The following is a 72,089-nucleotide window of genomic DNA, read 5'->3' as shown; positions in this document are numbered from 1 at the left end:
TTTATTTTTTATTCAATGTTAGATTGTTCAACACAGCAAGAACAGCTGACTGCCTTGCCAACAATATTAGTCTTAATGTTTTTGGGGAATTGGAATTGTTCTGATTAAGTAAGATGGAACAGCTATCTGGTGTTAGTAGTTTTACATCTGAGATAGAATTATGGGTTTAGTCCAGAAAGTGAGATCAAACATCAAGCTGGATTCTCTGATGCAGGACTCTACTGAGGGAATGACCCACGAATGACATCTGATCCATGGCCAGATAAAAATGATTCCATGGTAATACTTCAGAGAAGAGCAGGGATTTCTCCCTGTATTCTGGGCAATATTTATCGCTCAATCTATGTCACAAAAACAAATTAATTAGTTATTATCCCACTGCCATTGTTCCCTCATGGGCAGCAAGTTCCAGGTTATGAGATTCACTTTAAAAAAAAGTTCATCCTCTGATCCCCCTTCATCTCTTTCTCAAAACTTTAAACCTATGCCTCCAAGTAGTTGTACCATCACGTAGCTTTCTTTAGCTATTTTATTCCAATCTGACATAATTGTGTGCACCTCTATCAAACCGATCCTCAATCTTAGCTCCAAGGAAGAAAATCCCAGCATCTCTGACCAAAATTGTCGTTAAATTTTCTCATCTTTGAAACCATTGTGGTAGATTTCCCACGCTATATCTTAAGAACATTCACATGGTGACAGTTAAGAATAGGATGCCGTGCTTTATTTGTGTCTTAACTAGCATTTTAGAAGGTTCAGGATAGCTTTCCCACTTTATGAAGTCCATGATCCCATGTGCATAACTAATCACCCTCTCTGACCTATCACCATAACCCCCCACCTACATCTACCTATTGTCTTCCCAGCTACTTCACTCCTAGCCCCACCCACACCCTCCTATTTATCTCCCAGCCCACTTTCCACTCCCCCCCCCCCCATTCTCCTGCTTGTTGGATGTTGCCTGACCTGCTGTGCTTTTCCAAAGACCACACTTTTTGACCCTCTCAAAACACTCCAGCTACATTCATTGGAGTTTGGAAGAATGAGAGGCGGCTTGGTTAAAACGTATAAGATTTTTAGAGGATTGACAGAGTAGATGCAAGAAAGGTTATTTCCCCTCATGAGGGAGAGACCCAGAGGCCATAATTACAGAATTACAGTTAAGACAGAGATGAGGAAAAATTCATTTTCTCAAAGGGTTTTCTCAGTCATAGAGATACACAGAATGAGCTCATCCATGCCAACCAGATATCCTAAATAAATCTCAGCCCATTTGCCAGGATTTGGCTCATATCCCTCTAAATCCTTTCTATTCATATACCCATTCAGATAGCTTTTAAATGTTGTAAGTGTACCTAGGGAAAAGACCTTGTCTATTTACTCTATCCACCCCTATCCTTCCTATAGCAGGGAGACCAGAAATGGACACAGTATTCCAATAGTAGCCTAACCAATGTCCTGTACAGCCGCATCATTATCTCCCAACTCCTATACTCAATGCACTGACCAATAAATGCAAGCATACTAAACACTTTCTTCACTATCATATCTACCTGTGCTTCCACTTTCAAGGAATTATAACCCTCACTTCAAGGTCTCTTATATAATTATTTACTGCAGAAGGTTGTCAATGCTGGATTCTTACATATATTCAAAGCTGATTTTTAATCAGTAAGGGAATTGAGAGTTATGGGGGAAAGGTGAGAAAATAGAATTGAAGTTTATTTAATTAGCTGTGATGTCATTTCACATCACCTTTTAGCTCTGGGTGCCATGTTATAAGAAAGATTGAAGAAATTGGGACAGTTCTTCTTGGAGAGAAGGAACCTAGAAGATCTGTTAGAAGCTTTTAAAATCATGAGCAGGCTGGATAGAATAGATCAGGAGAAAGTGTTCCCACTTGGTGGGCGGCACGGTGGCACAGTGGTTAGCACTGCTGCCTCACAGCGCCTGAGACCCGGGTTCAATTCCCACCTCAGGCGACTGACTGTGTGAAGTTTGCACGTTCTTCCCGTGTCTGCGTGGGTTTCCTCCGGGTGCTCCGGTTTCCTCCCACACTCCAAAGATGTGCCGGCCAGGTGAATTGGCCATGCTAAATTGCCCATAGTGTTAGGTAAGGGGTAAATGTAGATGTAGGGGTATGGGTGGGTTACGCTTCGGCGGGGCGGTGTGGACTTGTTGGGCCGAAGGGCCTGTTTCCACACTGTAAGTAATCTAATCTAATCTAAAAGAAATGAAGAGGATTTGATCTGCAAAAAAATGTTTAGTATGGCCAATTCACGTGGCCTGCGGGAGGAAACCAGAGCACCTGGAGAAAACCCACACAGACATGGGGTGAATGTGTAAACTCCACACAGACAGTTGCCTGAGGCTGGAATTGAACCTGGGACCCTGGTGCTGTGAGGCAGCAGTACTAACCACTGAGCCAATATGCCGCCCATTCTTCAGCAATTCATTCCATACACAAATACTCTCCTCACACCTAAAAATAAGCCTCCTAGTTTTGAACTCCCCACCCCATGGAAAAGACCATTGTCATTCACTTTATCTATGCTACTCATAATTTTATAAACCTCAATCGGTCACCCCTCAACCTCCTACACTCCAGTCTATTTTTATATCTCAAACCCTTCATTCCCAGCAACAGATTGGCAAATCTTTCCTGAATCCTCTCCAGTTTAATATCCTTCCGATAACAGGGTGACCAGGACTGTATCCAGTATTGCAGAATAGGCCTCACCGACATCCTGTACAACCTCAACATGATCTCAATTCCTATACTCAAAGGTCAGAGCAATGAAGGCAAGCACACTAAATGCCTTCTTAACTACTCTGTCTATCTGTGATACAAATTTCAAAGAATTATATACATGAAACCTTTGGTCTCCCTGTTCTACAACACTTTCCCACGACCAACCATTAATTGTATAAGTCCTATTGTTATGGACTAGGCCAGACCACTCAAAATATTCTTGAGCAGGCAACCCAGATCATAACTTTGCAATTTGGTAAAGTGAGAATTACTCGGAGTAAGTTAGCTAGGTTGACTGCTAGGTTTTAAAACAGACAGAAATTTATTCACAAAATTACACAATGAAACACAAAGAACAGATTAAAGAACCCCTACAGAACTCAGTCTATCCAAGCTAGACTTAATTATGCCGTTCTGAATATATGCAACAGTCCCAATAAGCAAACCCCCTTAAACCACAGTTAACAAAAATGGAACAGATGCTTACAGGTTAAGGTTAGAAGGGCAGAAGGAGAGAGAGAGTTTCCACACAGCTCATTGTTGAACTCCCAACTAGTTCTGGACTGAACTGTTCAGCTAGAGAGCTGACTGCTCCCCTTTCATTATATGGGTCACTTCTAAAACATGACCACTTTGGTCTGAAGGTTCATCTGTTTACATATAAACAAGAAGGCCTTTCAATACCCTTTAATCTCTCGACCAAACCAGTCTAACTAGCACCAGAAGCATTTATGATACCTCTGAAAAAAAGACCAAGGACATAGTATCCTTGAGAAAATGAACAGCTTTTAGAAAAAAAGGAACCAGCATATGTGACACTATCCTTGTTTGTATTACCAGAATGCAATACCTCACATTCATCCAAATTAAACTTCATCTGCCATCTCTCAGCCCATTGACCCAATTAATCAAGATGACTTTGTAATTTTAGATAAACTTCTTCACTATCCACTATACCATTAATTTTGGATTCATCTGCAAGCTTACTAACCACGCCTCCTATATTTTAATCCAAATCATTTATATAAATGATGGGAAGAGAGGTTGGATAGATTGGGGTTGTTTTCATTGGAACAGAGGAGACGAAGACAGAGAGCATAATTGAAATGTATAAAATTATGCAAGTCCTAGATAATGTAGGTAAGAAGAAACATTTCCCCTTCGTGGAAAGTCAATTACTTGGGGGGATAGATTTAAGGTGAGGTTTCTAGAGATGTGAGGAAAAAGTCTTTCACCTGGAGGGACTTTCATACGTATATGTTGGATGTGTGGACATTCCACATGAAGGGCTTGTGCCCAGAATGTTGACTCTCCTGCTCCTCGGATGCTGCCTGACCTGCTGTGCTTTTCCAGTGCCACACTTTTCAACTCTGACTCTCCAGAATCTGCAGTCCTCACTTTCTCTTACGTGATGACAAGATCTGGTGTATGGGGGTTGGGGGAAGAATGTGGCAAAAGAACCTCAGGCCCTCAAATTATTGAACTCAATATTGAGTCCTGAAGGCTGTAGGATGCCCAAGTGCAAAATGACCTGCTATTCTTCCAGTTTCTGATGAGCTTTGCTGGACCACCGCAGCAAGCCTGACAAGGAAATGCTGGCCAGGTAATACAGTAGTGTGCTGAAGTGGCAGGCAACAGAAAACACATTGTCATTTTTGTGCATTGAATGTTCTGCAAGGTAGTTGCCAATGTTTCATCTCCACGATGTACAGCAGACTGCATTGTGAGCACAAACACAGTAGACTTGATTGAGTAGAATGCAGATAATCAATACTTCACCTGGAAACTGTGTCAGGGCCTTGAGTAGTGAGGAGGGAGGAAGTTAATGGGCGGGTGTTACACCTTCTGCAATGGCTTGGGATGGTGCTGTAAGGAGGCGGTGGGAATGGAGGAAAAGGCACCCAAGATATCTTGGAGGTAACGGTCTCTGCAGAAAGCTGACAAGGGAGTGGAGGGGGTTATGTGTCTGGTGGTGGCATCTTTCTGGAAGTGGTGGGTATGATGGTGAATGATCCTGTGAATGTGGATTCTGGAGGGATGGTAGGTAAGGATAAGGAGGACCATATCACTATTGTAGCAACAGATAGGCCAGAGACAGAGAAACTGGGAGAATGGAAGAGACTCGGGAATGAGGAAGAGCTGATGCAGAATTCAGACAGTAAAATTGTTGGAGAAACTTCAATGCTCAACTAACACCAGTGGAGAGAAAGTAACATCTTGGGTGCAGTGACTCTTTATCAGAACTGATAGTAGGTAGGAAAAAGTTGGGACATGACGAACGGGTGGGCTACGTGATAAATGGAGACCAGAGAGAAAAACAGTTGGGAGTAAGTGATTCTGTATTAAAGTCGATGTGTGATGAAGGGAGTAAGTGATTCTGTATTAAAGTCTATGTCTGATGAAGGGAATAAGTGATTCTGTCTTAAAGTCTGTGTCTGTTGAAAGGAGTAACTGATTCTGTATGAAAATCTAAGTGTGATGAAGGGAGTAAGTGATTCTGTCTGCATTAAAGTCTCTCTGCCTTTATTCCTGATGAAGGGCTTTTGCCCGAAATGTCGATTTTGCTGCTCCTCGGATGCTGCCTGAACTGCTGTGCACTTCCAGCACCACCAATCCAAAATCTGGTTTCCAGCCTCTGCAGTCATTGTTTTTACCTAGTTGATTTTAACCCGACTGCAAATCCTCTTGCAAGGATGCCTGCCTTGATGAAGTTTTCCTCCTCTCTCTACAAGACACAATGGTCCATTCTCCCCACCCCCACCCTCCTCCAGCTTATCTCTCCACACTTCAGGCTCTCTGCCTTTATTCCTGATGAAGGGCTTTTGCCCAAAACGTCAATTTTGCTGCTTTTCGGGATGCTGCCTGAACTGCTGGGCTCTTCCAGCACCACTAATCCAAAAAATGATGAGAGGAGTAAGTGATTCTGTATTAAAGTCTATGTGTGATGAAGGAGTAAATGATTCTGTATTAAAATCTGTGTGATGAAGGGAGTAAGTGATTCTGTATTAAGGTCTATGTGATGAAGGGAGTAAGTGATTCTGTATTAAAGTCTGTATGTGATGAAGGGAGGAAGTAATTCTGAATTAAAGTCTATGTGTGATGAAGGGAGTAAGTGACTCTTTATTAATGATGGATCGTGTCCATTTCGAGTTTTAAAAGTCGCTCGTCGACAGAATGAAAACCCCTATCCAGCGAAACCACAGCCAGAAGATCTAAAATGGGGACGGTAAAACAATAAAAAGATTTAAAATACCATTGTGAAGCAGAATACTCAGCGAGGGACAAAATGAGAGAGGGCTATCAACCATTTCGACTAGGTATTCCCTCATCATTTGTTGATTGTAGCGTGCTCTTTATTTAATTTACACCAACTTACCCTCCACCAATTAACTTATGTGACCTAAAACACAGTATCTTTATTAATAAAACCCGAAAACTTAAAATTAGCAAATCGACCTGTTTAAAATCACTAAAACTATTTAAAACTAATAAATTTAAAATATCTTAAAATCTAGAAAAGTCTAGCATCACAAGTCGAACGGAGTTGTTACAAGTCCATAAAAATTCGTAAGAGTTCAAGGGTTAAAGATAAGGTTAAGTTGGTAATGTTCTGGGCGAAGGATTACTACTTCTCAATCCCGAGAGTCTTCATCAACTCTGAGTTTTTAGAGTGCCATTTCCCTCGGGCTCCCATCACAAACCCATAGAAGGATAACTTTCCTCTACCTGTAAGGTTCATTATCTCCTTCTCAAGATGTTTGTATTTATTTGTCTTTTCCTCCCATGCCTCTTCGAGGGAGTTTATTTGAAAATCGGACCTAACTGTCACATCAATAATGATTATCTGCTGTTCTTTCGTTACAATGAGGTCCGGTATCCAGAGTTTCCCGTCCTCATCTTTGATCCTGGGTTCGATATAGATTGTCCACCCATATTTCTTAATATATTTCACTAGTTCCTCACTTATTCTGTTATGCCTTTTTATCCTCATATTTTTAACAAAAGGGCACCATCCGGAGATATGTGCGACAGTTTCTGAGGAATCCTTACATCTACGACAATTCTTCACGCTGAATGGCCTGCCATACGCTAACGTCGCTCTTGTTGGAAATAAGTTTCTTTGTAAAAGCAATGAGTTAATCACTTTCGACGTTTTCATATGATCCATTCTCTTCAACCAATTATTCGAGATACTATCGTTGTTATAATAATGTACGCCCGCTCCTTGGCAGGGGAGGGCCATCCATCTCTGTACTTCAACTGTCCTCCAATTTGCATAATTCAAACTAGCCAATTCCTCCAACTCATCCTCTTCTTCCATCATAGTATCTCCGACAATCGATCCTGGGTTCCAAATATTCTTCAAAGCTTTTAAGTTGCTCATCTTCTGCATTCTTTCCTTCAAACTACTACCCTCAAAGTGAAATGAGGCATGTAGTATTTCATCTGTTGAGTTCTGCAGTGTACCATACTTCCTCATGATCGAAATTGGTATGAATACTGTCAATCGATTTAATGACAGGCCACCGTCACGGGCTTTTGCATATAGCACCCCATCCGTAATCGATTGAGGCAGATGTAAAATTTCCTTCGCCGCATTTTTAATACTATTATCTAGTTTATTAAGATGATTAAAAGAGACTTCCGATAAAATTAGATAAAAGTACATTCTTGGGATAAAATACGTTTTTAAAATTTCAAATTTCTGGCCAGGTTTTAAAGGTGAGCTCTTCAAACTCTTTATCCATATCTCTAGTTGGTTCTCCCACTCCGCACTACTGATTCCTACCCATGGGTCAATTTTGGCCCCCAGATATTTATCAGTCGTGCCAGGTTCTATAAATTGAATCTCCCCACCATTAATATTCCATTTTACTACATCGTTGTATACAAAGGTTTTGTTTTTATGGGTAAGATAAAAGCCCTTAGTTTTGTTAATATTAATTTCCATACCGGTATTATTGCAGAATTTCTCTACCAATTTTAGATTGCACCTCATCCCCTCGTATGTTTGACTGAGTAGAGCAATGTCATCTGCGAACGCAAGCGTCGCACAATGACCGCTCTTCCCATCTTCCCCTAAGAAGATACCGTTTTGCTTTTCCTCTATTGTGCATAGTAGGGGGTCCATTACTATGTTGAATAAAATAGGTGACAACGCGTCACCTTGTTTTACTCCCCTCAAAATGGGAATATTCCCAGTTTTACATTTTGAGCCCTCTACTTGGGTAGAATTATTATTATATAAATCTGTTATTAATTTGATAAATAATGCCGGCAGATGAAGTCTTTTTAAAGCGGTAATAATTAGTTTATGTCCTATAGTATCGAACGCCTTTGCAAAGTCTATGAATACTACCGCTAGATCTCTCTTTCTCTTTTTTGCACCTTTCATGATATTCTCTCGGATCTTAATGTTCTCTTCGCATCCTGAGATACCCGACATAAAGCCTTTCTATCTTTTATTCAAGTTTATTGCCTTGCTGAATCGACCCGCGACGATTTTAGTAAATAATCTGAGCAGGATTGGGTCAATGGTAATTAGCCTCCAATTATTTATATCTCGAAGTTTATCTTCACTGCTCGTTTTTGGGATTAAAACTGTTCTATTCACTTTTAACCTTGTTGGGATCCTACCACTACGTATCCAAATACTATATAGCGTAGGCAGTAACAAGTTGTCTTTGTTAAAAATATTAATAATCTCCCTCAAAGTTGCCCCGTCGGGTCCTGTGGCGGTGTTTACATCCATCGCCCTTAAGGCCTGATCGACTTCTTCCACTGCCACCGGACCCGTTAGGGTACTCTCCAGGGATTTCTCTCCTAATTTATTGTACTTGGCAAAGCCCCTCAAATTATTCTTATCATTAATAGTCGTTAACTTCTCCTTAAAATACACCTCTAAATCCTTTTCACTTAGGGGGCATTTACTATTAACGGGGGCTCCCATAAGGGTTCTTGCCAAGTACTGTCTCTTATTTTTATATAAAACTTGTGCTTCTTTAAATTTACCTTTCTTTGTACTATATCTCCGTGAAGCATTATTCACCTTTTTAAATTTCCTTCGACCATTATCCTTTTCTGTAACATTAGTTCTATCATTGTTCTTCTTCCTTTCCTTTTCCTTTCTCTTAACTAGCTTACCCACTACCTCATCCATAATACTATCTAACTCTTTACCACCTTTCTTACTTGTTTTCAAATCTTCTTCCATTATCTTTATCAGATCTATAACTGAGCCACCTGGACATTCTCTAATTTTCATAATGTCCTGATTTTTACCTTCCCCTCTTCCACTATCGGACAGTACTTCATTTTCACTTCTATTCTTGTCCTCTCCTTCTCCTTCATCACTGTCGTCAGGGAACTCCTCCAAATTTAAATCCTTCTTGCTAGATTTCTTTTTATTTATCAATCGCCTCTTATCCGAAATTTGTTTGGCAGTCTTGGACCCCATCCTATCCGCAATCATTTTGTTTATATTCTTACAGCCAACAAGTTCCGCTTCCAATCTTTGCAGCATTTCAATTTCCTCACTGGACCACACCCCTCTTCTATTACCTCCCTTATTATCTAACTTTTCCTTCCGTTCTACATTACCCCTTTTCCTTTTCTCATTTCTTAGACTCGGGTGCACATGCCTTTCGTGCTGCCCCAGACCTCTAGCCGTTTTGAATTTCGATGGGCAAAGCTCACATTGATAAAGATTCTCTACCTCTTCTTCCTGACCCTTATTATTAATATTACTCGTTCCTACACTCTCAACCTCCCCTCTACTACATTTAGGATAATGGCACGCTACTGCCTGATAACTACCCTCCCATTTGCATTTATTAAACCTTACCCTGACCGACTTAAACCCTCGACATACTTTAAGATGGTTTCTAAATAACCCAGTAGTATTGTAGATATTCTTACAATAACTACACTTAAAATTCTCTATAGGGTAATTAATTATAATTTCCAATTTATCGGTTTCTCTAATTAATGGGTGAATAATCTTTTCCTTGTCTCCCTCATCTTGTCTCTCTACGACTCCGCTTCGACTAAAATCAAAAGGCCCTTTAAAATTCTAGTTAAAAACAGTCCGGCTATTAAATGGACCTGATTGAAGAGGGGCCTTCTCTATCAATCCTACCACTCGAATATTGTCCTGATTATTCTGGACTATTTTTACGGCTTCCCCGTGCCTGCCCGAGGATAGCCTAGCCGGAATAATTCTTAAGGTCTCATCCGTCTGTGTTTGGGTTGAGACGGATTGTCTAGTTCGGTTTTGGCTAGCACATTTTGCACACGGAGCCGCCAATAGCCACCGTGCGGGGCGGTTGTTTACCCGGTCTCCCACCCAACCGGATATTCTGGAATCGGCCATACACGCCTCAACCAAATTTGTTTCTCGCAGACCGAAAAGGTCAACAGCCGTCTCGTATCTTTCACAGGAACAGGTCGTATTAGCCGGCCTAATCCGAGTAACGCTCAGACAACGGTAAAATGATAAAACCGCCCGTGGCGTAAAGTATAAGTAAAATCAGGTAAAACCAAAGATAAAACAATGGTAAAACGCTGATAAAACTCGACTAAAACACCAACAAACAGCTTAAAATCGCCACCGTCCAGAGCCTCCTCGTTTCAGTCGTTACCAGGGGGAACCACGTGGAGGTTCGACCTGACTTTGCAGTTGATAAATACGTAAAAACAACTGCAAAGGTGACTACGCAGGCAGTGATCTGAGACCAAAACCAAAACACACTGTAGTCACATCCCCCCTTATTAAAGTCTAAATGTGATGAAGGAAGTAAGTGATTCTGTCTGTATTAAAGTCTCTTTGCCTTTGTTCCTGATGAAGGGCTTTTGTCCGAAACGCCAACTTGGCTGTCCTCGGATGCTGCCTGAACTGCTGTGCCCTTCCCACACTACTAATCTAAAATCTGGTTTCCAGCATCTGCAGTCATTGTTTTTACCTAGTTGATTTTAACCCGACTGCAAATCCTCTTGCAAGGATGCCTGCCTTGAAGAAATTTTCCTCCTCTCTCTACAAGACGCAATGGTGCATTCTCCCCACCCCCACCCTCCTCCAGCTTATCTCTCCACGCTTCAGGCTCTCTGCCTTTATTCCTGATGACGGCCTTTCGCTCGAAACGTCACTTTTGCTACTCCTCGGATGCTGCCTGAACTGCTGTGTCTTCCGGCATCACTAATCCAAAAAAATGATGAGAGGAGTAAGTGATTCTGTATTAAAGTCTATGTGTGTGAAGGAGTAAGTGATTCTATATTAAAACCTATGTGTGATGAATAGAGGAAGTAATTCTGTTTAAACGTCTATGTGTGATGAAGGGAGTAAGTGATTCTGTATTACAGCATACGTGTGATGAAGGGAGTATCTGATTCTGTATTAAAGTCTATATGTAATGAAGGGAGTATGTGATTCTGTCTGTATTAAAGTCTATGTGTGATGAGGGGAGTAAGTGATTCTGTATGAAAGTCTATATGTGGTGAAGGGAGTAAATGATTCTGTCTGTATTAAAGACTAGCTGTGATGATTCTGTATTAAAGTCTATATGTGATGAACGCGAAACTGATTCTATATTAAAATCTATGTGTGATGAATGAGTAAGTGATTCTGTGTTAAAGTCTATGTGTGATGAAGGAGTAAATGATTCTGGATTAAAGTCTATGTGTGATGAAGGAGTAAATCATTCTGGATTAAAGTCTATGTGTGATGAAGGGAGTATGTGATTGTGTCTGTATTAAAGTCTATATGTGATGAGGGGAGTAAGTGAATCTGTATTAAATTCTATGTGTGATGAAAGGAGTAAGTGAGTCTATATTAAAGTCAATATGTGATGAAGGGAGTAAATGATTCTATATTAAAATCTATGTGTGATGAAGGAGTAAGTGATTCTGTGTAAAAGTCTATGTGTGATGAAGGAGTAAATGATTCTGTATTAAAATCTATGTGTGAAGTAGGGAGCAAGTGATTCTGTATTAAAGTCTATGTGTGATGAGGGGAGTAAGTGATTCTGTATTAAAGTCTATATGTGATGAAGGGAGTAAGTGATTCTGAATTAAAGTCTATATGCGATGAAGGGAGTAAGTGATTCTCTATTAAAGTCTATGTGTGATGAGGGGAGTAAGTGATTGTGTATTAAAGTCTATATGTTATGCAGGGAGTAAGTGATTCTGAATTAAAGTCTATATGTGATGAAGGGAGTAAGTGATTCTGTATTAAAGTCTATGTGTGATGAAGGGAGTAAGTGATTCTATATTAAAGTCTATGTGTGATGAAGGTGTAAATGATTCTGTATTAAAGTCTATGTGGGATGAAGGGAGTAAGTGAATCTATATTGAATTCTATGTGTGATGAAGGAGTAAATGATTCTGTATTAAAATCTATGTGTGAAGTAGGGAGTAAGTGATTCTGAATTAAAGTCTATATGTGATGAAGGGAGTAAGTGATTCTGTATTAAAGTCTATATGTGATGAAGGGAGAATGCGATTCTGTCTATATTAAAGTCTATGTGTGATGAAAGGAATGAGTGATTCTATATTGAAGTCTATGTGTGATGAAGGGAGTAAGTGATTCTATATTAAAGTCTATGTGTAATGAAGGAGTAAATGATTCTGTATTAAAGTCTATGTGGGATGAAGGGAGGAAGTGATTCTGTATTAAAGTCTATATGTGATGAAGGAGTATGTGATTCTCTCTATATTAAAGTCTATGTGTGATGAAGGGAATGAGTGATTCTATATTGAAGCCTATGTGTGATGAAGGTGTAAATGATTCTGTATTAAAATCTATGTGTGAAGTCGGGAGTAAGTGATTCTGTATTAATGTCTACGTGTGATGAAGGGAGTAAGTGATTCTGTATTAAAGTCTATGTCTGATGAAGGGAATAAGTGATTCTGTCTTAAAGTCTGTGTCTGTTGAAAGGAGTAACTGATTCTGTATGAAAATCTAAGTGTGATGAAGGGAGTAAGTGATTCTGTCTGCATTAAAGTCTCTCTGCCTTTATTCCTGATGAAGGGCTTTTGCCCGAAATGTCGATTTTGCTGCTCCTCGGATGCTGCCTGAACTGCTGTGCACTTCCAGCACCACCAATCCAAAATCTGGTTTCCAGCCTCTGCAGTCATTGTTTTTACCTAGTTGATTTTAACCCGACTGCAAATCCTCTTGCAAGGATGCCTGCCTTGATGAAGTTTTCCTCCTCTCTCTACAAGACACAATGGTCCATTCTCCCCACCCCCACCCTCCTCCAGCTTATCTCTCCACGCTTCAGGCTCTCTGCCTTTATTCCTGATGAAGGGCTTTTGCCCAAAACGTCAATTTTGCTGCTTTTCGGGATGCTGCCTGAACTGCTGGGCTCTTCCAGCACCACTAATCCAAAAAATGATGAGAGGAGTAAGTGATTCTGTATTAAAGTCTATGTGTGATGAAGGAGTAAATGATTCTGTATTAAAATCTGTGTGATGAAGGGAGTAAGTGATTCTGTATTAAGGTCTATGTGATGAAGGGAGTAAGTGATTCTGTATTAAAGTCTGTATGTGATGAAGGGAGGAAGTAATTCTGAATTAAAGTCTATGTGTGATGAAGGGAGTAAGTGACTCTTTATTAATGATGGATCGTGTCCATTTCGAGTTTTAAAAGTCGCTCGTCGACAGAATGAAAACCCCTATCCAGCGAAACCACAGCCAGAAGATCTAAAATGGGGACGGTAAAACAATAAAAAGATTTAAAATACCATTGTGAAGCAGAATACTCAGCGAGGGACAAAATGAGAGAGGGCTATCAACCATTTCGACTAGGTATTCCCTCATCATTTGTTGATTGTAGCGTGCTCTTTATTTAATTTACACCAACTTACCCTCCACCAATTAACTTATGTGACCTAAAACACAGTATCTTTATTAATAAAACCCGAAAACTTAAAATTAGCAAATCGACCTGTTTAAAATCACTAAAACTATTTAAAACTAATAAATTTAAAATATCTTAAAATCTAGAAAAGTCTAGCATCACAAGTCGAACGGAGTTGTTACAAGTCCATAAAAATTCGTAAGAGTTCAAGGGTTAAAGATAAGGTTAAGTTGGTAATGTTCTGGGCGAAGGATTACTACTTCTCAATCCCGAGAGTCTTCATCAACTCTGAGTTTTTAGAGTGCCATTTCCCTCGGGCTCCCATCACAAACCCATAGAAGGATAACTTTCCTCTACCTGTAAGGTTCATTATCTCCTTCTCAAGATGTTTGTATTTATTTGTCTTCTCCTCCCATGCCTCTTCGAGGGAGTTTATTTGAAAATCGGACCTAACTGTCACATCAATAATGATTATCTGCTGTTCTTTCGTTACGATGAGGTCCGGTATCCAGAGTTTCCCGTCCTCATCTTTGATCCTGGGTTCGATATAGATTGTCCACCCATATTTCTTAATATATTTCACTAGTTCCTCACTTATTCTGTTATGCCTTTTTATCCTCATATTTTTAACAAAAGGGCACCATCCGGAGATATGTGCGACAGTTTCTGAGGAATCCTTACATCTACGACAATTCTTCACGCTGAATGGCCTGCCATACGCTAACGTCGCTCTTGTTGGAAATAAGTTTCTTTGTAAAAGCAATGAGTTAATCACTTTCGACGTTTTCATATGATCCATTCTCTTCAACCAATTATTCGAGATACTATCGTTGTTATAATAATGTACGCCCGCTCCTTGGCAGGGGAGGGCCATCCATCTCTGTACTTCAACTGTCCTCCAATTTGCATAATTCAAACTAGCCAATTCCTCCAACTCATCCTCTTCTTCCATCATAGTATCTCCGACAATCGATCCTGGGTTCCAAATATTCTTCAAAGCTTTTAAGTTGCTCATCTTCTGCATTCTTTCCTTCAAACTACTACCCTCAAAGTGAAATGAGGCATGTAGTATTTCATCTGTTGAGTTCTGCAGTGTACCATACTTCCTCATGATCGAAATTGGTATGAATACTGTCAATCGATTTAATGACAGGCCACCGTCACGGGCTTTTGCATATAGCACCCCATCCGTAATCGATTGAGGCAGATGTAAAATTTCCTTCGCCGCATTTTTAATACTATTATCTAGTTTATTAAGATGATTAAAAGAGACTTCCGATAAAATTAGATAAAAGTACATTCTTGGGATAAAATACGTTTTTAAAATTTCAAATTTCTGGCCAGGTTTTAAAGGTGAGCTCTTCAAACTCTTTATCCATATCTCTAGTTGGTTCTCCCACTCCGCACTACTGATTCCTACCCATGGGTCAATTTTGGCCCCCAGATATTTATCAGTCGTGCCAGGTTCTATAAATTGAATCTCCCCACCATTAATATTCCATTTTACTACATCGTTGTATACAAAGGTTTTGTTTTTATGGGTAAGATAAAAGCCCTTAGTTTTGTTAATATTAATTTCCATACCGGTATTATTGCAGAATTTCTCTACCAATTTTAGATTGCACCTCATCCCCTCGTATGTTTGACTGAGTAGAGCAATGTCATCTGCGAACGCAAGCGTCGCACAATGACCGCTCTTCCCATCTTCCCCTAAGAAGATACCGTTTTGCTTTTCCTCTATTGTGCATAGTAGGGGGTCCATTACTATGTTGAATAAAATAGGTGACAACGCGTCACCTTGTTTTACTCCCCTCAAAATGGGAATATTCCCAGTTTTACATTTTGAGCCCTCTACTTGGGTAGAATTATTATTATATAAATCTGTTATTAATTTGATAAATAATGCCGGCAGATGAAGTCTTTTTAAAGCGGTAATAATTAGTTTATGTCCTATAGTATCGAACGCCTTTGCAAAGTCTATGAATACTACCGCTAGATCTCTCTTTCTCTTTTTTGCACCTTTCATGATATTCTCTCGGATCTTAATGTTCTCTTCGCATCCTGAGATACCCGACATAAAGCCTTTCTATCTTTTATTCAAGTTTATTGCCTTGCTGAATCGACCCGCGACGATTTTAGTAAATAATCTGAGCAGGATTGGGTCAATGGTAATTAGCCTCCAATTATTTATATCTCGAAGTTTATCTTCACTGCTCGTTTTTGGGATTAAAACTGTTCTATTCACTTTTAACCTTGTTGGGATCCTACCACTACGTATCCAAATACTATATAGCGTAGGCAGTAACAAGTTGTCTTTGTTAAAAATATTAATAATCTCCCTCAAAGTTGCCCCGTCGGGTCCTGTGGCGGTGTTTACATCCATCGCCCTTAAGGCCTGATCGACTTCTTCCACTGCCACCGGACCCGTTAGGGTACTCTCCAGGGATTTCTCTCCTAATTTATTGTACTTGGCAAAGCCCCTCAAATTATTCTTATCATTAATAGTCGTTAACTTCTCCTTAAAATACACCTCTAAATCCTTTTCACTTAGGGGGCATTTACTATTAACGGGGGCTCCCATAAGGGTTCTTGCCAAGTACTGTCTCTTATTTTTATATAAAACTTGTGCTTCTTTAAATTTACCTTTCTTTGTACTATATCTCCGTGAAGCATTATTCACCTTTTTAAATTTCCTTCGACCATTATCCTTTTCTGTAACATTAGTTCTATCATTGTTCTTCTTCCTTTCCTTTTCCTTTCTCTTAACTAGCTTACCCACTACCTCATCCATAATACTATCTAACTCTTTACCACCTTTCTTACTTGTTTTCAAATCTTCTTCCATTATCTTTATCAGATCTATAACTGAGCCACCTGGACATTCTCTAATTTTCATAATGTCCTGATTTTTACCTTCCCCTCTTCCACTATCGGACAGTACTTCATTTTCACTTCTATTCTTGTCCTCTCCTTCTCCTTCATCACTGTCGTCAGGGAACTCCTCCAAATTTAAATCCTTCTTGCTAGATTTCTTTTTATTTATCAATCGCCTCTTATCCGAAATTTGTTTGGCAGTCTTGGACCCCATCCTATCCGCAATCATTTTGTTTATATTCTTACAGCCAACAAGTTCCGCTTCCAATCTTTGCAGCATTTCAATTTCCTCACTGGACCACACCCCTCTTCTATTACCTCCCTTATTATCTAACTTTTCCTTCCGTTCTACATTACCCCTTTTCCTTTTCTCATTTCTTAGACTCGGGTGCACATGCCTTTCGTGCTGCCCCAGACCTCTAGCCGTTTTGAATTTCGATGGGCAAAGCTCACATTGATAAAGATTCTCTACCTCTTCTTCCTGACCCTTATTATTAATATTACTCGTTCCTACACTCTCAACCTCCCCTCTACTACATTTAGGATAATGGCACGCTACTGCCTGATAACTACCCTCCCATTTGCATTTATTAAACCTTACCCTGACCGACTTAAACCCTCGACATACTTTAAGATGGTTTCTAAATAACCCAGTAGTATTGTAGATATTCTTACAATAACTACACTTAAAATTCTCTATAGGGTAATTAATTATAATTTCCAATTTATCGGTTTCTCTAATTAATGGGTGAATAATCTTTTCCTTGTCTCCCTCATCTTGTCTCTCTACGACTCCGCTTCGACTAAAATCAAAAGGCCCTTTAAAATTCTAGTTAAAAACAGTCCGGCTATTAAATGGACCTGATTGAAGAGGGGCCTTCTCTATCAATCCTACCACTCGAATATTGTCCTGATTATTCTGGACTATTTTTACGGCTTCCCCGTGCCTGCCCGAGGATAGCCTAGCCGGAATAATTCTTAAGGTCTCATCCGTCTGTGTTTGGGTTGAGACGGATTGTCTAGTTCGGTTTTGGCTAGCACATTTTGCACACGGAGCCGCCAATAGCCACCGTGCGGGGCGGTTGTTTACCCGGTCTCCCACCCAACCGGATATTCTGGAATCGGCCATACACGCCTCAACCAAATTTGTTTCTCGCAGACCGAAAAGGTCAACAGCCGTCTCGTATCTTTCACAGGAACAGGTCGTATTAGCCGGCCTAATCCGAGTAACGCTCAGACAACGGTAAAATGATAAAACCGCCCGTGGCGTAAAGTATAAGTAAAATCAGGTAAAACCAAAGATAAAACAATGGTAAAACGCTGATAAAACTCGACTAAAACACCAACAAACAGCTTAAAATCGCCACCGTCCAGAGCCTCCTCGTTTCAGTCGTTACCAGGGGGAACCACGTGGAGGTTCGACCTGACTTTGCAGTTGATAAATACGTAAAAACAACTGCAAAGGTGACTACGCAGGCAGTGATCTGAGACCGAAACCAAAACACACTGTAGTCACATCCCCCCTTATTAAAGTCTAAATGTGATGAAGGAAGTAAGTGATTCTGTCTGTATTAAAGTCTCTTTGCCTTTGTTCCTGATGAAGGGCTTTTGTCCGAAACGCCAACTTGGCTGTCCTCGGATGCTGCCTGAACTGCTGTGCCCTTCCCACACTACTAATCTAAAATCTGGTTTCCAGCATCTGCAGTCATTGTTTTTACCTAGTTGATTTTAACCCGACTGCAAATCCTCTTGCAAGGATGCCTGCCTTGAAGAAATTTTCCTCCTCTCTCTACAAGACGCAATGGTGCATTCTCCCCACCCCCACCCTCCTCCAGCTTATCTCTCCACGCTTCAGGCTCTCTGCCTTTATTCCTGATGACGGCCTTTCGCTCGAAACGTCACTTTTGCTACTCCTCGGATGCTGCCTGAACTGCTGTGTCTTCCGGCATCACTAATCCAAAAAAATGATGAGAGGAGTAAGTGATTCTGTATTAAAGTCTATGTGTGTGAAGGAGTAAGTGATTCTATATTAAAATCTATGTGTGATGAATAGAGGAAGTAATTCTGTTTAAACGTCTATGTGTGATGAAGGGAGTAAGTGATTCTGTATTACAGCATACGTGTGATGAAGGGAGTATCTGATTCTGTATTAAAGTCTATATGTAATGAAGGGAGTATGTGATTCTGTCTGTATTAAAGTCTATGTGTGATGAGGGGAGTAAGTGATTCTGTATGAAAGTCTATATGTGGTGAAGGGAGTAAATGATTCTGTCTGTATTAAAGACTAGCTGTGATGATTCTGTATTAAAGTCTATATGTGATGAACGCGAAACTGATTCTATATTAAAATCTATGTGTGATGAATGAGTAAGTGATTCTGTGTTAAAGTCTATGTGTGATGAAGGAGTAAATGATTCTGGATTAAAGTCTATGTGTGATGAAGGAGTAAATCATTCTGGATTAAAGTCTATGTGTGATGAAGGGAGTATGTGATTGTGTCTGTATTAAAGTCTATATGTGATGAGGGGAGTAAGTGAATCTGTATTAAATTCTATGTGTGATGAAAGGAGTAAGTGAGTCTATATTAAAGTCAATATGTGATGAAGGGAGTAAATGATTCTATATTAAAATCTATGTGTGATGAAGGAGTAAGTGATTCTGTGTAAAAGTCTATGTGTGATGAAGGAGTAAATGATTCTGTATTAAAATCTATGTGTGAAGTAGGGAGCAAGTGATTCTGTATTAAAGTCTATGTGTGATGAGGGGAGTAAGTGATTCTGTATTAAAGTCTATATGTGATGAAGGGAGTAAGTGATTCTGAATTAAAGTCTATATGTGATGAAGGGAGTAAGTGATTCTCTATTAAAGTCTATGTGTGATGAGGGGAGTAAGTGATTGTGTATTAAAGTCTATATGTTATGCAGGGAGTAAGTGATTCTGAATTAAAGTCTATATGTGATGAAGGGAGTAAGTGATTCTGTATTAAAGTCTATGTGTGATGAAGGGAGTAAGTGATTCTATATTAAAGTCTATGTGTGATGAAGGTGTAAATGATTCTGTATTAAAGTCTATGTGGGATGAAGGGAGTAAGTGAATCTATATTGAATTCTATGTGTGATGAAGGAGTAAATGATTCTGTATTAAAATCTATGTGTGAAGTAGGGAGTAAGTGATTCTGAATTAAAGTCTATATGTGATGAAGGGAGTAAGTGATTCTGTATTAAAGTCTATATGTGATGAAGGGAGAATGCGATTCTGTCTATATTAAAGTCTATGTGTGATGAAAGGAATGAGTGATTCTATATTGAAGTCTATGTGTGATGAAGGGAGTAAGTGATTCTATATTAAAGTCTATGTGTAATGAAGGAGTAAATGATTCTGTATTAAAGTCTATGTGGGATGAAGGGAGGAAGTGATTCTGTATTAAAGTCTATATGTGATGAAGGAGTATGTGATTCTCTCTATATTAAAGTCTATGTGTGATGAAGGGAATGAGTGATTCTATATTGAAGCCTATGTGTGATGAAGGTGTAAATGATTCTGTATTAAAATCTATGTGTGAAGTCGGGAGTAAGTGATTCTGTATTAATGTCTACGTGTGATGAAGGGAGTAAGTGATTCTGTATTAAAGTCTATATGTGATGAAGGGAGAATGTGATTCTGTATTAAAGTCTATGTGTGATGAAGGAGTAAATGATTCTGTATTAAAGTCTATGTGTGATGAAGGGAGAAAGTGATTCTGTATTGTAGTCTATGTGTGATGAAAGGAGTAAGTGACTCTGTATTAAAGTCTAAATATGATGAAGGGAGTAAGTGATTCTGTCTGTATTAAAGTCTCTTTGCCTTTGTTCCTGATGAAGGGCTTTTGCCTGAAACGCCAACTTGGCTGTCCTCGGATGCTGCCTGAAGTGCTGTGCCCTTCCCACACCACTAATCCAAAATCTGGTTTCCAGCATCTGCAGTCATTGTTTTTACCTAGTTGATTTTAAGCCGACTGCAAATCCTCTTGCAAGGATGCCTGCCTTGAAGAAGTTTTCCTCCTCTCTCTACAAGACGCAATGGTGCTTTCTCCCCAACCCCACCCTCCTCCAGCTTATCTCTCCACGCTTCAGGCTCTCTGCCTTTATTCCTGATGACGGCCTTTCGCTCGAAACGTCAATTTTGCTGCTCCTCGGATGCTGCCTGAACTGCTGAGTCTTCCAGCATCACTAATCCAAAAAATGATGAGAGGAGTAAGTGATTCTGTATTAAAGTCTATGTGTGTGAAGGGGAGTAAGTGATTCTATATTATAGTCTATGTGTGATGAAGGGAACGAGTGATTCTATATTAAAGTCTATCTGTGATGAAGGGGAGTAAGTGATTCTGTATTAAAGTCTATGTGTGATGAAGGAGTAAATGATTCTCTATTAAAGTCTATGTGTGATGAGGGGAGTAAGTGATTCTGTATTAAAGTCGATGTGTGATGAAAGGAGTAAATGATTCTCTATTAAAGTCTATATGTGATGAAGGGAAAAAGTGATTCTGTATTAAAGTCTATGTGTGATGAAGGAGTAAATGATTCTCTATTAAAGTCTATGTGTGATGAAGGGAAAAAGTGATTCTGTATTAAAGTCTATGAGTTATGAGGGGAGTTAGTGATTCTCTATTAACGTCTATGTGTGATGAAGTGAGTAAGTGATTCTGTAATAAAGTCTATATGTGATGTGGGGAGTAAGTGATTCTGTATTAAAGTCTATGTGTGATGAAGGGAATATGGGATTCTGTCTGTATTAAAGTCTATGTGTGATGTGGGGAGTAAGTGACTCTGTATTAAAGTCTATGTGTGATGATGGAGTAAATGATTCTGGATTAAAGTCTATATGTGATGAAGGGAGTAAGTGATTCTGTATTAAAGTCTATGTGTGATGAAAGGAGTAAGTGATTCTGTCTGTATTGAAGTCTCTCTGCCTTTATTCCTGATGAAGGGCTTTTGCCCAAAACGCCAATTTTGGTGCTCCTCGGATGCTGCCTGAACTGTTGTGCTCTTCCAGCACCACTAATCCAAAATCTGGTTTCCAGCCTCTGCAGTCATTGTTTTTACCTAGTTGATTTTAACCCGACTGCAAATCCTCTTGCAAGGATGCCTGCCTTGAAGAGGTTTTCCTCCTCTCTCTACAAGACGCAATGGTACATTCTCCCCACCCCCACCCTCGTCCAGCTTATCTCTCCACGCTTCAGGCTCGCTGCCTTTATTCCTGATGAAGGGCTTTCGCCAGAAACGTCAGTTTTGCTGCTCCTCAGATGCTGCTTTAAATGATGTGTCTTCCGGTATCACTAATCCAAAAAATGATGAGGGGAGTAAGTGATTCTGCATGAAAGTCTATGTGTGATGAAGGAGTAAGTGATTCTCTATGAAAGTCTATGTGTGTGAAGGAGTAAGTGATTCTCTATGAAAGTCTATGTGTGATGAAGGAGTAAGTGATTCTCTATGAAAGTCTATGTGTGATGAAGGAGTAAGTGATTCTCTATGAAAGTCTATGTGTGATGAAGGAGTAAGTGATTCTCTATGAAAGTCTATGTGTGATGAAGGAGTAAGTGATTCTCTATGAAAGTCTATGTGTGATGAAGGAGTAAGTGATTCTCTATGAAAGTCTATGTGTGATGAAGGGGTAAGTGATTCTGTATTAAAGTCTATATGTGATGCAGGGAGTAAGTAATTCTGTCTTTATTAAAAGCCGAATTGTTATGATTCTGTATTAAAGTCTATATGTGATGAAGGAGTAAGTGATTCTATATTAAACTCTATGTGTGATAAAGGAGTAAGTGATTCTGTATTAAAGTCTATGAGTGATGAAGGGAATGAGTGATTCTATATGAAAGTCTATGTGTGATGAAGGGATTAAGTGATTCTATATTGAACTCTATGTGTGATGAAGGAGTAAATGATTCTGTATTAAAATCTATGTGTGAAGTCGGGAGTAAGTGATTCTTTATTAATGTCTACATGTGATGAAGGGAGTAAGTGATTCTGTATTAAAGTCTATATGTGATGTAGGGAGAATGCGATTCTGTATTAAAGACTATGTGTGATGAGGGCAGTTAGTGAATCTATTTTGAATCTATGTGTGATGAAGGGAGTAAGTGATTCTGTGTAAAAGTCTATGTGTGATGAAGGAGTAAATGATTCTGTATTGAAGTCTATATGTGATGCAGGAAGTAAGTAATTTTGTCTGTATTAAAGGCGTAGGTGTGATGATTCTGTATTAAAGTCTATATGTGATGAAGGAGTAAGTGATTCGATATTAAAGTCGATGTGTGATGAAGGGAGTAAGTGATTCTGTATTAAAGTCTATATGTGATGTAGGGAGAATGCGATTCTGTATTAAAGACTATGTGTGATGAGGGCAGTTAGTGATTCTGTGTAAAAGTCTATGTGTGATGAAGGGAACGAGTGATTCTATATTAAAGTCTATGTGTGATGAAGGGGAGTAAGTGATTCTGTATTAAAGTCTATATGTGATGAAGGGAGTAAGTGATTCTGTTGATATTAAAGTCTATATGTGATGAAGGAGTAAGTGATTCTATATTAAAGTCTATGTGTGATGAAGGGAGTAAGTGATTCTGTATTAGAGTCTATGTGTGATGAAGGAGTAAGTGATTCTGTATTAAAGTCTATATGTGATGAAGGGAGTAAGTGATTCTGTTGATATTAAAGTCTATATGTGATGAAGGAGTAAGTGATTCTATATTAAAGTCTATGTGTGATGAAGGGAATGAGTGATTCTATATTAAAGTCTATGTGTGATGAAGGGGAGTAAGTGATTCTGTATTAAAGTCTATGTGTGATGAAGGAGTAAATGATTCTGTGTTAAAATCTATGTGTGAAGTCGGGAGTAAGTGATTCTGTATTAAAGTCTATGTGTGATGAAGGGAGGAAGTGATTCTGTATTAAAGTCAATGTGTGATGAGGGGAGTAAGTGATTCTGTATTAAAGTCTATGTGTGATGAGGGGAGTAAGTGATTCTGTATTAAAGTGTATATGTGATGAAGGAGTACGTGATTCTATATTAAAATCTATGTGTGATGAAGGGAGTAAGTGATTCTGTATTAAAGTGTATGTGTGATGAAGGAGTACGTGATTCTATATTAAAATCTATGTGTGATGAAGGGAGTAAGTGATTCTGTGTAAAAGTCTATATGTGAGGAAGGGAGTAAGTGATTCTGTCTGGATTAAAGTCTATATGTGATGATGGGAGTAAGTGATTCTGTATTAAAGACTATGTGTGATGAAGGAGTAAATGATTCTGTATTAACGCCTATGTGTGATGAAGGGAGTAAGTGATTCTGTCTGTATTAAAGTCTTTCTGCCTTTATTCCTGATGAAGGGCTTTTGCCCGAAACGCCAATTTTGGTGCTCCTCGGATGCTGCCTGAACTGTTGTGCTCTTCCAGCACCACTAATCCAAAATCTGGTTTCCAGCCTCTGCAGTCAATGTTTTTACCTACTTGATTTTAACCCGACTGCAAATCCTCTTGCAAGGACGCCTGCCTTGAAGAGGTTTTCCACCTCTCTCTACAAGACGCAATGGTACATTCTCCCCACCCCCACCCTCGTCCAGCTTGTCTCTCCATGCTTCAGGCTCTCTGCCTTTATTCCTGATGAAGGGCTTTCGCCAGAAACGTCAATTTTGCTACTCCTCGGATGCTGCTTTAAATGATGTGTCTTCCGGCATCACTAATCCAAAAAATGATGAGGGGAGTAAGTGATTCTGCATGAAAGTCTATGTGTGATGAAGGAGTAAGTGATTCTCTATGAAAGTCTATGTGTGATGAAGGAGTAAGTGATTCTGTATTAAAGTCTATATGTGATGCAGGGAGTAAGTAATTCTGTCTGTATTAAAAGCGTAGGTGTGATGATTCTGTATTAAAGTCGATATGTGATAAAGGAGTAAGTGATTCTATATTAAACTCTCTGTGTGATAAAGGAGTAAGTGATTCTGTATTAAAGTCTGTGAGTGATGAAGTGAATGAGTGATTCTATACGAAAGTCTATGTGTGATGAAGGAGTAAAGGATTCTGTATTAAAATCTATGTGTGAAGTAGGGAGTAAGTGATTCTGTATTAAAGTCTATGTGTGATGAGGGCAGTTAGTGATTCTGTATTAAAGTCTATATGTGATGAAGGGAGTAAGTGATTCTCTACAGTGTGTTTTGGTTTTGGTCTCAGATCACTGCCTGCGTAGTCACCTTTGCAGTTGTTTTTACGTATTTATCAACTGCAAAGTCAGGTCGAACCTCCACGTGGTTCCCCCTGGTAACGACCGAAACGAGGAGGCTCTGGACGGTGGCGATTTTAAGCTGTTTGTTGGTGTCTTAGTCGCGTTTTATCAGCGTTTTACCATTGTTTTATCTTTGGTTTTACCTGATTTTACTTATACTTTTACGCCACAGGCGGTTTTATCGTTTTACCGTTGTCTGAGCGTTACTCGGATTAGGCCGGCTAATACGACCTGTTCCTGTGAAAGATACGAGACGGCTGTTGACCTTTTCGGTCTGCGAGAAACAAATTTGGTTGAGGCGTGTATGGCCGATTCCAGAATATCCGGTTGGGTGGGAGACCGGGTAAACAACCGCCCCGCACGGTGGCTATTGGCGGCTCCGTGTGCAAAATGTGCTAGCCAAAACCGAACTAGACAATCCGTCTCAACCCAAACACAGACGGATGAGACCTTAAGAATTATTCCGGCTAGGCTATCCTCGGGCAGGCACGGGGAAGCCGTAAAAATAGTCCAGAATAATCAGGACAATATTCGAGTGGTAGGATTGATAGAGAAGGCCCCTCTTCAATCAGGTCCATTTAATAGCCGGACTGTTTTTAACTAGAATTTTAAAGGGCCTTTTGATTTTAGTCGAAGCGGAGTCGTAGAGAGACAAGATGAGGGAGACAAGGAAAAGATTATTCACCCATTAATTAGAGAAACCGATAAATTGGAAATTTTCATTAATTACCTTATAGAGAACTTTAAGTGTAGTTATTGTAAGAATATCTACAATACTACTGGGTTATTTAGAAACCATCTTAAAGTATGTCGAGGGATTAAGTCGGTCAGGGTAAGGTGTAATAAATGCAAATGGGAGGGTAGTTATCAGGCAGTAGCGTGCCATTATCCTAAATGTAGTAGAGGGGAGGTTGAGAGTGTAGGAACGAGTAATATTAATAATAAGGGTCAGGAAGAAGAGGTAGAGAATCTTTATCACTGTGAGCTTTGCCCATCGAAATTCAAAACGGCTAGAGGTCTGGGGCAGCACGAAAGGCATGTGCACCCGAGTCTAAGAAATGAGAAAAGGAAAAGGGGTAATGTAGAACGGAAGGAAAAGTTAGATAATAAGGGAGGTAATAGAAGAGGGGTGTGGTCCAGTGAGGAAATTGAAATGCTGCAAAGATTGGAAGCGGAACTTGTTGGCTGTAAGAATATAAACAAAATGATTGCGGATAGGATGGGGTCCAAGACTGCCAAACAAATTTCGGATAAGAGGCGATTGATAAATAAAAAGAAATCTAGCAAGAAGGATTTAAATTTGGAGGAGTTCCCTGACGACAGTGATGAAGGAGAAGGAGAGGACAAGAATAGAAGTGAAAATGAAGTACTGTCCGATAGTGGAAGAGGGGAAGGTAAAAATCAGGACATTACGAAAATTAGAGAATGTCCAGGTGGCTCAGTTATAGATCTGATAAAGATAATGGAAGAAGATTTGAAAACAAGTAAGAAAGGTGGTAAAGAGTTAGATAGTATTATGGATGAGGTAGTGGGTAAGCTAGTTAAGAGAAAGGAAAAGGAAAGGAAGAAGAACAATGATAGAACTAATGTTACAGAAAAGGATAATGGTCGAAGGAAATTTAAAAAGGTGAATAATGCTTCACGAAGATATAGTACAAAGAAAGGTAAATTTAAAGAAGCACAAGTTTTATATAAAAATAAGAGACAGTACTTGGCAAGAACCCTTATGGGAGCCCCCGTTAATAGTAAATGCCCCCTAAGTGAAAAGGATTTAGAGGTGTATTTTAAGGAGAAATTAACGACTATTAATGATAAGAATAATTTGAGGGGCTTTGCCAAGTACAATAAATTAGGAGAGAAATCCCTGGAGAGTGCCCTAACGGGTCCGGTGGCAGTGGAAGAAGTCGTTCAGGCCTTAAGGGCGATGGATGTAAACACCGCCACAGGACCCGACGGGGCAACTTTGAGGGAGATTATTAATATTTTTAACAAAGACAACTTGTTACTGCCTAGGCTATATAGTATTTGGATACGTAGTGGTAGGATCCCAACAAGGCTAAAAATGAGTAGAACAGTTTTAATCCCAAAAACGAGCAGTGAAGATAAACTTCGAGATATAAATAATTGGAGGCTAATTACCATTGACCCAATCCTGCTCAGATTATTTACTAAAATCGTCGCGGGTCGATTCAGCAAGGCAATAAACTTGAATAAAAGACAGAAAGGCTTTATGTCGGGTATCTCAGGATGCGAAGAGAACATTAAGATCCGAGAGAATATCATGAAAGGTGCAAAAAAGAGAAAGAGAGATCTAGCGGTAGTATTCATAGACTTTGCAAAGGCGTTCGATACTATAGGACATAAACTAATTATTACCGCTTTAAAAAGACTTCATCTGCCAGCATTATTTATCAAATTAATAACAGATTTATATAATAATAATTCTACCCAAGTAGAGGGCTCAAAATGTAAAACTGGGAATATTCCCATTTTGAGGGGAGTAAAACAAGGTGACGCGTTGTCACCTATTTTATTCAACATAGTAATGGACCCCCTACTATGCACAATAGAGGAAAAGCAAAACGGTATCTTCTTAGGGGAAGATGGGAAGAGCGGTCATTGTGCGACGCTGGCGTTCGCAGATGACATTGCTCTACTCAGTCAAACATATGAGGGGATGTGGTGCAATCTAAAATTGGTAGAGAAATTCTGCAATAATACCGGTATGGAAATTAATATTAACAAAACTACGGGCTTTTATCTTACCCATAAAAACAAAACCTTTGTATACAACAATGTAGTAAAATGGAATATTAATGGTGGGGAGATTCAATTTATAGAACCTGGCACGACTGATAAATATCTGGGGGCCAAAATTGACCCATGGGTAGGAATCAGTAGTGTGGAGTGGGAGAACCAACTAGAGATATGGATAAAGAGTTTGAAGAGCTCACCTTTAAAACCTGGCCAGAAATTTGAAATTTTAAAAACGTATTTTATCCCAAGAATGTACTTTTATCTAATTTTATCGGAAGTCTCTTCTAATCATCTTAATAAACTAGATAATATTATTAAAAATGCGGCGAAGGAAATTTTACATCTGCCTCAATCGATTACGGATGGGGTGCTATATGCAAAAGCCCGTGACGGTGGCCTGTCATTAAATCGATTGACAGTATTCATACCAATTTCGATCATGAGGAAGTATGGTACACAGCAGAACTCAACAGATGAAATACTACATGCCTCATTTCACTTTGAGGGTAGTAGTTTGAAGGAAAGAATGCAGAAGATGAGCAACTTAAAAGCTTTGAAGAATGTTTGGAACCCAGGATCGATTGTCGGAGATACTATGACGGAACAAGAGGATGAGTTGGAGGAATTGGTTAGTTTGAATTATGCAAATTGGAGGACAGTTGAAGTACAGAGATGGATGGCCCTCCCCTGCCAAGGAGCGGGCGTACATTATTATAACAACGATAGTATCTCGAATAATTGGTTGAAGAGAATGGATCATATGAAAACGTCGAAAGTGATTAATTCATTGCTTTTACGAAGAAACTTATTTCCAACAAGAGCGATGTTAGCGTATGGCAGGCCATTCAGCGTGAAGAATTGTTGTAGATGTAAGGATTCCTCAGAAACTGTCGCACATATCTCCGGATGGTGCCCTTTTGTTAAAAATATGAGGATAAAAAGGCATAACAGAATAAGTGAGGAACTAGTGAAATATATTAAGAAATATGGGTGGACAATCTATATCGAACCCAGGAACAAAGATGAGGACGGGAAACTCTGGATACCGGACCTCATTGTAACGAAAGAACAGCAGATAATCATTATTGATGTGACAGTTAGGTCCGATTTTCAAATAAACTCCCTCGAAGAGGCATGGGAGGAGAAGACAAACAAATACAAACATCTTGAGAATGAACCTTACAGGTAGAGGAAAGTTATCCTTCTATGGGTTTGTGATGGGAGCCCGAGGGAAATGGCACTCTAAAAACTCAGAGTTGATGAAGACTCTCGGGATTGAGAAGTAGTAATCCTTCGCCCAGAACATTACCAACTTAACCTTATCTTTAACCCTTGAACTCTTACGAATTTTTATGGACTTGTAACAACTCCGTTCGACTTGTGATGCTAGACTTTTCTAGATTTTAAGATATTTTAAATTTATTAGTTTTAAATAGTTTTAGTGATTTTAAACAGGTCGATTTGCTAATTTTAAGTTTTCGGGTTTTATTAATAAAGATACTGTGTTTTAGGTCACATAAGTTAATTGGTGGAGGGTAAGTTGGTGTAAATTAAATAAAGAGCACGCTACAATCAACAAATGATGAGGGAATACCTAGTCGAAATGGTTGATAGCCCTCTCTCATTTTGTCCCTCGCTGAGGATTCTGCTTCACAATGGTATTTTAAATCTTTTTATTGTTTTACCGTCCCCATTTTAGATCTTCTGGCTGTGGTTTCGCTGGATAGGGGTTTTCATTCTGTCGACGAGCGACTTTTAAAACTCGAAATGGACACGATCGATCATGAATGGTGAGTGCAAATAAAAAGTCTGAATGTGATGAAGGGAGTAAGTGATTCTGTATTGAAGTCTATATGTGATGCAGGGAGGAAGTAATTTTGTCTGTATTAAAAGCCTAGGTGTGATGATTCTGTATTAAAGTCTATATGTGATGAAGGAGTAAGTGATTCTATATTAAAGTCTATGTGTGATGAAGGGAGTAAGTGATTCTATATTGAAGTCTATGTGTGATGAAGGAGTACATGATTCTGTATTAAAATCTATGTGTGATGAAGGGAGGAAGTGATCCTGTATTAACGTCTATGTGTGATGAAAGCAGTTAGTGATTCTGTATTAAAGTCTATGTGTGATGAAGGGAGTATGTGATTCTGTCTGTATTAAAGTCTAGGTGATGGAGGGAGTAAGTGATTCTGTCTGTATTAAAGTCTTTCTGCCTTTATTCCTGATGAAGGGCTTTTGCCCAAAACGCCAATTTTGGTGCTCCTCGGATGCTGCCTGAACTGTTGTGCTCTTCCAGCACCACTAATCCAAAATCTGGTTTCCAGCCTCTGCAGTCAATGTTTTTACCTAGTTGATTTTAACCCGACTGCAAATCCTGTTGCAAGGATGCCTGCCTTGAAGAGGTTTTCCTCCTCTCTCTACAAGACGCAATGGTACATTCTCCCCACCCCCACCCTTGTCCAGCTTATCTCTCCACGCTTCAGGCTCTCTGCCTTTATTCCTGATGAAGGGCTTTCGCCAGAAACGTCAATTTTGCTGCTCCTCGGATGCTGCCTTAACTGATGTGTCTTCCAGCATCACTAATCCAAAAAATGATGAAGGGAGTAAGTGATTCTATATTGAAGTCTATGTGTGATGAAGGAGTAAAGGATTCTGTATTAAAATCTATGTGTGAAGTAGGGAGTAAGTGATTCAGTATTAATGTCTACATGTGATGAAGGGAGATAGTGATTCTGCATTAAAGTCTATGTGTGATGAGGGCAGTTAGTGATTCTGTATTAAAGTCTATGTGTGATGAGGGCAGTTAGTGATTCTGTATTAAAGTCTATATGTGATGAAGGAGTAAGTGATTCTGTATTAAAGTCTATGTGTGATGAAGGGAGTATGTGATTCTGTCTGTATTAAAGTCCAGGTGATGGAGGGAGTAAGTGATTCTGTATTCAAATCTATGTGTGATGAAGGGAGTAAGTGATTCTGTATTAAGGCCTATGTGTGATGAAGGAGTAAGTGATTCTGTCAGTGTTAACGTCTATATGTGATGAAGGGAGAATGTGATTCTGTATTAAAAACTATGTGTGATGAAAGGAGTAAGTGACTCTATATTAAAGTCTATATGTGATGAAGGGAGTAAGTGATTCTGTCTGTATTAAGGTCTCTCTGCCTTTATTCCGATGAAGGCCTTTTGCCCGAAACGCCAATTTTGCCTCTCCTCGGATGCTGCCTGAACTGCTGTGCCCTTCCAGCACCACTCATCTAAAATCTGGTTTCCAGCATCTGCAGTCATTGTTTTTACCTAGTTGATTTTAACCCGACTGCAAATCCTCTTGCAAGGATGCCTGCCTTGATGAAGTTTTCCTCCTCTCTCTACAAGACTCAATGCTACTTACTCCCCAACCCCACCCTCCTCCAGCTTATCTCTCCACACTTCAGGCTCTCTGCCTTTATTCCTGATGAAGGGCTTTGCCCAAAACGTCAATTTTGCTGCTTTTCGGATGCTGCCTGAACTGCTGGGCTCTTCCGGCATCACTAATCCAAAAAATGATGAGAGGAGTAAGTGATTCTGTATTAAAGTCTATGTGTGATGAAGGGGAGTAAGTGATTCTGTATTAAAGTCTATATGTGATGAAGGGAGTAAGTGATTCTGTATTAAAGTTGATGTGTGATGAAGGGAGTAAGTGATTCTGTATTAAAGTGTATGTGTGATGAAGGGGAGTAAGTGACTCTGTATTAAAGTCTGTGTGTGATGAAGGGAGTAAGTGATTCTGTATTAAAGTGTATGTGTGATGAAGGGAGTAAGTGACTCTGTATTAAAGTGTATGTGTGATGAAGGGAGTAAGTGACTCTGTATTAAAGTCTATGTGTGATGAAGGAGTAAGTGATTCTGTATTAAAGTGTATGTGTGATGAAGGGAGTAAGTGACTCTGTATTAAAGTCTATGTGTGATGAAGGAGTAAGTGATTCTGTATTAAAGTGTATGTGTGATGAAGGGAGTAAGTGACTCTGTATTAAAGTCTATGTGTGATGAAGGGAGTAAGTGACTCTGTATTAAAGTCTACGTGTGTGATGAAGGGAGTAAGTGATTCTGTATTAAAGTGTATGTGTGATGAAGGGGAGTAAGTGACTCTGTATTAAAGTCTGTGTGTGATGAAGGGAGTAAGTGACTCTGTATTAAAGTCTGTGTGTGATGAAGGGAGTAAGTGACTCTGTATTAAAGTGTATGTGTGATGAAGGGGTAAGTGACTCTGTATTAAAGTCTATGTGTGATGAAGGGGAGTAAGTGATTCTGTATTAAAGTGTATGTGTGATGAAGGGAGTAAGTGACTCTGTATTAAAGTGTATGTGTGATGAAGGGGAGTAAGTGATTCTGTATTAAAGTGTATGTGTGATGAAGGGGAGTAAGTGATTCTGTATTAAAGTGTATGTGTGATGAAGGGAGTAAGTGACTCTGTATTAAAGTGTATGTGTGATGAAGGGGAGTAAGTGATTCTGTATTAAAGTGTATGTGTGATGAAGGGGAGTAAGTGATTCTGTATTAAAGTGTATGTGTGATGAAGGGAGTAAGTGATTCTGTATTAAAGTGTATGTGTGATGAAGGGGAGTAAGTGATTCTGTATTAAAGTGTATGTGTGATGAAGGGAGTAAGTGACTCTGTATTAAAGTGTATGTGTGATGAAGGGGAGTAAGTGATTCTGTATTAAAGTGTATGTGTGATGAAGGGGAGTAAGTGATTCTGTATTAAAGTGTATGTGTGATGAAGGGGAGTAAGTGATTCTGTATTAAAGTGTATGTGTGATGAAGGGGAGTAAGTGACTCTGTATTAAAGTGTATGTGTGATGAAGGGGAGTAAGTGACTCTGTATTAAAGTGTATGTGTGATGAAGGGAGTAAGTGACTCTGTATTAAAGTGTATGTGTGATGAAGGGAGTAAGTGACTCTGTATTAAAGTGTATGTGTGATGAAGGGGAGTAAGTGACTCTGTATTAAAGTGTATGTGTGATGAAGGGGAGTAAGTGACTCTGTATTAAAGTGTATGTGTGATGAAGGGGAGTAAGTGACTGTATTAAAGTGTATGTGTGATGAAGGGGAGTAAGTGACTCTGTATTAAAGTGTATGTGTGATGAAGGGAGTAAGTGACTCTGTATTAAAGTGTATGTGTGATGAAGGGGAGTAAGTGACTCTGTATTAAAGTGTATGTGTGATGAAGGGGAGTAAGTGATTCTGTATTAAAGTGTATGTGTGATGAAGGGGAGTAAGTGATTCTGTATTAAAGTGTATGTGTGATGAAGGGGAGTAAGTGACTGTATTAAAGTGTATGTGTGATGAAGGGGAGTAAGTGACTCTGTATTAAAGTCTATGTGTGATGAAGGGAGTAAGTGACTCTGTATTAAAGTGTATGTGTGATGAAGGGAGTAAGTGATTCTGTATTAAAGTGTATGTGTGATGAAGGGGAGTAAGTGATTCTGTATTAAAGTGTATGTGTGATGAAGGGAGTAAGTGACTCTGTATTAAAGTCTGTGTGTGATGAAGGGAGTAAGTGACTCTGTATTAAAGTGTATGTGTGATGAAGGGAGTAAGTGATTCTGTATTAAAGTGTATGTGTGATGAAGGGAGTAAGTGACTCTGTATTAAAGTGTATGTGTGATGAAGGGAGTAAGTGATTCTGTATTAAAGTCTGTGTGTGATGAAGGGGAGTAAGTGACTCTGTATTAAAGTCTGTGTGTGATGAAGGGAGTAAGTGATTCTGTATTAAAGTGTATATGTGATGAAGGGGAGTAAGTGACTCTGTATTAAAGTCTGTGTGTGATGAAGGGAGTAAGTGATTCTGTATTAAAGTGTATGTGTGATGAAGGGAGTAAGTGACTCTGTATTAAAGTCTGTGTGTGATGAAGGGAGTAAGTGACGCTGTATTAAAGTGTATGTGTGATGAAGGGGAGTAAGTGACTCTGTATTAAAGTCTATGTGTGATGAAGGGGAGTAAGTGACTCTGTATTAAAGTGTATGTGTGATGAAGGGGAGTAAGTGACTCTGTATTAAAGTCTATGTGTGATGAAGGGGTAAGTGATTCTGTATTAAAGTCTATGTGTGATGAAGGGGAGTAAGTGATTCTGTATTAAAGTCTATGTGTGATGAAGGGGAGTAAGTGACTCTGTATTAAAGTCTATGTGTGATGAAGGGGAGTAAGTGACTCTGTATTAAAGTGTATGTGTGATGAAGGGGAGTAAGTGATTCTGTATTAAAGTGTATGTGTGATGAAGGGGAGTAAGTGACTCTGTATTAAAGTGTATGTGTGATGAAGGAGTAAGTGACTCTGTATTAAAGTGTATGTGTGATGAAGGGGAGTAAGTGACTCTATTAAAGTGTATGTGTGATGAAGGGGAGTAAGTGATTCTGTATTAAAGTGTATGTGTGATGAAGGAGTAAGTGACTCTGTATTAAAGTGTATGTGTGATGAAGGGGAGTAAGTGATTCTGTATTAAAGTGTATGTGTGATGAAGGGGAGTAAGTGATTCTGTATTAAAGTGTATGTGTGATGAAGGGGAGTAAGTGACTCTGTATTAAAGTCTGTGTGTGATGAAGGGAGTAAGTGACTCTGTATTAAAGTGTATGTGTGATGAAGGGAGTAAGTGACTCTGTATTAAAGTCTGTGTGTGATGAAGGGGAGTAAGTGACTCTGTATTAAAGTGTATGTGTGATGAAGGGAGTAAGTGACTCTGTATTAAAGTCTGTGTGTGATGAAGGGGAGTAAGTGACTCTGTATTAAAGTGTCTGTGTGATGAAGGGGAGTAAGTGACTCTGTATTAAAGTCTGTGTGTGATGAAGGGAGTAAGTGACTCTGTATTAAAGTGTATGTGTGATGAAGGGAGTAAGTGACTCTGTATTAAAGTCTGTGTGTGATGAAGGGGAGTAAGTGACTCTGTATTAAAGTGTATGTGTGATGAAGGGAGTAAGTGACTCTGTATTAAAGTGTATGTGTGATGAAGGGGAGTAAGTGACTCTGTATTAAAGTGTATGTGTGATGAAGGGAGTAAGTGACTCTGTATTAAAGTCTATGTGTGATGAAGGGAGTAAATGATTCTGTATTAAAGTCTGTGTGTGATGAAGGGGAGTAAGTGACTCTGTATTAAAGTGTATGTGTGATGAAGGGAGTAAGTGACTCTGTATTAAAGTGTATGTGTGATGAAGGGGAGTAAGTGACTCTGTATTAAAGTGTATGTGTGATGAAGGGAGTAAGTGACTCTGTATTAAAGTCTATGTGTGATGAAGGGGAGTAAGTGACTCTGTATTAAAGTCTGTGTGTGATGAAGGGGAGTAAGTGATTCTGTATTAAAGTGTATGTGTGATGAAGGGGAGTAAGTGATTCTGTATTAAAGTGTATGTGTGATGAAGGGGAGTAAGTGACTCTGTATTAAAGTGTATGTGTGATGAAGGGGAGTAAGTGACTCTGTATTAAAGTGTATGTGTGATGAAGGGGAGTAAGTGACTCTGTATTAAAGTGTATGTGTGATGAAGGGAGTAAGTGACTCTGTATTAAAGTCTATGTGTGATGAAGGGGAGTAAGTGACTCTGTATTAAAGTCTGTGTGTGATGAAGGGGAGTAAGTGATTCTGTATTAAAGTGTATGTGTGATGAAGGGGAGTAAGTGACTCTGTATTAAAGTGTATGTGTGATGAAGGGAGTAAGTGACTCTGTATTAAAGTGTATGTGTGATGAAGGGGAGTAAGTGACTCTGTATTAAAGTGTATGTGTGATGAAGGGGAGTAAGTGACTCTGTATTAAAGTCTGTGTGTGATGAAGGGGAGTAAGTGACTCTGTATTAAAGTCTGTGTGTGATGAAGGGAGTAAGTGACTCTGTATTAAAGTGTATGTGTGATGAAGGGGAGTAAGTGACTCTGTATTAAAGTGTATGTGTGATGAAGGGGAGTAAGTGACTCTGTATTAAAGTCTATGTGTGATGAAGGGAGTAAGTGATTCTATATTAAAGTGTATGTGTGATGAAGGGAGTAAGTGACTCTGTATTAAAGTGTATGTGTGATGAAGGGAGTAAGTGACTCTGTATTAAAGTCTATGTGTGATGAAGGGAGTAAGTGACTCTGTATTAAAGTGTATGTGTGATGAAGGGGAGTAAGTGATTCTGTATTAAAGTGTATGTGTGATGAAGGGGAGTAAGTGACTCTGTATTAAAGTGTATGTGTGATGAAGGGAGTAAGTGACTCTGTTTTAATGATGAAGGGGAACGAGACATTCTGTTTCTTGTTGTTCGGGCCAAGGGGTTTCATGCCGCATGTGATTGGCTGAAACCTCCCCTCTGACCCCGCCCACTAGTGCGAGTCTTATACAGACCACGCCCTTAGCGGCAGCAGTCTGTGCTGTGATTGGGTAGATGATCTGAGGGGGCGGGGTTCAGTGTCCTGGTAAAGTTACCGCCAGCTGGAGGCCGAGCAGCAATGGCGCTGGAGTTGCGGGGACTCACTGATGAACAGGCCTCGAGCGCCTGTTCCCAGCCGGACCCTGAAACCAAGGTTCGTCGGGTTTTGCTGTGAACGGCAGGCGGTCTCGGGGCTGAAAGTCGGTCGTTTGTGAGTGAGATGTGGTTTGTCCCCACGGGCTGATTGGCCCAAATGGTGCACGTTTGAGGCCGAGCCGAGCGGTTGAGATCCCATAACTCCGGCCGAGTTTGGGATGTAGTCCGTGAACTGAAAGTTCTGGTTCAACAAAAACAGAAATTGCTGGGCGAACTCTGCAGGTTTGGTCACATTTAGGGCGAGCAAAGCGGCGTTAACGTTTCGGCTCAAGTGACCTTTGTTGAGAATGACTTGTCGCTGGGGAAAGGTTGGTGTATGTGCTGATATTGGGGTATGGAGGAGGGGCTGGGAGTGAACTGTGGAGCCTAAAGACAGATAACAACACTTGGATCGGTAAGTGAATAGGTCAAGGTCTGTCTGGGGGATCGAGAGCTGCTAATTGGTTCTGTTGTTAGCTAACAATGGGATGGTTGTGGTAGTAGCCCATTTAATGATGAGGACTGGTATGTGAGGACTAGGGTAAGCATGTAGGAGAAGGTGGTCAGTTCTTTGATTTTATTTTTAGTTCTGGTTGAACGTTGTGACTTCGACAGTCTGCCTAGAAAGGTTATATGTCACTGAATCCTGAACTTGGCTGCCAACTGACATTCAAGTTTCAGTTTGCCTCTGTGTTGCTGAACTTAAGATGGCCTTTCAGCTTGGTCAGCTGTGCTGTTCAATTGATCATGGTTGATCTGATCCTCAACTCCACTTTGCTGTGTTTTTATCTCTCCTTCCCCCTAATCCTTGATTACTTTGCTGATAACTTGCTTATCTTTGCCTTGAATATACTTGATAATCTAGCCTCAACAACCCTCTGCTGTTGAGATGTCCACAGAATCACCAACCTCTGAAAGAGAGAAAATCCTACATCTGTCTAACTCAGAATCCCTATCCTGAGATTGTGCCATGTGGTCCTAGACTACCCCACAAGGGGCAACCACTTCTCTTGTTCTACCAAACTAAGTTCCCTGTAAGATTAGAGTTCAGAATGAGGCTATAAGTACATACCCAAACTACATTGGGAATTGAACACACCCAGGATGTTCACTCCTGGAAGCTTCAGTCACCTGCCTGCTGACAAGTGCATCTGTGGGCAAGATCAGACTGGCTGTGCAACTGTCACAATTAGAGTATGCTGACAGTGAATCTCTGGAATTGTGAGGTATAATCACTTAATGAGGGAAAAATGTATAAGAAAGGAGCATTCTCTTGAATGTAAAGTTGCGTGTTCAAGTTTACAAATGACACTTGAGGCACAGTTAACTGCCTAACTAAGATCAGTAAATTATGTCAGTGATTTATGAATGTTTTCTTGTTGGTGGCTTTAGGAAGTGTTGAAACTAAATAGATCACTTAAGAGCTAGGTTGGAATCAAGATGTGAGCAAATTTGGCTTCCTTGTCCAAAATATTGGTCAGTCCTTATCTGAAATTTCTGGGTACTGCATCCAATACCCATGGACAACCAAGTGCAAATTTGCAAGAGTTTAAAAGGATGTCTTGCTGCAATTGTACATTACCTTGGCAAAACCACACCTGGAGTATAGTGCCCTTATCTGACTGAAGGTGGATGTTTTCCTGTAGAGAGAGTGCAACAATGGTTAACAGATTCTGAATACTTGAAATGGCAGGACTGATGTATGAAGACAGTGAATCAGTTAGGGCTATATTCAGAGAAATCTTAGGAGAAAAAGGGTGGTTGTGGGGGGGTGCGGAGCGGAAGAGGGTGGAGGGATATCTCCTAGAAACCTATAGAATTTTAACAGGACTAGACAAGATAAATACAGGCAGGATGTTTCCAATGACCAGGGAGTCAGGAGTGGGGTCAGGTCTAAGGAGATGGTATCAGCTGTTTAGGACTGACAGAAGAAATGATTTGAGCAAGACTGGAGAGGCTGTGGAATTCTCTGCAACAGGAAGTGATTGAGGCCAAAACATCATTTTTTTTTTAAGGCTCAAGGGATTAAAGGGTTTGGGGAGATGGAAGGAACAGAATATGGAGTTGGATGGTCAGCTGTGATCATATTGAATGATGGAGCAGGCTTAAAGGGCTGAATGGCCTACATCTGCTCGTTATTTCTGTTGTGTAAGAATGTGCGGACAAGTTACAGTAACAGGTTCTAGTCTCTCACTCAGTCACAGATGTACAAACATGGAAACAGTCCCTTCGGTCCAACCCGTCCATGCTGACTAGATATCTCAACCCAATCTAGTCCCACCTGCCAGTGCCTAGCTCATCCCTCCAAACCCTTCCTGTTCATATACCCACCCAGATGCCTTTTTAAATGTTGTAATTGTACCAGCCTCCACCACTTCCTCTGGCAGCTAATTCCATACACATACCACCCTCTGTGTGGAAAAGTTGCCCCTTAGGTCTCTTTTATATCTTTCCCTTCTCACAGTAAACCTATGCCCTGACCCCAGGGAAAAGACTTTGCCTATTTATCCTATCCACGCCCCTTATGATTTTATAAATCTCCATAAGGTCACCCCTTCGCTCTGATACTCCAGGGAAAACAGTCCCAACCTATTCAGCCTCTCCCTGTTGCTCAAATCCTCCAACCCTAGCAACATCCTTAAATCTCTTCTGAACCTTTTCAGGTCTCACAACATGCAGTCCTTGGGGTGTGGTGCCTTTTAGAAGTGAATTCTGGCCTTTAGATAAGGGATTTGGAGCATAGATAACAGAGGACTTGAGGTAAAGAACAGCTGTGTTGTTAGCAGTCACTTGCTAATTTTACCCTGAGAAAGATCTGTGCCATGGCTTGCGTGGGTCCTTGCATGGCTGTGGAGCTGCACCTGACCACACACTGACAGGGGTTTCTGGGAGGTGGAATTAGTCTATGGCCTTGTGATAACTGGTGTTCCTCTTCTGTATTTCCTCTTGTCAGTGTGTATTCTCTAAGAATTGCATCCTTCTAACAGAAGTCTCTTTCACCAACTGCCGCCCAACCCCCCTTCTCAGTTTCCTCTGAGAGTCTCCTGCACGTTGCTGTTTGTCTTTTGAGGGAAGCCTTCAGGGAGTCTTTGAATGATAAGTGAGGGGTTGATGTGCAAAACAGCCATGACTCAATGATAGAGTATGCTGGAAGGGATTTAACACAGTTGCTCTGTGTTTAAGTGGAGACTCTTATTTTCTGCCTGTGTCCACTTTCAGGCTAAGGGAAAGATCAACAAATAACTTAATTTTTTTTCCCTCAAAACTATACGATTAAACAAGTACAAATTTTCCAGTGTTCTTCCAACTCCTGTCTTTCAGGATTTTATAATGCAACAGACCATGTTGAGAGTGAAAGATCCGAAAAAGTCTCTGGATTTTTACACCAGGATCATTGGAATGACGTAAGAAACTGAGTAAATAGAGTAAAGCAGTGAGTGATTGTAGCAATGGTAACAAAGTATGGAACAGTACACACATTTGAAAACAATGGTGCAAATCAACCCTTGTTAAGTAAGCATCAAAGTCAGTTCACTTTTTGGGCTGCCAGCTTTCATTAATCGGATTCTGTGTAGCTGGTTTAGATCTGAAGTACTGTATTCACTTCACTTTCTCTTGAGGCTATTAACTGGACTGAATTACATATCCAGTTTTTTTAATGGCTTTTTTTTTAAGTTTGTTAACTGAGATAACCCATCCCTGTCTCTGCAGTCCTATGAAGATGATTGGGGTTGTTGGGGGTCAGTCATTTCCACTTCAGGAAATCTCTGCAGGACTTCCTAAAGGGTGTGTCCTAGGCATAGTCATCTTCAGCTGCTTCATCAATGACCTTCCCTCAATCATCAGGTCAGAAGTGATTGTGAATTATTTACCATCATTCTCAACTCCTCAGACTGAAGCAGTCCATGTTCAAATACAGCAAGAGCTGACAATACTTGTGCCACACAATTGCAAGGCAATGACCATCACCAATGGGAAACAATATAGCCATCCCTCCTTGACATTTAATGGGGCTACTGTCACTAATTCTCCCACTATCTGCATCCTGAGTTTACCATTCACCAAAATTCCACTGGACTTGCCATATGAATCCAGTGGCTACAAGAGCAGGTCAAAAGACTTTGAATACTGTGGCAAATAACTGTTCTGACTCCCCAGATCCTGTCTGCCATCTAGAAGGTGCAAGTCAGAAGTGTGATGTAATACTCCCCACTTGCCTGGATGAATACAGCTCCAACAACGCTGATGAAGCTTGACACCATGCAGGACAAAGCATCCTGATTTACTGGCACCACATGCACACTCTTCCACCACTGACATTTAGCAGTAGCAATGTATGATCTACAAAATGCATTTCCAAGATTTTTCAGCAGCTCCTTTCAAACCCACAACCACTTCCACTTCGGACGATGGCAATAGATACATGGGAATGCTGACACTTGCAAGATCTTGTCAAAGCCACTTACCATTCTGATTTGGAGATTATCACTGTTCCTGGGTCAAAATCCTGGAATTCATTCCCTAAGGGTATTGTGGGTCAACCCATAGTACATAGATTGTAGGTCAGCTGATCACCTTCTCTCGTGCAGTCAAGGATGGGCAATATGTGCTGGCCAGCCAGTGACACCCACCCCCCAGTGAATTTAAAAACTTCTTTATTTGGCATTTGTCATCCTCTAATTTGATAGCATTCTATTTTAAAAGCAATATGAAAGTCTTTGGAACTCCGACTTATCAGCAGCTGGGAAAATGCACTTTCAGAATAAGAATGGTATATGAAAGTACAAATCCATGCACTTGTTTTGTTTGCTGTTCAGTGTGAAACAGTGGATTTTTACTGTGTAGCCTGTCGATAGAGTTCCCATCTCATGATGTTCTGTTTCACCACTTGGCTTGATTTCCCTCCTTATTATCTGACAATTCTTCAACTTGTTACAGACTTCTGCAGAAATTTGACTTCCCTGCTATGAAATTTACACTTTACTTTTTGGGTTATGAAGACAAAAAGGAAATTCCAGCTGATAAGAATGAGCACACAGCCTGGACTTTCTCACGGAGAGCAACTATTGAGCTGACACAGTGAGTACAGTACTTTAGGAAATGAAAATTCAGCTATAATTGTCCTGGTTTTGTCTGCTGAAGATTACTGAGACTTGGTTCTGATCATTAACAGCAGAACTATCATATGGTGAGGGATCAACATGTTCACATGCTGAACTATCATATGGTGAGGGATCAACATGTTCACACGCTGAACTATCATATGGTGAGGGATCAACATGTTCACATGCTGAACTATCATATGGTGAGGGATCAACATGTTCACACGCTGAACTATCATATGGTGAGGGATCAACATGTTCACATGCTGAACTATCATATGGTGAGGGATCAACATGTTCACACGCTGAACTATCATATGGTGAGGGATCAACATGTTCACACGCTGAACTATCATATGGTGAGGGATCAACATGTTCACACGCTGAACTATCATATGGTGAGGGATCAACATGTTCACACGCTGAACTATCATATGGTGAGGGATCAACATGTTCACACGCTGAACTATCATATGGTGAGGGATCAACATGTTCACACGCTGAACTATCATATGGTGAGGGATCAACATGTTCACACGCTGAACTATCATATGGTGAGGGATCAACATGTTCACACGCTGAACTATCATATGGTGAGGGATCAACATGTTCACACGCTGAACTATCATATGGTGAGGGATCAACATGTTCACACGCTGAACTATCATATGGTGAGGGATCAACATGTTCACATGCTGAACTATCATATGGTGAGGGATCAACATGTTCACATGCTGAACTATCATATGGTGAGGGATCAACATGTTCACATGCTGAACTATCATATGGTGAGGGATCAACATGTTCACATGCTGAACTATCATATGGTGAGGGATCAACATGTTCACATGCTGAACTATCATATGGTGAGGGATCAACATGTTCACATGCTGAACTATCATATGGTGAGGGATCAACATGTTCACATGCTACACTGCAAACTAATTCAGTCTTTGGTGCTGCATAAAAGCAAGTGCACTCCTTTTATTTTCCTTCAAATGGGTTTTCGATGAAGATATTTTGAAGATTAATTTGTGTACACACATTGTGTTGATTTTACATTTGTCACATGCAAACATACAATGTGCTTAACTAGTAAGTTCTCATGTTGTATAACTGATGGAACTGAGATCTGGGTCCAGGTGGACTTCATCTTCTGGCCTTTAAAGGTTGCTAATCAATATAATAGACACATTGGTTCTAAGTTTCAAAAATGTTACCTTCAGTGAAGGTTTCTTTTGGACTGCAAAGTAGCCACAGGACCATAAGAAATAGGAACAGGAGTAGGCCGTTGGCCTTTTTTTAAAAAAAGACTGCGCCACCATTCAGTAGGATTAAAGCTGATCCAACGTTGCTCATATCCACTTTCCTGCCTTTTCTTATCCTTTTGATTCTCCTGCTAAACAAGAATCTAATCTACTCCTCTTAAATATTCAGAAGGGCTCTACTCCCCATAGCTCTGTGGCAAGGTGTTCTAAAGATACTCCACATTCTAGAGATGAAATTCCTCCTCTTTTTTTTTTTTTGGTCTGTTCAGCAACCATGCCCCCTCTTCCTAGACTCTTCCAGGAAGGAAACATCCCCTTAACATTAACCCTGTCAGGCCCTTTAAGCATCCTGTGTGTTTCAATTAGATTATTTCTCATTCTTTTAACTTCCAGTAAGTAGGATCCCAAATTGTTTGGCCTTTGTTCACTAGATAATCCTCCATTTCTGGGATGATCTGAGTGAACCTGTCTGAACTCCCTCTATTGAAGTGACAGGGTTGCTTAAATAAGGGGGTCAAAATATATCTGAACTCTAGATGTGGTCTCACCAACATGTATACAGTTGTCATAAGACTTGTAGGGTCATAGGAATGTGAGGGTACTATGGCTCTAAGATATGTTTTTTGTTCGTGGGTCTCTTTGTTTTAAGAGCAATAGCTGACGAGCTGTTAGCTCCAAGCTGATAAGCAGCTTGAGGCCTTTTTTTTTCTTTTAGAAGTTAGAATAATAAAAGCATGAGTGAAGTCAGGCTCCCACTCTGTGGTTTCAGTTTAACTGTGGTTGCTAGGGTTTTGAAGCTGGTTTTGGAAGCTGCTATTCTGCTCCCTGTTAGGGCTAAACGCTGGAGTTCTCTCTGCTGCAAGAATTGAATGAGACATTCAATTTTACTGAATTTGCCTTTGCCAAGAGTGTTTATGGGATGTTACTATATTCAAACAGTTGCTGTTTAGCAATTAAATCCAGCTTGTTAACTTCAAATTTTCCAGTACAGTTATGTAAGTCATAGTGCTGTACAGCACAAAAACACACCTTTCAGTCCAACTCATCCATGCTGACGAGATCCTAAATTAATCTAGTCCCATTTGGCCCATATCCCTCAACACTTGCTATTCATGTAGCCATCCAGATTCCTTTTTTTTAAAATGTTCTAATTGTACCAGCCTCTACCACTTCCTCGGGCAGCTCATTTCATTTGTGAATAAGTTGACCCTTGGGTTCCTTTTTTTTATATAAAAAAAAAATCCAATTCTTCTCTTGTACTTTTAACTATGGTAAGAATAAACTGATTTGCTTAATGCCAAGTAGTGTTCCAGATGTAATTGGATTGGTTACACAACACTAACTTGAATTTAAATAAGAAAAAGGTTAGGGTTTAGGCTTTCTCCTTGACATATTTGAAGGGGGTTTGATTTGGTTCAGAGCAGGAACAGTAGGCCATTTCTCCCTTCATGGTGAAAGCGAGGACTGCAGATGTCAGTTGAAAAATGTGGTGCTTGAAAAGCGCAGCAGGTCAGGCAGCAGCCAAGGAGCAGGAGAGTCATGTTCAGGCAAAAGTCCTTCATCAGGAAGAGCTTATGCCCAAAACGTTGACTCTCCTCCTCTGATGCTGCCTGACCTTGTGTGCTTTTCCAGTGGCAGATTGGTGCAACAGGTATGAAGGGTTAAATGTCAGTGAGTTTGTGGCTGATCTGTGGTCTACCTCCATATACCTGTCTTTGGCTCATATTCCTTAATATCTTTTGCTTAATAAAAATGAATTTTTCAGATTTTTAAAACTGAAGCAGGATCCAGAACTTGCTGCTCCCCTAGCCAAGCTCTAAAGGACAGTTAAAACAGTAGTATCTACCTGACAATGTGGAAAACTGCCCAGTTATGTCCTGTATACAAAAAGCAGGAAAAATCCAATTAGTGCCCAATCAGTCTTCTCGCCATCCATCAAGTGATGGAAGGGGTCATCAACAGTGCTATCAAGCAGCACTTGCTCAGCAATAACCTGCTCAGTGATGCTCCATTGGGTTTTGCCAGGGTTCTGACCTCCTTGCTGTCTTAGTTCAAACATGGGCCAGAGGTGAGTGTCAGCTCTTGACATAAAGGCCACATTTGACTAAGGATGGCATCAAGGAGCCCTGGCAAAACTGGAATCCATTTGGGGGGGGAGCGCGCAGGGTCAAACACTACTTTTTAGAGTCAAAGCTAGGCTCCAAGGAGGATGGTTGTGGTTGTAGGGGGTCACTAATGTCTGCTTCAGGGCATCTCTGCAGGAGTCCCTTAGGGTAGTGTACTAGAGCAGCTGAAGATTGCTGCGCCTATCAATGATCTTGTCTCTGTTCCCACTTGTGACCTTATGACAATCTCAGGTGCTTGCAGTGTTCAGCACCATTTGCACCTCCTCATGTTGAAACAGTCTGTTCAAATGCAACAAGATCTGGACAATAGCTTGGGCTGACAAGTGGCAAGTAACACTAGCACCACACAAATGCCAGACACTGACCACCACCACTTGACATTCAACTGTATTAAGAACATAAGTAGGCCATCTGGCCCTCTGAGCCTGTTCCACCACTCAATAAGATCATGGTTAATCTTTTTGTGGACTCAACCCACTTACCCACGCTCTCACCATGTCCCTTAATTCCTTTATTCAAAAAATTTACCCTGGCTTTTGAGTGTTTTACTGAAGTGGCATCAACTACTTGCCTGGGCAAGGCATTCCATAGATTAACAACCCTCTGGGTGAAGAAGTTCCTAAATATGCTCACTTTAATCTTGAGGTTATGTCCTCTTGTCCTCGCTTTTCCTGCCAGTGGAAACATCCTATCTATATTTAATCAGTTTCCTTTTAATTTTGTTTCTACAAGATCCCACTTCATTCTTTAATTGCAATGAATATAATCCCAATCAACTCAATCTCTCATCCATAAGGCAACCGCCTCAACTGTGGAATCAGCCTAATTGACCACCTCTCTGCCCCCTCCAGTGCCAGTACATTCTTAAGTAAAAAAAAATTACCATCATTGAATCTCTCACTGTCAACATCTTTTGAGGTTACCATTGACCAGAAACTCAACTGGACTCCCCACATAAACACAGTAGCTACAAGAGCAGGTCAGAGACTAGGGATACTGTGGCGACTAACTCACTACCTGACACTCCAGTCAGTCCATTATCTACAAGGCACATGTCAGGAGTGTAATGGAATGCTCTCCACTTGCCTGAATGGATGCAGTTCCAACAACACTCAAGAAGCTTGACACTATCCAGGACAAAGCAACCTGCTTGATTGGCACCACATCTACAAACATTCAGTCCCTCCATCACCAGCACTTCGTAGCAGCAGTGTGTACGATCTACAAGATGCATTGTAGAAGTTCATCAAATTCCTTAGACAGCACCTTGTAAATGCAAGACCACTCCCGTATAGAAGGACAAGGGCCAGGTACTTGGGGAACATAACCAGCAAGTTCCCTTCCAAGCCACTCACCACCCTGACTTGGAAACATACTCTTGTTCCTTCAGTCATTGGGTTACAATCCTAGAATTCTCTCCCTTCTGGCATTGTGGATCAACCAATAGCAAGTGGACTGCAGCGATTCAAGAAGGCAGCTCACCACCAAGTCCAAATAGGGATGGGCTATCAATGCTGGCTAGTCAGCAATGCATAAATCCCACAAACTAATAAGAAAACAATCCACTGCTGTTTCCAGAATCCCCTACCAGTGGGAATAGTTTCTTTTTCTACCCTGTCTCTTTGTGTAATATCATGAATATTTCAATCAAATTGACATTTAACCTTCAATTCTAGAGAAAACCAGCCTAATTTATATAGTCTCTTGATAACCAGTGTCTTTTTTTGTAGAGCTCCAAGACCAACATGCCCTTAAGGTGTGGTACTCACACCACTCTGTGTGGTCTAATCAGACTCTTTTATAACAACATTATATCTGCACCCTTCTACACCAGTGCTTCTGAAAGGCTGGTATTGAAGTAGCTTTCCTGATTACTTTCTGCACCTGTCTGTGACACTTTGAAGATCTATGCACCTGAACCCTCATTCCTGTTGAAGGGCTTATGCCTGAAACATTAATTCTCCTGCTCCTCAGATGTTGCCTGACTTGTGCTTCTCTAGCACCACACACTCAAACCTGAACCCCTCCCAGGTTCTGTTAGACAATTGGTGTATTTAATTTCATACCATCTAGAAAGTACCCTAATCTGATCTTGTTTTGGTCCAAAATAGATAACCTCTCGCTTACATTGAATTCTGCCATTGTTTTGTCCATTCAGTTAATCTAGCAATATCCCTCTATAATTTTATGCATTGTGTACACTTTACAATGCTGTTATGCTTTAAACAGCACGTGGACTTTGCTACTCTTATGGTCCAACTCCTCTGAAATAACAGACACCATTCATTAATCTTTCTGATTACCTACTGCATCTGAGTTGTAGAGTATAGAAACAGGTCCTTCAATCCACTGTTAATGCCAACCAAACACTCAAAACTACGTTCATCCCATTTCCCTGCACTTTGGTCCATAGCCTATATGTCCTGGCATCTGAAGTGCTCATCTAGATGCTGATTAACTGTTGCAATGATGTGGAGGAACTGGGGTGGGGTGGACAAAGTTTAAAAATCGCACTACAAGTTACAATCCAACAGGATTATTTGGAAGTACAAGCTTTCGGAGCACTGTTCCTTCACCAGGTAGCTAGGTGATGAAGGAGCAGTGCTCTGAAAGTTTGTACTTCCAAATAATCCTTGGACTAAATCTGGTGTTGTGATTTTCAACTTTGTCCACCCCAGTGCAGCGCTAGTTCGTCCACATAACCACTGAAGTGTTGTATTATACTTCCCGTTACTTCTACTACTCATTGCTTGTTCTTGCACAGTTACCTCCCCTAACTCTTCTTGTGCAGTCAGGCCTCTATTTATTCTAACAGTATCTTGAAATTCCAAAACCCCCAGTATTGGGGGAGAGCTATTGCCATAAAGACCTCCGATTCTCTTCTGTGTCTGCATAGGGCTCTTAGGGTGTGAGTAAAAGTTGGGAATTCAGCGCTCCAATCCTAATTGAAATTCCCTCTTGTTTCACATGCTGCTTAAAATCTACCTCTGACCAAGGTTTTGATCACCAACTTAATTTTTGCATTAAAACTTCTCCTATGCATTAGTATAATGTGCCTTTAACACAGAAAACAAGTTGTTAATGAATGCAACTTTGAGATGGCTTTGCTACTTTCTCTGCCTTTTTAAAAGATAGGTTGAGGGGAGGAATTCTAGAGAAGAGAATCCAAATGGTTGAACATTGTGTGCACCTACTTGAGGCGTAAGAGGAAAAGGAGTGGATTCACTGGCTGGGACATGGTACTGGTAAAAGTTGCACAGCTGGTTATGGTTAGTCTGAGATTTAAAATCCCTATAGTGTGGAAACTGGCCCAACAAGTCCACACTGACCATCTGAAGAGTAACCCACCCAATCCATGGTGATATTTGGTACAGTGAAATACTGATATCTAAAAGCCTGTTTGTGTCTTACAGCAATTGGGGTACTGAGAGTGATGACCACCAGGCCTATCACAATGGGAATTCTGATCCTAGAGGCTTTGGTAAGTTTTTTTTAATCTACTTTTTTAAAATTCATTTTGAAGTCTTTGGGAGGAGACTCTTGGCAGAAGAATAATTTGTACTGAACAAATCAAGGTTTTACATTGGTGACATTTCTCAGTCAGGCCAACAATGTTTGAATCATTGGGATTACTTCAGGGTCAGAAAAGACCTGTTCAAAAGTCTTGCTCAGATTTGATTTCCCAAAATGCAGCACCTCATTTATCTGAATTATACACCATCTGCCACTTCTCAGCCCAATGGCCCATCTGGTCGAGATCCTGATGAAATGAGGTAACCTTCTTCGCTGTTCACTACACCTCCAATTTTGATGTCATTTGCAAACTTACTAACTGTACCCCTTATACTCTCATCCAAATCATTTGATTTAATTTGGATAAATGCAAGATATATCATTTGGTAAAACAAACAATGGAAGGACTTGTACAAGTAATGGTAGGGCGTTGGGTAATGTTGTAGAACAGACACCAGAGGCTCAGGTGGTTAAGATTTTCTGAAATTTGAGTCCCATGTAGACCAGTTGGTTAAAGGCATTTTAGCACGCTTGCCTTCACTGCTCAGACCACTGGGTGGGGAAGTCATGTTGAGGTTGTATGGAATATTGGTGAGTACTGTTCACAGTTCTAGTTGCTCTGCTATAGAAAGGATATTAAATTGGAGGGTTCAGAAAATATTTTACCAGGATATTGCTGGGAATGGAAGATTTGTTGTAAAAGTAGGCTGGGATGTTTTTCACTAGAGCATAGGTGGTTGAGAGGTGACCTTGCGTTTTATAAAATCATGATGGGCATAGATAAGGTGAAGAGCAAAGTCTTTTCCCAAGGGTGAGGGAGTTCAGAACAAGTGGACATAATGTATAAAAGTGATGACCAAGATTTAGAGGACATGAGGGGCAGCTTTTTCGCAGAATGGTTTGTATGTGGAATGAACTGCCAGAGGAAGAGGTGGGTACATGTATAGTTACAACATTTTAAAAGACAGTTAAGTAAATGAGTAGGAAAGATTTGGAGAGATGTGGGCCAAATGCAAGCAAGTAGGACAAGTTTGGTTTGGGAACATAGTCAGCATGGACTGTTTGGACTGAAAGGTTGGTTTATAGGGCCATATAGTATGGAAACAAAGAATGTTGGAGAAACTTGGTAGGGCTGGTAGCAACACCACTGTTTACTTTGACAACTTATGAGTAAACACCTAATTCTATACCATCCATGAATTGTTCAGTGATTTAGGTTTTAGACCTATTGAGCCAGCTTGCACAAAAGCTCCCTTCTACTTTTCTGTCAAAAAATGACTACTTCCTGAAAGTATTTATTTCTAAAGTTTTTTTTTTAAATTTTTGGTTTGTTTTTCTTTCTCCTGTCTGCATGTGTACACAGATTGCAGTTGAAGAGCTGGATGCAACACTAATATCTGCTAGGCACATGGCCTTTTTCTCTACTTTTCTGTTGCTACTGCTTCCAGGTCAGGGTTGGTAGGTCACGGGCACCAATTTTTCAAATAAATTGATTGCTTTTATAATTTTTGCAAGATACTTTTTCAATCATTTTTCAAAGGCATTACATTTCAGACTTCTAAAGAAGTAACGCATTTTCCTTACTGCAGTGTATCTGGGTCAAAGGTCGTGACAACTTCCTTCAGATAAATTATTAACAGTGGCTGTCCCTTTTGTCTGGTCACCCAGTGACCATTTAATCAAAAACCTTTCACTCAGCAAGGAATTTGTAAGAATGTATCTATTGACTCCTGTGCTGGTTTCATTCTTGACAGAACACAAATCTACTCTGGTGGTACAGACCAGAAAGTATTTAATTTTTTTTGTTAGAATTTTCCCTAACACTCAAAAAATAACAAAAATATCTAGAATGCTAATTTAGAAATTGATCTGAGTAGATGAACCACATGGAAAAGGAAGACCACAATGAAAGTTTGATCTCTGGTTAGCAAAATTGATAGACAATGCAAATGTGGAGACCCTGTTGGGTAGAGGAACATTGACCCACATTGCTGATTTGTGTTTAGTATTCCCTGTTGGATGTACACATGCAGATGCCTGCTGAAAATAGGACAGGTGGGTCAGAGATGACCATGGTGAGTGCGAAGTTGCTTCGTCACGTTACTAATCATTGAGGAAAACACATGACCAGTTATGTAGAGTCAGTAGTGAAATCTCAATGCATCAAGGAGCAAATGTCCTATGGCAGGGGAGGGGGGGGGAGAAAATGTTAGAAAATTGATTTTAAAAATAAGCAGCACTAATTTACTAAAGTGGTAAACCTTATGCATTTTATGAACAGTTTTAACTGATGTGAAATAGTGTAAGTAGTGGAAAAATATTAAGAGTATTTATGAAATACTGAGTCTGTTTGAGAGCAAAGACTTACAAGAAATACATATAGTGTGAAAACAAGATTAGATTGAGTCTTCAAATGACAAAAATTTGAAAAGCTGACTAATTCAGTAGTTTGGAGCATGTAATTTAGTTGGATTTTCAGAAGCTCCTCTTGAGTCTTTTTGAGATGACTGAAGTCTGTGGAAACTAGCTGGGCAGATAGAGAACAGGTTTCCTCGTTGTAATGGCAGGTAAGTCAGCAGGTAGCTTTGGGTTTTGTAATAAAGCTGCCAGTGTAACATAGAAGAGCAATCTTTTTGTAATAGAGGTTTTCAGTGTGCTTTTCTGAAGTACAAATAATCCATGATACAAGATTAGCTGAATCTAAGCAAAATCTTAGAGGCAAGACAATAATCAAATTCAGCAAAACAATACTGCTGGCTAACAATAGTGACTCCAAGCACTTTCTTTCTGATGAAGGGTTCCTGCCTGAAATATTGCTTTTTTTTCTTTCTGCTCTTTGGATGCTGCCTGACCTGCTGTGCTATTCCAGCACCACTCTATCTTTATTCAGATTTTGAGCATCTGCAGTCCTCCTTTGCCTAATATAATGACTGCACAGAATGCTAAATAGACATCAACATGGAATTAAAATGGTTTTCTTTATATTCCTATAATGGGACAAACTAGTGGTAAACAGTCATGTGAGATATTGTATAAAACTGCTTTAATAAAGCTTTTTTCCCCCTCGTTTTTGGAGGACTATTTAGTTTTAGGTATGGCACCTCAGGTTGGAAAAATGATCTGGAGGGAATTCCAATTCACCAGAATGATACTTGGGAGTTGTACTAAATAAGGATGATGGGTCTCTCAAACATGGTTGGGACTTCTTTTGAATTTGTATGATTTGAGTGTTTACAATTATAAAAGGATTCAAATAGTAAAAGAGGACAACTTATTTTCTGACCGGGAAATCCAATACAATATGGCATACTTTTAAAGTGGCTGTCAGGCTCCTTTTAATATCAGGAAATGAAGTGTCACTGCTTCACATAATTGTTAAAAACCTGAAACACCACCTCACAATGGCAAATGATCTGAAATTGTAATGTTCATAACAAAGATTCCTACTTTTGTAGGTAAAGGTATCAAAAGAAACAGGTCAAAGCTATTTGAAAGATGCTCAAGGGTAACCTTTAGAAGTTTAGAAAATCAGTATAGGGTGAATAGACAAATTGTTTGTTTTTTTTTCCCCAGGGTGGGCAGAGTCCAAAACTAGAGGGTGCAGGTTTCAGGTGAGGGAAAATATTTAAATAGGACCTATGTGTTGACTTTTTCATGGAGAGAATGGTGTTTGTATGGAATGAACTTCCAGGGGAAGTGGTGGAGGCTAGTACAATTGCAACATTTAAGAGGCATCTGGATGTTATATGAATAGGAAGGGTTAAAATGCTGGCAAATGGGGATAGGTTTATTTGGGATATCTGGTTGCCATGGGTGAGTTGGACCAAAGGGTCTACTTCCATACTGCATAGTTCCATGATTCTAACTGAAGTATGGTGGAAAAAGGACTTTTTCAATACTTTTTGACAAAAGGTGGGGTGCTAGGGGAACAGCTGGTGCAGAGGTCAAGTGCAAAAGTGAAAGGTTGTTCCTGGTGTAAGAGATGTAAAATGGGTATAAATCAAGGTGGAAAGGGAGAGAATAGGGACTTCCAACTGAGACCAAAAAAAAACAAGTCTTTTGGAGAGGGGAGTAGAGATGGTACAATTAAGTGGCATTTGTCTCCAGTGTAGATGATGCCATAAAAAGTATAAAGGATATTGATCAGTTAAACTGGACAAAAGTGGCAGATGGAATTCCATGTAAGCAAGTGAGGTGATCCATTTTGGGTGAATGATAGATTTGGGGTGCTTTCTGGATAATGATTAGTGGATTCCAAAGATGATTTCAGGTGTATAGATATTTAAAATGTCAAAGACCTGTGCAGAAAAATGAAGAAAGCTAATGGAATGTTGGCCCTGATATCAAGAGGACTGGAGTGAAAGGATGTAGATGCTATGCTGCAGTCAAACAAAACCCCATTGAAGTCGTATGAGCAGATATGGGCACCACATCTGAGGAAGGATATATTAACCTTGGGGTGGACATACATTTACAAGAATGTTACCTGGACTTCAAGGTAAACTTATGAAAAGTATACAAATTAGGCCTGCTTTCTCTCGAATTTAGATTAAGGGATGATCTGATTTGAGGAGTTAAAGATATTAATAAGGAAAGTCTGTGGCAATAGTAACTTTCTACCTTGTTTGAGGATTCCAGAAGAATGGAGCGTGGTCTGAGAATTAGGGATAGACTGTGTTTAGGAAGCATGAGTGTTAAATATTTGGCGTTCTCCGCCTCAGGCTTCCTACAGTCTGGAAATGGGCCATTTGACCTAAACGTCCACCATGACCTTCAGAGTAACTCACCCAGACCCATTTCCTGATATTTGCCCCCTGACTAATGCACCCAACATGGGGCAATTTAGCTTGGCCAAGTCACCTGACCTGCATATCTTTGGACTGAGAGGAAACCAGACGACCTGGAGAAAACCCACACAGACACAATGTGCAAACTCCACACACCGTCTCCCAAGTGGGATTTGAACCTGGATCCCTGGTGCTTTTGAGTGCTAACCATGGATCCACCATGCTGTCCAAACTGCTGTGGATTCTGCATCAACTGTGAATTTTAAATGAGAATTTTTTTGTTAAGCAAAGGTCTTTAAGGACTAGCCAGGGAGCTATAGACCAGTGAGCTCAATGCTGGTGGTGGGCAAATTGTTGGAGGGAATCTTGAGGGACAGGATTTCCACTTGGAAAGGCAAGGACTGATTAGGGATAATCAACATGGTTTTGTGCATGGGAAATCATGTCTCATGAACTTTGAGTTTTCTTTTAGGTCTCAAAGAATGAGAGCAGAGCAGTGGACATGATCGATATGGACTTCAGTAAGGCATTAGACCAGGTTCCCCATGGGAAACTGATTAGCAAGGTTAGATCTCACGGAATACAGGGAGAACTAGCCATTTGGATACAGAACTGGCTCAAAGGTAGAAGAGAGGGTGGTGGTGGAGGGTTGTCTTTCAGACTGGAGGCCTGTGACCAGTGGAGTGCCACAAGGTGCTAGCCCTCTACTTTTTATCACTTAAGTGATTTGGATGCAAGCATAAGAAGTACACTTAATAAGTTTGCAGATGACACCAAAATTGGAGGTGTAGTGGACCGAGCAGAGGGTTACTTCAGATTACAACCGATGGGCCAATGGGCTGAGAAGTGGCAGATGGAGTTTAATTTGGATAAATGCGAGGTGCTGCATTTTCGGCAAGCAAATCTTAGCAGGACTTATACACTTAATGATAAGGTCCTAGGGAGTGTTGCTGAACAAAGATACCTTGGAGTGCAGGTTCATAGCTCCTTGAAAGTGGAGTCACAAGTAGATAGGATAGTGAAGGTGGCATTTGGTATGCTTTCCTTTATTGGTCAGAGTATTGAGTATAGGAGTTGGGAGATCATGTTGCGGCTGTACAGGACATTGGTTAGGCCACTGTTGGAATATTGTGTGCAATTTTGGTCTCCTTCCTATCGGAAAGATGTTGTGAAACTTGAAAGGGTTCAGAAAAGATATACAAGAATGTTGCCAGGATTGGAGGATTTGAGCTGTAGGGAGAGGTTGAATAGGCTGGGGCTGTTCTCCATGAAGTGTTGGCTATGGGGTGACCTTAGATTTATAAAATCAAGGGGCATGGATAGGGTAAATACCCAAGGTCTGTTCCCAGGGGTCGTGGAGTCCAGAACTAGAGGGCATAGGTTTAGGGTGGGAGGGAAAAGATGAGGCCTAAGGGGCAACTCTTTTACACTGGGTGGTGCATATGTGGAATAAGCTGCCAGAGGAAGTGGTGGAGGCTGGTACAACTGCAACAATTAAAAGGCATCTGGAATGGTATATGAATAGGAAGGGTTTGGGGGGAATATGGGCCAAATGCTGGCAGATTAGATTGGGATATCTGGTTGGCATGGATGAATTGGACTGAGTGGTCTGTTTCCATGCAGTGCATAGCCTAGTCATGCAGTCTTAAGCATGGGACAAAGGCATGAAATTAGGCATTAGATCAGCCATGATATCATTTGAATGGTGGAACAGACTTGGGGCTGAATGGTCTACACCTGCTCCAATTTACATTTGCGTAAGGCCTTTATGCTATCTGTTCCCTTTGATCCTCTGCAGTCTGAAAAGTGTATTTAAAATTTTCCTACATCTTTCAGTTCTGAAAGGTCCTATTGGACTCCATGTGACCTGCTTCTCACTTCACTAATCCTACCAGATCTGCTGACTTTCTCCAATATTGTGGGCTTTCAGATTCAGTATCTTGCATTTTGCTATGAATAAATAATTGGTATTGATACTCCAGACCAAGAAAGTAAGCAGTGAGTAGTGTATGTTTTAGGGGATGGGAGGATATCAGATTCCTTGAGGAGGCTGTGGTTTCTGTCTGTTAATATTAGACCGTGATCAGCAGTGATAGCATTTTTTGTTTTACTCCAACCATATCCTTGCATTCCAAAGAATGCTTGGAGGATGCCTTGTTCTGAAAGTGTTGCTGGAAAAGCGCAGCAGGTCAGGCAGCATCCAAGGAGCAGGAGAATCGACGTTTTAGGCATGAGCCCTTCTTCTGGAATTGTGTGGAGGTGCAGGTGAATTTGTGGCGGATATGGAAGGATCCCTTGGGGCCTTGGCGGGAGGTAAGGGGGGAGGTGTGGGCGCAAGTTTTGCATTTCTTGCGGTTGCAGGGGAAGGTGCCAGGAGTGGAGGTTGGGTTGTTGGGGGGTGTGGACCTGACAAGGGAGTCACGGAGGGGGTGGTCCTTTTGGAACGCTGCGGGGGGGGGGGGGGGCGAATATATTCCTGGTGGTGGGGTCTGTTTGGAGGTGGCGGAAATGACAATGGGTGAGGACAGTGGGGTTCTGTCCTGGTGGCGATTGGAGGGGCAGGGTTCGAGGGCAGAGGAGTGGGAAGTGGAGGAGATGCGGTGGAGAGCATCATCGATCACGTCTGGGGGGGGCGGGTAGAAATTGCGGTCTTTGAAGGAGGAGGCCATCTGGGTTGTTCGGTATTGGAACTGGTCCTTCTGGGAGCAGATGCGGCGGAGACGAAGGAATTGGGAATATGGGATGGTGTCTTTACAAGGGGGCAAGGTGGGAGGAGGTGTAGTCTGGGTAGCTGTGGGAGTCGGTCGGTTTATAGTAAATGTCAGTGTTGATTTGGTCGCCAGAGATAGAAATGGAAAGGTCTAGGAAGGGGAGGGAGGAGTCTGAGACGGTCCAGGTAAATTTGAGGTCAGGGTGGAAGGTGTTAGTAAAGTGGATGAACTGGTCAACCTCGTGGGAGCATGAGGCAGCACCAATACAGTCATCAATGTAGCGGAGGAAAAGGGTGGTGCCAGTGTAGCTGCAGAAGATGGACTGTTCCACATATCCTACGAAGAGGCAGGCATAGCTGGGGCCCATGCGGGTGCCCATGGCTACTCCTTTGGTTTGGAGGAAGTGGGAGGATTGGAAAGAAGTTGTTCAGAGTGAGGATCAGGTCAGTCGAAGGAGGGTGTCAGGGATGCCTTGTGTCCCACAAAGTCATTTTAACTGAGATTTGATTTAACTTTGAAGATTATAAGCAGTTTAATAAACTAAGCTTTCAGAATGTGGAGCTGAAGGAACCTCTGAAATTACATGACAATTTCTCTATTTTTAATATCTAGATATCTCCTCCTTCCTCCACACTCTCTCCTGTGTTTAGTTTTGATCTTCAACTTTGATGTTTGCAGGTGACAAAACAGTTGTGAACTGTGAACCACGAGAAGGATGGAACTCTAAGACAGGCAGGTGGGAGGAATTGGTAAATTCATGAGTGGTTAACTTTAATGCAATGATGTGAAATTGTATTTTGGCAGGAAGAATGTGGAAACAAATTTTTAGATTTAAATGTGAGATTCTAGAGCTTTCAGACTAGGAGTACAAATACTTGAAGTAGCCTGGGCATTCTAATTAGTGGTATAGAGTACAAAACTAAGGAAATGAAGTACATTCATAAAATGCTGGATCAGCCTGTGCCAGAATATTGTCTAATACTTGGCATCACACTTTAGGAATAGACTGAAGGCTTCAGCGAGGGTGCAGAAGACATTCCAGAAGTGGTTTTGACACTGAAGAACCAGTTAAATGGTTACTTGGTTTACAAACTGGGGTTCTTTTGGGAGAAGAGACTGGTTGAGAGATTTGATTAGATGTGTTTAAAATCATGATATCCCTAGACAGAGCAACTGTTCCTGTTTGTAGAAATGTTCAGAAACCGGATACTAAAGGCAATAGTTGAAGAACCCAAGGAAGATCTTTTTGTTGCACTGCAGATCCTAACCACTGGCAGAATGTGGTACAAGCAGGTTTAGAAATACATATTAAAATTCAGATAAGCATCTGAAGATAATTTGCAAGGTTACATGGAATGACACTCTTTCTTGGAGAGTGGCTCCTGAGATCAAATGGTCACTTGCTCTGTTGCAGCTATTACAATATTCATAGAATAATGGATGTGTTTAATGTCACATCACAGCTGAGCTCCAAATTTATTCAAGTTGTGATGAGCCTGATACTTGGATGTAGCTAACACTGGTTTTTTAACTGAAATATATACTAGATGCTGCACATGAACTTGAACTGTGCTGTTCATAAGGAAACATATGCTCAAATAATCCAATTGATCAGTACCGATGTTACCTGGATTAATACTTGCTTGCAGGTCACCTGGGTATTGCTGTCCCTGATGTTTATGCTGCATGCAAACGTTTTGAGGAGCTTGGAGTAAAATTTGTGAAGAAGCCAGATGATGGTGAGTAATTAACCCAGATGCTAGTTTTGAGCAATCCAGTGAGTCTTCACCTGGGACATATCCCTCTGTAAATTTCTGACAATCGCTTGATTTCCTTTGCTTTCATGGAATGCTTTTGAGGGTTTTTTGAGCTGCACGTTCTAGAACCAACCAGAGAAGTTCATTAGAATTGGTAAATGTCATGACCAGATTGGTGGGTTTTTTTTTCAAAAAAAAAACAAATAAGAAAAGAAATGTGACCATGTGATGGAATTTTTACAAACCATTTCAAATGGAGAAGACTGCATTGCAGGCTACTGTTTCAAGGTGGGGAGACAGTGCTGCAGTGATATTGTCACTAGACTAGTGATCCCAACAACCCCAGGCTAATGTTCTGAGGACATCGGTTCAAATCCTACCATGGCAGAATCAATTAAAAGAAAACTGGAATTTAAAAGAAAAGCGAGTGTATTGGCATGTTTTAAAAACTCACCTGATGCATGGATGTCCTTTAGGGAAGGAAGGCCTTACCTGGTCTAGTCTAAATGTTACTCCAGATCCAGAGCAACATAGTGATTCTTCACTGCTATTACGACAGAGGACAGACTCTTCTTTCGTTAAAACCAGCAACACAAGATTTATCCCGTACAGTAGCAACGTGTAAACATTGGAGTGGCCAAGGACTAGCTAAAATAAAAATTAACAGCTTTTATTTTTTAAAGTATAACAGAGTAATTAACAACGGTTGACCATTCTTTACTCTAACCTACCTGTTACCTTCCATTCTATAATAGTCTGATAAAACTCCCAGTTAAGATTTACAAAATCACACTTATCTCAACCAGGCAGCTTTTGTTCTTCGAATTGGATCTTCACATGTCACCATTTCTTTCTAGGAATTTCTTAGTCACAGGTTACTGATCAAAAAGATGTTTTTGAGTTTTTTTTCAGGCAGTCTGTTTTTACATGTTTACAATTCTCTCAACTGTTGAGTTTTCCCCAGTCTTATACTCCCCAAAGCATGAGATTGTTAATATACTAAGTTCAAGTTTGGTATTTTTCGGTGTATAATTTAAACTGATTGGCTGGCTGAACTCAAATTTTGAGTTTGGTCTCCAGGCAACAAGCTAATAGTCATTTGAATGTTACCTTTGAGAACACTTTGTACTGTGTCTGTCTGGTAGCTCTGCTGCTTCTAACTCTAAGTACACCCACATCTTTGTAAAGGTATATACTAATGCTTCATTTCTTTTGTTTTTTTTTTAGGTAAAATGAAGGGACTTGCTTTTATTCAGGACCCAGATGGCTACTGGATAGAGATTCTCAGCCCAAATCAAATGCTCACCATAGTTCCGTAGCTGAGGTGTAAGCAGTTACTACAGTTTCTCACACTTTAAATATACAGACCACTCATGGTACAACTCATGGGTTTGAGCAAACAAGATACCTTTTTTTAGTACCTGCAGTCCAACATTTCAGTATTGTTTGCCCTCTAAATATCTAATTAAATTTACATTTAGTGATGTTTGAATAGTTAGTAAACATTGTATAGACTGGGAATTTTCTTTTGGTTATTTCTGGCAGCCACTGTTTACCTCCTGTGCAAGAAAAGACGCATTAACTAATCCTCCAAAGGATTGCAGCTGGAATATTCCATGTGTTAAGTCTAAGAACTGACCACCTATGAAATGCTTTCTAGATTGTTGTATCTAACTTGCTTGTGCACATCCCCTCACTTGCATCTTTGGGGAAAGAAAAAAATACACGCTGAAATTTTTATTGCAGAACCAAGTATTTTGGTTTGTTTTGAGACTGTAAACCCACATGTCCAGTTTCTTAAAGATATTTAGCAGCTATTACTGTTAGACTCCCACAAAGGGATAGGGTAAATCAACTCTAGAACAGAACGTTACACTGCAGTACAGGCTCTTTGGCCTTCGATGGTTCTGCAGGTTGGTGCAACAATCTGAAGCTCATATCACCCACACTATTCCATTCTCCTCATATGTCTATCGAATGACCATTTAAATGCCCTCCAATTTGGAGAGTCTACTACTATTGCAGACAGTGTATTCCACACCCCTACTTGAGTAAGGAAACTACCTCTGACATCTGTCCTATGTCTATCACCCCTCAATTCAAAGCTATATCCCTTCATGCAAGCTATCACCATCCAAGAAAAAAGCCCTCACTATTCACCCTATCTTAGCCATTGATTATCTTTTTATATGTCTCAATTTAAGTCACATCTCAACCTTTTCTCTAATGCAAACAGCCTCAAGTCCCTCATAAGACCTTCCCTCAATACCAGGCAATGTCCTAGTAAATCTCCTTTGAACCCTTTCCAAAGTTTCCACATCCTTCCTATAATGTGGTGACCAGAACTGTACACAATACTCCCAGTGCAACTGCACCAGAGTTTTGGACAGCTGCAGCATGATCTCATGGTTCTGAAACTCAATCCCTCCACCAATAAAAGCTAACACAGTATGTCTCTAACAACCCGATCAACCTGAGTGGCAACTTTCAGGGATTTATGTACATGGACAGACCTCTCTGCTCATCTACACTACCAAGAGTCTTTATTAGCCCAGTTCTGTATCCCTGTTACTCCTTCCAAAGTGAATCACCTCTCTCTTTTCCACATTACACTACACTCCATTTGCCACCTCTCAGCCCAGATCTGCAGCTTATCTGTCTCTGTAACCTACAACATCCTTCCTCACTATCCACAACTCAACTGACCTTAGTGTCATCCACAAACTTACTAACCCATGTTTCTATGCCCTCATCCAGGTCACTTATAAAAATGACAGTGGACTGAAAACAGATCCTCGCAGTAATCCACGAGTAACTGTACTCCAGGATGAATGTATCCAGTCAGCTACCACCTTCTGTTGTCTTTCATTTTGGCCAATTTCTGATCCAAACCACTAAATTCCATGCTACTATTTTTTTGTGCAATAGCCTACCAAGGGGGTGGGTCTGTCTGTCCCCTCCTCTGCCCAGCTAACATGTTCCCCTCAGGCACCCTCACATAGCCATCACATCTCATCCTAACATAAGCCACAGCCTTCCTCTTCACACAGTTTCAACATCCTTTTGTAAACCTTCGTTCCCTTGCTCCCTGCCTGACAAGTACATACTTCTCAAGGACATGTGATAGCTGTTCCTTAAATAAGCTCCACATTTCAACTGCCCATCCTATGCATTCTAAATCTTGCCTAACTGCATCATCACTGTCTTTTCCCCCAGCCAAACTCTTGTCCTGTGGTATATACCTATCCGTTTCCATCACTAAACAAATGAATTGTGATCACCTACCTCCAAATCTAACACCTGGCCATGTCATTACCCAGTACCAAATCTAATGTTGTCTTAGCCCTTGTTGGCTTGCCTAATACCCCTGCGCACTGGACAAAAACTGACTCCTCTAAAGTACTCTATGGGTGGCACAGTGGTTAGCACTGCTGCCTCACAGCGCCAGAGACCTGGGTTCAATTCCCGCCTCAGGCGACTGACTGTGTGGAGTTTGCACATTCTCCCCGTGGGTTTCCTCCGGGTGCTCTGGTTTCCTCCCACAGTCCAAAGATGTGCAGGTCAGGTGAATTGGCCATGCTTAATTGCCCGTAGTGGTAGGTAAGGGGTAGATGTAGATGTAGGGGTATGGGTGGGTTACGCTTCGGCGGGGCGGTGTGGACTTGTTGGGCCGAAGGGCCTGTTTCCACACTGTAAGTAATCTAATCTAATAGTATTGCCACTCAGTTGGGGAAACTAAAGACCCCCGTAATGACTACCCTGTTACTCTTGATCCTTTCGAGGATCATCTTTGCTCTCCTATCCCCCGCATCTCTGGAACTATTTGGAGACTTGGAGAATTGGAGAAAACTCCCAACAGAGTGACTTCTCCTTTCCTGTTTCTAGTCTCAGCCCAAACTACCTCAGTAGATTAGTCATCAGACAACCTTTCTGCAACAGTAATATTATTCTTGACTGATAGTGCCACACCACCCCCTATTTTACCACTTTTTGTTTTCTGTTCTTACTGAAACATCTAAATCTTGGAAACCGCAATAAATGTTCCTGTCCCTCTACCCATTTCTGAAATGGCCAGAACATGGAAATCCCAGGTACCAACCCATGCTGTGAGTTCTTTATGAATGTTCCTGGCATTGAAGTAGACACACTTCAAACCAGCTTCTTACTTGCCGGTGCCTTTGTACAGTCGTGAAATCTTAGTTCTGCCTCCACGACTCTCAACCCCTCATACTGTAAGTACAGTTTAGGTTCCTAATCCCCTGCTGAATGAGTTGAAACCAACCATGAAGTGTATTAGCAAATTTCCCTCCTCTTTCCCCCCCCCCCGCCCCTGGATATTGGTATCCCTCTGGTTCAGGTGAAGGCCATAATGTTTGTAGAGGTCCCAACTACCCCAGAGAGCCCCAATCTTCCAGAATCCAAAACCCACCCTCCTGCACCATCCCTGTAGCCATGTGTTCAACTCCTCTCCCTATTCTTTGCCTTGCTAGCACGTGGCATGGCAACAAACCAGAGATGACCACTTTGTTCTTGCTCTAAGCTTCCTCCCTAGCCTCCTGAATTTCTGTCTTTAAATCCCCATCTCTTTTTCCTACAATGCACTCTCTCTCTCCCCTCCATCTTGGGAGCCACTACTGTCTAAAATGATCACGACATCTTGCACTGAAGGTAGCTTCCCCATTCAACTACAAAAATAAAGTTGGGAAGTCTAATCCCTAATAAACCTGCTCTGTTATCGGTTATCATCTATGACTGTCCAGTTATCTTATTAACTATTTCTAGTCTATCTGCTTATAAAATGCTGCTGACATTGTTGGCATTTACCTTTTTTTGTTATAAACTGAATTTTGTGTTGAATATCTTGATGGAAAGTACCTAGTTGGCTTTGCTTGTGTAGTCACATGTGCAAGGTCACAGATGAACAACATTGAATCTTTAATTCCTAATAATTGGCATCATGGCTAAGTTCCTTAATGTAGAACCATGACTGTAATAAATGATTTATTTTCTTTGAAATACTTTTGAGGGTATAAGTTGTCTTTTTTTTCTCTTCCCTGTTAAACAGTGCACTGAAGCTTCTCTGCTTGAAGTCCCATGGAGCTATTATAGTGTGGGGATATGTGGACTGAACTGCCAACTCGGAACTAATATTGAGGGGTATAAAAATGGAGTAAGGTTTTTTTGGACAAGTGAGACTGAGAAACAGGAGTGGGCACTAACTGCTGGAAAATGAGGCTGGGGAAGTGATGGGGAACTAAGAAATGGTGGAGGAGGTGAATAAATATTGACTCTAATTTTCATGCTGCAAGACCTTGTAGCATGAAAAATGTGTTGCTGGAAAAGCGCGGCAGGTCAGGCAGCATCCAAGGAGCAGGAGAATCGACATTTTGGACATAAGCCCTTCTTCAGAGCACTAAACTTGAAGAGTTGGATGCTGAGGTGTGTGCATTGGCTATCCTAAGGAGAAGGTGCTGGGGAATCAAAGGTTGAAGGTGGATAAATCCCTAGATCCGATGGATTAAACTCCAGGGTGCTGAAAGAGATAGGGGAGTCATTGGTATCTTTCAGCAATCATTGCAGTCTGGGAGGGTCCCAGACAACTGGAGTATAGCCTATGTAATCTCCCTGTTTAGGAAGGGAGGCACATGGAAATTTATAAGCTGGTTAGCTTGACCTCTGTTCTTGGTAAGATAGAAGTCCATTGAGCTTGTGGAGTATTTGTGTGTAGTAAAATAGGGTGGAGTCGACATGGCTTTGTTGAGGAGGTCATGCCTGATAAATTTGTTGCATTTGAGGAAGTAACAAGCAAATTAGACAATAGAGAGCCAATGTATTTGATCTCCTTGCATTTCCAGAAAACCTTTTTGACAAGGTGTGATATGGGCTACTAAATTCGAGCCCACGGTGTGGGATGTAAGGTACTAGCATGAATAGAGGTTTGGCTGACCTTCAGTGGGGATAGAAAGGATCTTTTTCAGAGTGGCAGCTGGTGATTAGTTGTGTTCACAGGGAACAATGTTGGGATTGCAACTAGTCACTATGCACGAACAATCCCCATGAAGGAACTAAGGACACTCCTGCAAGTTTGTAGATGATCCAAAAATTGATGGAGGGACAGTTATTGGTGAGGAAGTCATGAGGCTGTTGAAGGACTTGGACAGGCTAGGAAAGTAGGCAAAGTGGCAATAGTTGACTGAGAAATTGAGGTTCTGCACATTCTTAAGAATCAACTAGGAGAACATGAGAACTGAAGCTCAGTGGAGTGAGGTGCTGGAAAAGCACAGCAGGAGAGCCATTTCTGAAGGGCTTGTATATGAAACATCAATTCTCCTGCTCCTCAGATGCTGCCTGACTTGTTGTGCTTTTCCAGCACCCCACACCCTTGGTAAGAAGAGTCAAGGCGTGGATGGTTCTTCTAAATGGGGAAAGGCTCAAATCTGAAGCACAAAGGAACTTTGGAGTCCGAGTTCAGGATTCTCAAGATAACATTAATGTTCAGCTGGCAGTTAGAAAGGCGAATGCAATGTTAGCATTCATTAAGAGGGCTGGAATACAAGAGCAGAGATGTATTGCTCAAGCTGTATAAGGCTGTGGTTAGACTCTATATTTTAAAATAGAGAGCAGTTTTGGGCCCCAAACTTGGATTGTTTTGGCATTGGAGGGGTTTGGGAGGTTTACAGAAAATGATCTCAGGGCTGTAAAAGACTTTGGCGAAGTGGTTGAGTATTTGTGTCTGGACTTGGTGTTTAGAAAGCTGATTAGCAATCTGAATGATTTGAAATGTACAGAATGCTAAGATGCCTGGATAGAGTGGGCATGGAGAGGTTTCCAGTAGTAGGAGAAACTAGCATCTGATGGCAGAGCTTCAGTGAAGGGACAACCCTTTAGAACTGAAATTGGAATGGTGGTGAATCTATGGAGCTCATTGCAGCAGAGGACTGTGGAGGCAGTCATTTGAGTGTACTTAAGACACAGATTAGAACTTCACTTAGTCAGGGGGACCAATAGTTGTGGGGAAAAGGTAGGAGGTTGGGTTTGAAAAACACATCTCCCAGGCAAGATGCAAGATTTGGCCCATTTGAATCTGCTCCTAATCTTATGTTCTTCTAATAAATCAAGTGGAAGTGCATGTTCCTTGGTGCTGTTACAGTAAAATTTAAATACAAGCTCCCATATAGTCCACCACCTTGATAGACATCAGTGTCAACTGTCCAGAAACTTTGCTGTTTGCCTTTAGAATTGTTACATCCATTCTAATTTCTACAAGATTAGATGTTTAAGGCACAGCAAGGTAAACATACTATGCATGTTTGTTCTGTGCACAGACCTGTTTCAAATATTGTTTTCTCTAAATAAGAGGAAATAGCATCTCCAATGCTGTGGAAAGAAATTCCTTTAATCACTTATCACTGACCATTTAGCATTACCATCCCTTTGTCACTGGACAAAATCCTTTTTACAATTTTTAAAAACCACTCATTTGCTCCAGCTTCAATGTTCCTGCAAATGTATTTGCAGGATCTCCTCAAACTGTAGTGCATTATTTGAGTCTGATTTTTACAAATCTATAAAATAGTAGTGACCATTTAGCTCTTGAGGGCAGAGAGTTAGTGTGTCAATCATCTGCCAGGAAACCTATCTTTCTCAGATCCATGCTAAAAGGATAAGCATACAATTTACACTTTTCACACCCCAGTTTTGACTGGCCCACAAGAGGAAACATCCTTTCCACCTAAGTCCCCAGATGTGGACTCCTCTACACAGGGATGAAATGCAGACTGGATGACTGCTTTGCAGAACACCTACATTCTGTCTGTAAAACCATTAAAACAATTAGCCTGATCTTCCAGTTGCCTGCCACTTCACCACCCCACTGTGTTCCCATACCAACATCTCTGCATTTCTGTGCCAGGCTTGCTGCAGTGTTGTTGCAAGCTCAAAAACAGCATCCATCTTCTGCAGCTTCTCAGACTCCAGACTGAGTTCAATAATTTTAGAGCCTGACTTTGTCCTTCCATTTTGTTTACCCAACCCCACACACTGGTCCTGAACTGACATGGATTGCTTTCAGCACAGCCTACCCATTCTCTCCTTGTCAGCTTCCATTGTCACTTATTCAGCTTTTCTTCTGTCCTGGCCCACTATCAATAATCCACTTATCTATCCCAGCTACAGCCATTAGCAGCTGTGCTGGAGCTATCCCTGTAGTTGCATGGTAATCAAATAACCTCAAACTGTCCTGGTTCCTGAGTTAAGCTGTAGGCTGTTATTTTTTCGGCCTTTCTTCAAAGTTTGGATTGCTCTTTCTGCCAGGCCATTAGATGATTGATGGTATGGAGCTGTTCTTATGTCATATGTCATATGCCATTTGACTTTAGGAAATAATAAAATTCCCTGCTGGTAAACGTTGGCCCTTTGCCTGTGATCACCATTTCCATGAACCCATGTACTGCAAAGGTTACTTACAGATTTTCTCTTGTCGTCATCATGTGTTTGGCAATGTAACTCCATGCCCATTCAACCATAGTCACTGAGAACATTGAGCTCCTGAAAGGACCTGCATAGTCAACTTTAACAGAGTCTAGGGTTTACCCAGCCAATCCCATGAATGTGGGGGAGCTGCTGGTGGTAATCTTTTTTTTTCTTGTTGGCACTCTGGGCATGGCTCTACCTATGCATATCTGCATTCAGTCCTGGCCACCAGACATTCTTTGCACCACCATCTACATTTTGTAGACCCCTCGATGATCCTGCTGGCATCCAGCCAGTATGTAGCAGTAACCTTTGCTCAGGGCAACCACTCCCCATAATAAAATGCCTTTCCTTATGGTGATCTGGTCTCGCCAGGTCCAGAAAGATTTCAAATCTGGTTGTGTTGGCCCTTTTGATTTCTCCCATCTCCACCACCGGTTTTAATTTTGCCAAGACCAAATCTTTTTCTGTCCCCAGTTTGATATTGTCAATTGTGACTGGAGAGGTGTCCAGAGTTTAAAACCAGAAGGGATCTTCCAGTGGTGTCACCACTGGTGACGTGTGTTTACCAGTGCAAGGCAGCTTAAGGAATCTGCAATTCTTTCTTGGCCTCCCAGATGGTGGTCTAACTTGCATGCATTTAAAATGAGAGCCTACTACTGAATTCAACCTGAACCTATGGGTGGTATAGACGTCTCCTGGCTGGGCAGGCGTTTGTGGTCTGTTACTATTACAAATTTAAAGTTAGTGGTGGAACTTCTTCACATCATAGATCCTTTTCTAGCTGGGCATTTTTGCACTCTGCATTGACCAAAGTTCAGGAAACATTTGGTCTTGAGTGTTTTTCTCCATTGGGCAATCTGTGAGCCAACGCTACCCCAATACCGTACAGGGAGGCACTGCATGCTAATACTAGATCTCGCTTGGGATCAGAGTGTGCAAATACCTGAGACAATGATCGTGGCTTCAGTCTAGATTAGATTAGTGCTGGAAAAGCACAGCAGGTCAGGCAGTATCCGAGGAGCAGGAAAATCAACATTTCGGGCAAAAGATTCTTCACTTCCTTTTAAGGTTGCATCTTGGCTACATGACCATTTCCAAAGCTGATTCTTTTTCATTAGCAGATGTAATGGTGCCAGGATGGAGGCCCTAGTTAAGTATAAACTTTCCATCATAATTCACCAATCCAACAAAAGACACAAGCTCTGATACAGACGTGGGAGCCAGGGCACCTTTGATTGCCCTCACCTTATCTTCCAATGGGTACAACTTGGCCTTGTTGATGCTGTAGCCCATGTTGGTCACTTGGGGTCTTTGAACACACCATTTTCTCTTCTAAGGTGTAAGCCTGCCTTGGAGAAGTATCTAAGGACTTTGTCCAAGTTCTTTTAGTGCTTTTCTTTTGATCTTCCTTGTTATTAACATATCATCCACATAAATGGTGACTTGGGGTAGACCTTGTAAAATGTTCTACATCATCCATTGAAAAATGGTGAAGATTGATGCCCCAAATGGTAGTCTCATATTGTACAAATCCTTATGGGTATTAATTGTAGTATACTTCTGGGATGCAGGTATGCGTGGCTTATGTCCAGCTTTGTAAAGGACATCCCCCACCCACCCCCGGTCAGCTTTGCGTTTAAGTCCTCTGTGCGAGAGATTAATCAGCTGTGAGAAGCAGTTTACCATTTTTTTTTCTTTACACAATCCCAAAGGCAAACTTATCCATTAGGCTTCACAATCGGTATGACCAGTGCTGTCCATTTGACAAACTGGATGGTTTGATTCCTTCACTTTCCAATCTTCTGATTTCTGCTAGTTTGCACATAAGGCCTTGGGCAGGCCTTGCAGAATTGTGGCATTGCTTCCTCGTCAACATTTAAGGTAGCCTTGGATCCATTGATAGTCCCTCGACCTTCTAATCGAAAACTGTTGAGCTAATCTAGGTGAACCTTTCAACTAATTTCACCCCATCTACCATTTACTGCAGTAGTAACTGAACAAGACTGGAACCGAAGCTGTACCCTTAATCTGTAAAGGTTCCCTTGTGTGGATTCTCTGTCTAGCCAAGGCTTTACGTAAATCTGAGGGTTGGAGTCCAGAGCAATTTTTGTTAAAGACTGATACAGCTGCACCAGTTTCTGCTGATACAGATTCTTGATGAAGGTCTTTTGTCTAAAATGTCGAATTTTTTTTTCTGCTCCTCTGATGCTGCCTGACCTGCTGTGCTTTTCCAGCATCACTCTTACCTTGACTCTCATCTCCAGCATCTGCAGTACTCATTTTCGCCACAGCTGCAGCAGTGCCAACCTCCATTAGAACCGGGTGACCACTTAACCATTTGTTTATTTTGACTTGAAAGTGAGGATTGCAGATGCTGGAGATCAGAGCTGAAAATGTGTTGCTGGAAAAGTGCAGCAGGTCAGGCAGCATCCAAGGAACCGGAGAATCGATGTTTCGGGCATAACGCCTTCTTCAGGAATGAGGAAAGTGTGTCCAGCAGGCTAAGATAAAAGGTAGGGAGGAGAGACTTGGTGGAGGGGTGTTGGAAATGCGATAGGTGGAAGGAGGTCAAGGTGAAGGTGATAGGCCGGAGTGGGGTGGGGGCGGAGAGGTTTGGAAGGCGGTGCTGAGTTCGAGGGATTTGACTGAGACAAGGTGGGGGGAGGGGAAATGAGGAAGCTGGAGAAATCTGAGTTCATCCCTTGTGGTTGGAGGGTTCCTAGGCGGAAGATGAGGTGCTCTTCCTCCAACTGTCGTGTTGCTATGGTCTGGCGATGGAGGAGTCCAAGGACCTGCATGTCCTTGGTGGAGTGGGAGGGGGAGTTGAAGTGTTGAGCCACGGGGTGGTTGGGTTGGTTGGTCCGGGTGTCCCAGAGGTGTTCTCTGAAACGTTCCGCAAGTAGGCGGCCTGTCTCCCCAATATTGAGGAGGCCGCAGCGGATGCAATAAATGATGTGTGTGGAGGTGCAGGTGAATTTGTGGCGGATATGGAAGTATCCCTTGGGGCCTTGGAGGGAAGTAAAGGGGGAGGTGTGGGTGCAAGTTCTGCATTTCTTGCGGTTGCAGGGGAAGGTGCCAGGAGTGGAGGTTGGGTTGTTGGGGGGGCTGTAGACCTGACGAGGGAGTCACTGAGGGAGTGGTCTTTTCGGAACGCTGATAGGGGAGGGGAGGGAAATATATCCCTAGTGGTGGAGTCCGTTTGGAGGTGGCGGAAATGACGACGGATGATAAGCTGTATATGGAGGTTGGTGGGGTGGTAGGTGAGGACCAGTGGGGTTCTGTCCTAGTGGCAGTTGGAGGGGCAGGGCTCAAGGGCGGCGGAGCGGGAAGTGGAGGAGATGAGGTGGAGAGCATCATCGACCACATCTGGGGGGGAAATTGCAGTCTTTGAAGAAGGAGGCCATCTGAGTTGTACGGTATTGGAACTGGTCCTCCTGGGAGCAGATGCGGCGGAGACGAAGGAATTGGGAATATGGGATGGCGTTTTTACAGGGGGCAGGGTGGGAGGAGGTGTAGTCTAGGTAGCTGTGGGAGTCGGTCGGTTTATAGTAAATGTCCGTGTTGATTCGGTCGCCAGAGATAGAAATGGAAAGGTCTAGGAAGGGGAGGGAGGAGTCTGAGACGGTCCAGGTGAATTTGAGGCCAGGGTGGAAGGTGTTAGTAAAGTGGATGAACTGTTCAACCTCCTCGTGGGAGCATGAGGCAGCACCGATACAGTCATTGATGTAGCAGAGGAAAAGGGTGGTGCCAGTGTAGCTGCGGAAGATGGACTGTTCCACATATCCTACGAAGAGGCAGGCATAGCTAGGGCCCATGCGGTGCCCATGGCTACTCCTTTGGTTTCGAGGAAGTGGGAGGATTGGAAAGAGAAGTTGTTGAGGGTAAGGACCAGTGCAGTCAGTTGAAGGAGGGTGTCAGTGAAAGGGTACTGGTTGGTACGGCGGGAAAGGAAGAAGCGGAGGGCTTTGAGTCCTTTGTGATGGGGGATGGAGGTGTACAGGAACTGGATGTCCATGGTGACGATAAGGTGTTGGGGACCAGGGAAGCGAAAATCATGGAGGCGGTGGAGGGCATGGGTGGTGTCCTGAACGTAGGTGGGGAGTTCTTGGACTAAGGGGGACAGGACCGTGTCGAGGTATGCAGAGATGAGTTCGGTGGGGCAGGAGCAGGCTGAGACAATGGGTCGGCCGGGGCAGTCAGGTTTGTGGATTTTGGGCAGGAGGTAGAAACGGGTGGTGCGGGGTTGTGGGACTGAGGTTGGAGGCGGTGGATGGGAGATCCCCTGAGGTGATGAGGTTATGGATGGTCTGGGAGATGATGGTTTGGTGGTGGGAGGTGGGGACATGGTCAAGGGGACAGTGGATTTGTTCTGATTTGTATGTTCCTAAGCAATTTAAGTGTCATAAGGCAGATGTAGTGGGTTTTCTAGGCTGTGCATTATTCTGGATATCTGCCTATGAATTCTCTTACTAAATTCAAGCCCAGTGGGATTCTTGAGCTGACCTACCAGCCACAGCCACACTGGCTTGTTGGCCCGGATCCTGAAGAAAATTAACAATTTGACCGCGACTTGGCTTTGTTTTTGGGTTTTGATGTGGGCTGACCTAGAATTCCACTGTTCAGGATATGTCCTGGGTGAGGCTATGCAATTGCCTTCATTCAAATGGTGTCCCTCAAGCTTAGTCAGCCTCGCAAGGGTATCCACTTCCATAGGCATACCTTGTTAACCATGGGCTTCACTTGCTGCAGTCTCTGACAAAGCCAGTTGTGGTGCTTGTTTGAAGTCCAGGTGGGCCTTAGCTAGTATAAGCACATTAGTATGGTTATATCATTGATCCCACTTACCAAATGGACTCTCAGCATCTCATTAAACCAAAGTCACATGCCTCTGCCAGTCGTCTTAAACTTGTCAAAAATTCTAGTACTAATTCCCTTGTTCTTGAATCGCCAAGTAAAACCAATGAGAGTCTCAGAATTAGAGGAGGCTTAGGGTCATAATATTTCTTAACTAAATCTGTCAAATCTTGAAAGATTTTAGTATCTGGTACCTAATGAAAGATTAGGCTCCTAATAACCAAATAAGCTGCAGGTCCGAAGAATTACTTATTACTTTTCATCTGCTTCCGTTGTCATTTGTGTGAAAAAAAGAAACAAATTCTTTCCATGACTTGGGTCCAGTCTTCAACATCAGGATTGAACAAATCAATCTTCCCAAATTACGGCATAATGCGAGAAATGTTTACCTCAACTCAAAGACGACTGAAGCAAGCAAATTTCCTCAGGGCATTTTTTTTTGTCTTTCATCGCCACTGAAATAATTCCACAAAGGCTGCTATCCCATCATTAAGTCACCCTTTATTTGTACATACATAGTATTTGACACTGGACCAGCTTTCTCAGAGCCAGTTCTCTGAAGGTGAACAGGATGTCTGACACTCCTTTTTTAATTGAACAGAAACTCCGATACTCCTGTTTTTTTTAAACTTTTTTTTCCCACTTTTTTTACTTTATTCTCCCATACTACCACCTAACAGCAGTATTGCTTATTTTTCCCCAGCGCCCACGTCGTGTGTGTGCAGGTGTTGGACACAGTGAAGAACAACAAATGTGTAAATCTTTATTTATATTGCACCGCGACACTCCTGTTTAGTTTTTCTTTTTTAAACTCTTGCAGTTCTTTTTTTTAAGGAGTAAACAGAACCTCTGATACTCTTGATTGTTTTTACTCTTGTAGTTGTATTTTTTTTCTTTATTTTTTTCATTCCTCTTCCTACACTACCACCTGACAGCGTTAGTGTGTATTTTTCCACAACACCCATGTCGTGTGTGTGCTGGTGATGCTCCTGCTTATCTCTTCTTTTGTGGACAGTCCTTCACATTGATCCAGCTCCTTCAAAGCCAGCTCTCGGAGTGAACAGGATGTCGAGATTCCTGTTTTTTGTTTCTTCTTTTTTGCTTTTAGGATGTGTGACACTAATGCTCTATTTTTTTCGTTTTTATTCTCCCCTTACACTACTGCCTGACAGAACACTCTTGGAGTCATGGAGTCATAGAGATGTACAGCACGGAAACAGGCCCTTTTGTTCTAACCCATCCATGCCGACCAGACATCCCAACCCAATCTAGTCCCACCTGCCAGAAACCGAACCATATCCCTCCAAACCCTTCCTATTTATATACCCATCCAAATACCTCTTAGATGTTGCAATTGTACCAGCCTCCATCACATCCTTTGGCAGCTCATTCCATACCCATACTACCCTCTGTGTGAAAAGATTGCCCCATAGGTCTCTTTTATACCTTTCCCCTCTCACCCTAAACCCCAGGGAAAAGACTTTGCCTATTTACCCTATCCA

At 41.1% G+C, this 72,089-nt stretch overlaps 1 protein-coding gene across 2 annotated transcripts; it reads left to right on the top strand.

The window, feature by feature from the left end:
* The first annotated feature begins 35,860 nt into the window (after positions 1 to 35,860).
* On the top strand, positions 35,861 to 62,276 carry glo1 (glyoxalase 1). 2 transcript variants are annotated; one of them, XR_011953120.1, is made up of 7 exons: positions 35,861 to 36,013; positions 39,316 to 39,398; positions 40,933 to 41,073; positions 47,904 to 47,971; positions 56,180 to 56,237; positions 57,151 to 57,240; positions 58,486 to 62,276. XR_011953120.1 is itself a non-coding variant. In XM_072550700.1 (6 exons), exons 1-6 carry the CDS (start codon positions 35,939 to 35,941, stop codon positions 58,575 to 58,577), a joined length of 549 nt encoding a protein of 182 aa, XP_072406801.1. In that variant the 5' UTR covers positions 35,861 to 35,938; the 3' UTR covers positions 58,578 to 62,276. The 2 variants fall into 2 exon arrangements, 1 of the variants encoding a protein (XP_072406801.1); XM_072550700.1 differs by lacking the exon at positions 56,180 to 56,237.
* The last annotated feature ends 9,813 nt before the right edge of the window (positions 62,277 to 72,089 follow it).

The sequence above is a fragment of the Chiloscyllium punctatum genome, chromosome 3 (assembly GCF_047496795.1).
Source record: "Chiloscyllium punctatum isolate Juve2018m chromosome 3, sChiPun1.3, whole genome shotgun sequence".
NCBI classification, from domain to species: domain Eukaryota; kingdom Metazoa; phylum Chordata; class Chondrichthyes; order Orectolobiformes; family Hemiscylliidae; genus Chiloscyllium; species Chiloscyllium punctatum.
The sequence above is the reverse complement of the archived record's forward strand: the minus strand, read 5'-3'. Positions and strand labels throughout refer to the sequence as shown.

Coding starts and splice junctions, on each gene's coding strand:
- glo1 (XM_072550700.1), top strand. CDS start 35,939: ATGGCGCTGGAGTTGCGGGGACTCACTGATGAACAGGCCTCGAGCGCC. Junction 36,014..39,315: donor AGCCGGACCCTGAAACCAAG/GTTCGTCGGGTT, acceptor CCTGTCTTTCAG/GATTTTATAATGCAACAGAC. Junction 41,074..47,903: donor GCAACTATTGAGCTGACACA/GTGAGTACAGTA, acceptor TGTGTCTTACAG/CAATTGGGGTACTGAGAGTG.